Source organism: Solanum tuberosum, unplaced genomic scaffold, assembly GCF_000226075.1.
Source record: "Solanum tuberosum cultivar DM 1-3 516 R44 unplaced genomic scaffold, SolTub_3.0 scf00193, whole genome shotgun sequence".
NCBI classification, from domain to species: Eukaryota; Viridiplantae; Streptophyta; class Magnoliopsida; order Solanales; family Solanaceae; genus Solanum; species Solanum tuberosum.
This window is the reverse complement of record NW_006239118.1, coordinates 285668-357756: the sequence shown is the minus strand read 5'-3', so window position 1 is coordinate 357756 and position 72089 is coordinate 285668. Positions and strand designations below refer to the sequence as shown.

At 36.8% G+C, this 72089-nt stretch overlaps 1 protein-coding gene across 1 annotated transcript; it reads right to left on the bottom strand.

The window, feature by feature from the left end:
* Nucleotides 1–45087: 45087 nt before the first annotated feature.
* On the bottom strand, nt 45088–57425 carry LOC107062056 (probable inositol transporter 2). Its single transcript, XM_015312268.1, has 3 exons — nt 57183–57425; nt 46693–46840; nt 45088–45497 (listed from the first exon to the last, which is right to left on the bottom strand). The coding sequence occupies exons 1-3, from the start codon at nt 57423–57425 to the stop codon at nt 45088–45090; spliced, it is 801 nt and encodes a 266-aa protein (XP_015167754.1).
* Nucleotides 57426–72089: the final 14664 nt, after the last annotated feature.

The following is a 72089-nucleotide window of genomic DNA, read 5'->3' as shown; positions in this document are numbered from 1 at the left end:
AACTATATTACTTGCGCGACCGCGTACACTTGCATGTGCAATTGGGAGCAACAAATGTATTCTTATTAATTTCTTTTAAGCTCAAGGGATTCAACACTAATAACTACATCCCATGCAAATGTTGATAACGAAGGGCGAGTATGATGAATATGGTCCCTCAATTGTCCACAAGAGGTGTTTCTAAGCTTTTGTGAGAACTTAAAATCCTCTTTAATTAGTTTAGGGACCAACATCATAAAGATTGAGTAGTCTATTTTCGGTTTTCCTTTGTAAATTAGCTGGTATACAGGAAACTGATAATAATATAACTTAGATTCTTAAGAAACAATTACGAACTTGGTATTGGAGTTCAACCAGTTGAGAACTAGCTTGAGTAGGGTCTTGTAGAGGTAAGGTTTTCCGTCCTAAACAAGATAGAGGTCAATGTCGAAACCCCATCACCACAGAAGTGACCGCCTAAGTGAATGTGTTGTGAACAAGTTGACTCTGTAAGGGCTTGTGGGCTAAAAGTGGTGAATGAGACTGATTCAGTTCTAATTATTGGGCCGAGTAAAATATTAGAGAGTTTTGTTTGAGATCCAGACTCAATTACCATTTGTTAAAAAGGACTAGAAGTTAGAAAGAACGGTTATTCAAATTGTCATGGTGTATCTCTATTTCCTCATCCCTTTTCCTTGATCAGTTCTGCTTCTCATCCCTTTCTTCTATATTTGTTGTTCAATTTCCCTTTTAGTTCTTAAAACTCCATTGTAGTTCCAATTAATATTGCTATACTAATTGTATAACCTAGTTAGCTAGAATTAATACTCATCAAGAAGTATGTCGACATTTGGTGATGTTGGAGGAAACTACAACAGGTCAACGTAAAAGCTCCAGACTCCATCATCCTCGAGTGATCTTGTAGGCTTAATTGTCACATCTACAAGTGAAGGGAAATGAGCCAACAAAAGCTTCATGAAAACAAATTTAGCAAAGTTCCATGACTTTAGGGAATAAGCAAATAAATTCTAACAAGTTAAACCTTCTCCAAAATTCATAATTCTATATTGGTAGTGTCGCCCACAAAAATTCTCAACATTTTTAGCTTAGGATAGGTGATGAGTCTGATATTTGGACTCATTTAGGGCTTTGTTTATATAGATTTAGTGCCCTCAAATGCTTAATTTGTGCCAATAACTGATGTTAAATCCTTGATTTTCAGGAATATGGGTTGAGGAGCAAAGCAAGGAAACTAACATGCAAAAAGGAACAAAACAGGCTGAACAAATGAATATGAGCGAGCCTGAGGATCGCCAAGAGCACTCGGCATATCATTTGTGGCTCATTAGATCGCCTACAGTTCCAGTGTGCCAATTCCTGAAGAAAAGAACCAAGTTGGCGATGAAAAGGAGAAGTCAGCGGACCGCCGAGTGATTCCAAAAAGCCAAGATAGATAATCCAAAGTTACAGACCTTGAGGATGTTGAATGCCAAGGAAAAAGTACAATGGAAGAGACCAAACAGCGGCTCGCCGAGTGGTTCGGCGAGCTCGACTTGCCTTACCGATTGACTCTTCGCAACATATTTTTGGCGACTATAAATACGTTTTTGAACATTTAATTTAGATCAAAATATCTTTAGAAAAAATTATTATTAAGTTTTGAGCATCTGGAGACAGTTTTTCTCTAGTTTTTTTCCTTAGCTTTGAGAGATTGAAGAAATTCACTTTTGAGAAATTGGAAGTGGGTCTTTGAGGTTCATCAAATTGGAGCATTGTAAAGACCAAATCACTCTTACCCAGTTGATGGATAATCAATTTGGTAACAGTTTTTACCTTTTTATGATGTCTAGCTAAAACCCCAATTCCTGGGGTGTGATTATAGGTTGATTTAACTTATGGGTATTGCTAATTGTTAGTTTAAATACTATTTAACAATGAGTTCAATAATTAATTGTGGTTTAACTTAAGAATTGTAGTTGCAAATGTAGTTCTATGTTTGTGCTCTTGGCTTAATCGAGAGAGAGGTTTTAAAACTAAGGTTTTTGATTGATGGTTTGGGGGTATTGGGTTGATTTGGGTTTAGCTCTAGAGAATAAATCCTAAACCCAATCCCACACATTTAGCTCGAAAGAGTGAATGGATTAAGGTGTGGGTTGCTCTTAATTTGCATGTTTGTTGATGTTTGAGAGAAATCAGTAGATTTTGGGTAATTGTCTGAGAGAAAATTACCTCCCTTATAGTCCATCTTGCTCACTAATATCTACATATTCACTAATAGGTGCAATTACCCATATGTCTATATTAGTCTATAATCGATCACATCCCAAGAATCCATCTCATTATTGTTAACTCTTATTGTTTGTGATTGTTGTTTGTAGTGGATAATCAAAACCAAAACCCCCATTTGACATTCGTGTCACCCCTTGATTTGAATGATGTCTTTATTCGATAATTTTATTCCTATGACTGATTTGACCGCATTTATACTTCCCAATCGAATCTGAAACACGTACCTCTCCCTGTGGGATTCGACCCCAACTCATTTAGTTGGATTTTATACTGATTTATAATCGTTGACGCTTAGAATTGGATGAAGTGTCTTTGAAACGTAATTAATCAAAATGGCACCGCTGCCGAGGAGTGGTGTTGTTTGAAATTCTTTTGGTGAAGTTGAATTGTGTTCTTTTTAGTTATAGTTGAAACTACTTACTTTTAGTTTTGGTTTTGTGTTGCTTGTTAAAATAGAGGAAATGAGTGTAAACGGTAGCAATGGTAACCAAGTGGGCCACCAAGATGACATCGGGAATCTCAACGATGTCAATGAGCCCAATGACAATAACCCTAACCAAATGGGTAGGGTTGGTGCCATTTGTTTCCCTCCAGCTAAAATGAACATTGTGTTCCACATCATTACAAGCATAATGTTATAACTCCTGCAACTGAAAGGTTTGTTTGGTGGGCTGGCTCATGAGGATCCCCATGAGCACATCAGGAATTTTGTTGATGTTTGTGGACCGTTTTCCTTTAAGAACATATGTCAAGAATCGGTCCGGCTGAGGTTGTTCCCATTTTTGCCAATGGGAGAAGCATGTAAGTGGTTGACATAGTTGACAAGAGATTCTATCACTTCGTGGGAAGAGCTCATTACCGCATTCCAAGTGTGATTTTTCCCTCCTTCGAAGATGATGACTTTTCGGGTCAACATCCAAAGCTTCAAGCATTTGGAGGGTGAGCCAATCCATGATACTTGGCTAAGATTAAAAAGTTAGTGATATAATGCCCAACTCATGGATTGCCCGACAACATTCTGCTGCAATACTTTTACAGAAGCCTTGATTCGGTGAACAAGGGAGTGGTTGATCAACTTTCTCCGGGAGGTTTAATGCAACAGCCTTATGTGATAGCTGCCCAAATCCTTGATGCATGACCAAAATTAACCAGGCATGGTACACCCGTGAAGATCAGGTCTCTCCTCTTACTTACAAATTGACAAATGAACAGATTGGAAAAGATTAGAAGAGAGACCAAAACATGGCAAAGATGATGATCCAGCTGGACATCTTGGCCAAGAACGTCATGGGTGCTGGTACTAGAAGTGTTAATGATGTCGTGTTGGTGGTGTAAACCCCGAAGAGGCCAAATTTGAAGCGTTGTACAATGAGGAAGTGAACTTCCTAGCCAACCAAGGAGGAGGTTATCGTGCAAACTACCCAAGGCCAGGTGGTAACTAAGGTTGGAATAGAGATGAGGGCCGGAGAGACCATGATAGAGAGTGGTGTGATCGTAACACCACTTTCAAGGAAAAAGAAAGGGAGAAGGATATGTATGTTTCTCCCCACGAGAGTCAAAAGCCCAAAGATTCTGAGGGTGGCCGGACTAAGGATATTCTCTCACGTATTCTCAACAAGTTTGAAGGGTCAGATAAAGTGTTGAAGGATATGAAGGAAGACGTATTGACTCTTAACCAGACGGTGACATCTCATTCCGTCTCTATCAAGCAGTAGGAGACCCAAACGGGTCAAATTTCTTCATATTTAAACCCAAGACAACAAGGGAGGGGGGGGGGTGCCTAGTGATACTATGGAAAACCCTAAGAATGAAGTTTGAGTACGTACTTGCATTGTGCCACGATGTTAACTAAGGCGCTTCTTGGGAGGCAACCCAAGTTTTTAATGCTGTGTTTCGATTTTGAATAACGGGTGTTGATTGTACAGGCTGAAGTGTGGAATGTGTTTGAAATATGTAGATTGGCGAGAAAAAAGTCCAGTAGGCAACTCACAGAAGAGATCGGCAAGACCGACTTGGACCGCCATTGGACTCAGGAAAACATCAAGTTGGAGTCTGTAAAACTAGGCGGGCCTTTGGACAAATCGCTGACTCACCGAACACGTCGGCGAGCCCAATTTTGTTCGCCGTTTGGATCCCCAAATTGAATGGAGGTCCTGTAAAACTCGGTGAGGTAAGTTATCATTCAGCGAATCACCAAGTGATTCGGCGAGGACGAATAATATCGTCGAACGAGACATGAACTGAACGGTTTTTAAAGGCCAAAGTTTTAAAATTCCAAACTTTTTCATATTCCATCGTTTAGCCTCATACAATCATACCCGCATTCTAGATTTTCTTTATTTCTACCTTTTTATAGCTTTTTGCTCGTTGATCTCGTGCTCGGAGTTAGAATACATTGCCTCCTAGCTTTACAAACTCGTATTTCAGCTTAAAGGTTGGTTTTCCGAACCCCAAACTCTTGCATAGCGGTTGAACTCGAATACAATTGTTCAAATCTTATTGATATGTGATGGGCCTGAACTGAAATCATAATTGTGTGCTAGTTTGCCTATTTTAGTTTTGACATCATGCCTAAAATGCTTATATTGTTGATTTCCCGAATTTTGTGCTTTAAAATTGATCATAAATTTGTGGGTTGCGTTAAAAATTTGTTGGGTCTAGTAGGGAGAAATCTGAGTAACCTCCAATTGTGCTAAATGACGTATTTTGCCTGATGATGAAGCATTTGACGTCATTCTTAAGGGAAAAAGTCATCAAATGGACAATTTTGGCCAAACCAGGGGAAGTCTGAGTACCCCGGTGGCATGGGTCATATGGGTTTGGGCTTAATTGAATAAGTGTGTTGTTTTATTTTATTTTCGGGGGCTGCGGGCTTGATTTTGGGAATCGGGGTCGAAAATTGGCACGTTGGGCAGTTTGGCGAGCTTGGTCGAGCTCGCCGAACCACTCGGCGGTTCACCAAAATCCCCCTTGATAGCCTTTAATTTCGTGTTTTGGCTAGAATAGAGTCTGTAACTTTCGGGGGGAAGCCTGAGCTCGCCGAAAGTTCCCCTTGATCGCCCTTTCAACGCCCCTAACCCCTAAAACATACTGTAACATTCGGCAGGCTAGTCTGAGCTCACCAAGTGGTGTCGGCGATTCGCCAAAGGGCTCCGAACATCGCCGACCTGTCTTTTTATGGGAAATTTTAAGGCCAATCCTTTCGGCGAGCCCGATCTGGCTCGCCAAAGTTACTCGGCGACTCGCCTATCGGTTTAGCGAGTCTTTTTGCAACCTATTTTCTGCATTTTTCTTGAATTGTTTCTAACTCTTTTTGGTGTGTTTTGCAGATATGGCTAGGACCAACTTGGACGATAGTGGTATGCCACCCCACACACGAGCACGGGGCATAGTGATTAATGAGCGAGCAACTGCTCCTTCTAAAAAGAGGAAGCAAGCACCTCCAAAGAGAGGCAAGGGCAAATGAAAAGCGTCTGTAGTGGAGAGACTGGATCACAACTTCGGCAGTGATGGGGAATGTGCTCACTCTCAGGTCTCATTCTCATGCTTGAGGATGACCAGCCACTATAGACCAGACGGGCTGAGATCCGTTCCCGAGTTCGTCAGGATCCGTCTAGGATCCCAGAGCCTACCCCTCCTACTACTGATACAGTGCCAGCTCCGGCACAGACGGTGGTTCTAGCACCACCAGTTCAGAGTCCTCCTCCTCGGCTACTCAACATTCTAAAGGCCAAGGGATTAAGGGAAATTCTTGAGGAGGAGAAGTTGTCTACAGATGGAGTGGTGGACATGTACCTTTTGTTGTGGGACACATTCCGGTTCCACAGATTTGACACCTTTACCAAGCCCCGAGGCCCATATATCCCCACTTGGGTTCGTGAGTTCTACACTGCGTACGGTTACCTAGTACCCCAGGGGAAGAAGAAGGCCAGTGCCTTCAAATCGATGAAGTCCGTCATGGTCCGGGGGAAAGAGGTGGGGGCAGCAACGATCATATCAATGCTGCACTTGATATAGCTACTGGGTTTGAGCATGAGTAAAAGGGTTTAGCTACAACTCAGACCATGGATGACCTAAAGGGTTGGGTTATTCCCCTCATTTCGGACACCACCCCGAGGTGGATTGAGGCGGGAGCTCCCATCCAGAAGGACTTAAACATTGCCGCTCGGTATTGGTTCAAGTTCATCAGCAGTTCTATCATGCCTTCGCAAAATGAGTTCATCCTCCGCCACACAAAGGCTTCCTGTTTCGGATCGATCATCGCCAAGAAGCAGCTCAACTTGGGACTCATTATTGAGCAAGAGATGGCCATGAGGGCCAAACAGCACCAGACGTCCCTTCCCCTCCCAGTCCTGATTACATAACTATGTCGGGGTGCTGGAGTTCCTCGTGAAGAGAAGAGGGACATAAAGGTCACTCCCACATCTTCCACCGATATTCGATGCATAGAGGCTGAGTACACACGGGATGAGGTGGATAGGAGGAGAACGGCTCTGGTGAATGCATCCTCGAAAGTCGATGTTGAGTCTATACCTGCAGAGGCATATTTGCCTACTCCTGCCTCCGGGACTTCAAATACACCCGCTTCCACTTCTTCCAAAGATCCAGGTTCTTCTGTTGCTTCCCAGCCTACCAGGATCACTCAATCCATGATCCTCAAGATGGGGCACCTAGCCCATTTTGCCGATGTGCGGGCTACTAGGCTCAAGGATGAGGTGCCTTGGATGAATGAGCGAGCCATCTTAGCTGCATTGACACCCCTTCGGACATCGATTGATGATCTCACAACGAGAGTAGAGATTTGTGAGAGAGGACATAGTGTTACTTCAGAGGTGACGGCTTTGAAAGCTGAGGTTTCAGATTTGAGAAAGGATGTGGACTATCTGAAGTCCACAAACTTCACTTCTCTCTTTGAGTCAGTTGAGGATCAGGATGCCCCGGCCAGTTCTGAGATGCCTCCGGCCACCCCCGGAGATGTGCCTATGGATGATGTGGCAGCTGATGAGTCAGGGGCAGAGACGGATGAGCAGCAGCTTGATGCTCAGGAGGCGACCATCTATAGAGACCTGCCGGATTTAGAGGAGAAAATTGTACAGTCAGTCATTCAGACATCGCTGACAGAGACATCCATGGCAGGCACTAGTGGAGCTAGTGTTGCTATTACACCGGCACTGGTGCCCAAGATCAGAGTGTTGCACTGGGCATTGATCCCCCGATAGATGGAGCGACTGTGTAGACATGATTCTTCTTTACCTCCCTTTCTGTCGTTTTTATTGACTTTTGATTATTTTTGTTGCATTTGAGGACAACTCCTTTTTGTTTGTGGTGGGGTGAGGTATTTCCTTACCTACCTATTGGGTGTTTGTGTTTTAAATTGTGTGTTGATTTTATCTTGTGAATGTTTGAGCTTCTGGCTCTTTGTTATGAATGAAAATGTTTTTTTGACCCATTTGAAAATTTTGCCACCTCTTGTTGTGTTTGAATGTGGCTGGTTCTTGTGCAAATTTGAGTATACATTATGATCAATACCGATGACTTGAACAGTGCTCTTAATTGAACAAACATGAATGTGATTTTAAACGTTTCAAAGACACTTCATCCAATTTTAAGTGTCAACGATCGTTAGTTAGTAATATAACCCAACTAACTGAATTGGGGTCGAATCCCACAGGGAGTGGTACGTGTTTCAGATTCAATAGCAAAGTACGAATATGTTCAAGTCAATTAGAGGAATAGATATTTACGAATAAAATCATAATTCAAATTAAAGGGTGACACAAGTGTCAAATAACAAAGGGGTTTTAATTGTAATTATCAGATACAACAACAACAAATAACACGAATTAACAAGTAATGAGACGGGTTCTTGAGATGTGATTGGATTATAGGCTAAGGTAGACAAATGGGTAATTGCAATTGTTAGTAAATAGCTGTAAATCAGTGAATAAACTAGACTTTAGTGGGGATAAACTTTCTCTCGAAGAATTTACCCCAACTCAAGTTGGTTTCTCTCGAACACCAACAAGCAACAAATAAGAACAACCTACGCTTTAGTCCATTTACTCTCTCGAGCTAAATGTGTGTAAAAGGATTTAGGATTCACTCTCTCGAGCTAAACCCATGACAATCCAATACCCACATACGATCAATTCAGTAGTCTTGGTTTTAAAATCTCTCTCTTGAGCAAGCCAAAAACACGAAGGTAGAGTTGCATTTGCAACTACAACCCTTTAAATTAAACCACAATTACTGATTGAAATCACTTCTCAACCACATTTAAACTATTAATTAACAATACCAATGAGCTAAATCAACCCATAATCACACCCCAAGAATTGGGGTTTTAGCTAGACATCATAAAAAGATAGAAATCGTTACCAAATTGTGTTTCCATCTACTGGGTAAGATTAATTTCATTTTTACAAAGGTCCAAATTGAAGAATCTCAAAGAGCCACTTCCAATTTCTCAAAAATGGAAAACTTCAATTTTTCAAAGCTAAGGAAAAGTTTGTCAAACTAAAATTCTATATTATGAAAACTAATAAAATGATCACTGATATTAAACTAAATGTTCAAATATATATTTATAGTCGTCAAAAATATGTTGCGAAGAACCATTTGGTGAAGTAAGTCGGGATCGCCGATCAACTCGGTGATCCGCCCTTTGGTCAGTTCCATCGCCTTTTTGCTTTGGCCTTCAACATTCTCAAGTTCTGTAACTTTAGGCGATCCAACACTGCATCGCGGAACTGCTCGGCTACACACCGACTGCTCCTTTCTTTCGCCAACTTGATTTTCTCCTTCGGGGCTTGGCACACTGAAACTTTAGGCAAGGTACTAGCCACTCGGTGACTCGCCTAATGGATTAGGAGATCAACAGGCCTTCTTTTCTTTGTTCTTTCAACTTCCTTGCCTTTTTGCCCATTAGTGTCCATGCTTTGTTCCTCAATTCAAATACCTGGAAATCAAGGATTTTACATCAGTTATTGGCATAAATAAGCATTTGAGGAAACTAAATCTATCCAAATAAATCCCTAAAGGAATCCAAATCGTGGACTCACCAACACCCCCAACTTAAACTTTTGCTTGTAATCAAGTAAAACTCAAGTTCAGCAGTTCAAAAAGAATGTCTCAAGCAGTGCTACACAAGACTCAATCATGAATGCACACAAAAAGACTCAACTTTTTCATGCAAGGATCAATTGTGCACTCAAAGATTCAAGTTGTGACTTACCATTATCAAAGATTCTCAAGTTCAAAATACTTGCTTCAAATGCAAGTTCATGCTCAACAAAGGTACTGAAATGCCCTCAAACAAAGAATGATTACATATTCCCACACAATGTTTCAACAATTTATAGTTATGGAATCAAATACAACACTCACACTCACAAAGATGAACACATGCATGACTTCACCCATAGGTTTGCCCTTATTTTCCAATCAACACTTGTTTCAGCTCACTCAAGATCACAAAGGTCTTTCAAGGCTTGTAATGGGGCTGAGTACAAAGGTATGGTCATTTAGGCTCAATGGTTGTAATCCTCACGAAATGTGGTATGAACAATTCTTTCTTCCCTTTTCTTCTTCATTTTTCACTCATGCTCAAAAGTCACCCCATTATTCACTTTCGATGGACTGTTAAACACCCCATTTCTTTTTGCATTTTCACAACTTTATTCCACAACTTTTTTCATTCTTTTTCTTTTTCATTCTTTTCTTCTTTTTCTCTGTTTTTTTTGTATGGAAGGGTTCCATCTTTCTCAAAACCATGGGTCAAAGGGGACTTCTTTGTATTTCTTGATTTACCTTCTCTTTTCACCACACCCCCCAACTTTAGGATTTTGGCCTATGTTGGCTATTCAAACAAACCACAAATCATGAAGATTAAGGGTGAAGGGATAAAGAAAGGTCACAATTTGCATCAGGTTTCTTCCAAGAAAAAGGTAAGGCTCAAAGGGTGTTCAAGCAAGGATCGCACACTCACAAGGTTTTCCATAAAAGAGGTATAATGTCAAATTGTTTCACACTCTTTAAAGTTGCCTAAAATCATTTCAAGAGATTGCATCACTTAGTCAACTGGACAACTTGAGCAAATTCTAGGTGTCATCACACATGGTTCACAGTAAGCTCATCGCATAAGGCATTGGCACCAATATCAAACAAGAGATTCCACACTTTCGCTAGTGTGCAACTTTCTTCACAATAGACTCATTCGATAACCGGCTAGTCACAACGAGATGCAAATAGTTCACATATTGTCTATGCAATTTTATTTGGCCTCATCGTAGCCGCACATTCACTTTTTTTTTATTATGAGCACTATTCAAGTCATCGATATTGATCAAGACCGATACTCAAACTGCAAGAGAACAGCCACATTCAAAGACAAACAAGAGGTGGCACAATTTTTTTTGGAAGGGTCCAAAAATCATTTACAATTAAAGCAAAGAGCCTCAAGCTCAAACATCCACAAAACACAGTATCAAAACACAATTTATAGTTCAAAAACCTAATATATAAACAAAATGATAATGACACAAGGTGGGCCTGATGATTATCGTGACCAACAACACAAACCTACGGTACAAGTGTCTACGATCGTCGATAATATAGTAACCCAAACAAGGATTGGGGTCGTGTCCCAAGGGAGTGGATTTGAGAATTAATAGAAAAATAAAATTTAGTTCTAACTAGTCATAGCTAAAGATATTAACGATTAAAAACATTGTAAATTAAAGGGTGACACAAATTGATATAAATCGATGAGTACATGCTTTCGATAGGAAATTTGTAAGTTAATAGTGACTAGGCTAAGCTTTAGATGGAAATAAGTTTCCTCTCGGACAACTTACCCCGTTTCAAATGGGTTCCTCTCGGACACCCATTTGCCGCATGAAGGCCAACCTACCCCTTGCCCCACTCACTCTCTCGAACTGAGTGTTAGGATATGGGACTGGGGCTCACCCTCTCGGGCTGAACCTTATGTCGACTCACTCCTTAGGCCATCAGTCTAGCGGTCTTGGTTTCGCGACCTCTCTCTAGTAAGCCGAAAATACATAGGTGGTTTTCTATTTGCAACTACAAACTCATTAAATTAAACCACAACCACTAGGTGAAATCACCATTAAAATACATCTAACCTATCAGCAAACAAGACCCAATAATAATATCAACACATATTTGCTAATTCACACCCCAAGAATGGGGGTTTTTAGCCAAACGTCAAGAAATAAGCAATTACACCTAAAATGATGTTCACATCAAATGGGTAAAAGAAATTAAACCTTGATTTAAGCAAAGGAAGAAGAATAGAGAAGACCCACTTCCAACTTGGGGAAGATGAACTCCTTTCTTCAAGTCTCCCAAAAACTCTCTCCAAACTTGAGAGAAAATATGAACAAACTAATATTCTAAGTCTCAAAATTACAATAATGTTCGGACTCTCTCCCAAAATTAATAAAGAGTTTAGTATTTATAGACTTCAGAAAATAGTGTTGGCGGATTGCTCGGCGAGGTTAGTCGGAATCGTTGATTAACTCGACGATTCGCCCTTTGGTGTAGTTCGTCGTCGTCTTGCACCAACCTTCAGCACCGTTGAGCTTTGTGTCATTGGGCGACATAGTACTGCTTCGCGAAAATGCTCGGCGATGCGTTGACTGTTCCCTTTTCCTTTCATCGCCTTTTGATCCACTTTCTTCAGGGCTTCACATACTGGAACAAAGGGCGGAGTGCGTCCCTTCGGCGATTCGCCAAGTGTGATTGGCGAAGTTCAGACTTCAACTTTTATGCTCTTTTCAGTCCTTTTTGTTCCTTTTTGCGCCTAAGTGCCCATGCTTCCACTAAAACTTCAAATACTTGAAACTTAAGAGTTTTCATCAGATATTAAGATAAAATGAGCATTTGAGGACACTATTTCTATTAAAATAAAGCCCTAAATGAGTCCAATTTGCGGACTTATCAGGGCCTCACCCCCCACCCCCACAGAAAAAAGTTATCTGTCCTCAAATTCAAGTAATAAAATATCCAAAAGTCAGTAAAAATAAGACAGAGAGGGAGGTTAAAAGTGATCATGCCTAAACAGTCGCTCTGTCTGTCGAGGCATCAATGCCCGGTGCATCACTCTGAACTTGGGCATCAGTGCCCAGAGTCAACTCAGAAACAATACCAGCTTCACTAGGGTCAGCCAAGGGTGTATCTACCAAAGAAGCCTGCACAGCTACATCTAACATGGCCTCTTCAGTCTCCGTAAGGCCCTCATAAGAAGCCTCCTCAACAACCTCAAACATCTCCTCATCTGTCTCCGCCCCAGACTCGGGATCAGCTGTCTCTTCAACTCGAAAATCATCTCCAGTGGTAGTCGGAGGAATATCTAGTTCAACTGGCACATTTGGGATCTCCACCGTCCCAAAAAACATGGATATATCGGTGGACTTCAGCTGGTCCACATCTATCCTCAGTTCAGCAATAGCGGCCTTTAGAGCCGTCACCTCCTCGGTGGCCCCTTGGCCATGCTCACACATTGCTATCGTGGCAGCACGATGATCAGCAGAATGGGATAGCTGCCCATTCCAGAGTAATGAAGCTTGAGTGAGCGGGGGCCGGGAAACAACAGCAGCAGATCTGGGAGGCAATAGAGCAGCAAAGGAACTGGGAGTATCAAAAGGAACAACACTAGAAGTACTTGAAGGCCCAGGGGCCGGAGTAGGCAACGATGCCTCTGCGGGTAATGTGTTTGTGTCCATAACCGAGGAAGAGACCACCGGGGCTGCCTTCTTCTTCTCCGCCTTGATTGTTCTCATCTCTAGGAACCCGAGCTCGTCTGCACAGCTCGGTGATCAACATCGAAAAGGAGACGGAAGTATGGTGCTGCTTGGCCCTCATGACCATCTTTTGTGCCATAATCATCCCCATATTTATCCTTTTATCCTCAATGATGCAACCCAGACAGATTGTTTTGGTATGGCAGAGAATTGACTCGTTCTGGGATGGCAAAATGGTACTGTTGATGAAGCCAAACCAGAACCTTGCAGCTATGTTTAGATCCTTCTTCTCGATAGGTGCTCCAACCTCAAGCCATTTGGGTGTACCGTCTGATATGAGATGGGTCAACCACTTCTTCATATTTTCTAATGTGGTTTTCTGGATCTTGTGTTGGCAATCGCCATCAATATCATCAGGACATTCCAGGACAACAATAATAGCCTCACTATCACACTTAACCTTCTTTCCCCGGACAACTACATAGTCAACCGGCTTGAATGCAGCTGCCTGCTTCTTTCTCTCTGGTACCAAGGCTCCATAAGCAACGTAGAATTCCCGGACCCAAATAGGAATATAAGGGCCACGGGGATTGGTGAAGAGTTGGAAGTTGTGTGACTTTAGGCAACTCATTATCTCCAGATACCTATCAATAACTCCATCAGTGGAAAGATGCTTCTCATCGATAATTGTCCTCAGCCTCTCGGTCTTCAGTCTGTTCATAGACTTAGGAGGAGGGCCCTGTACTGGTGGTGCTGGGACCACAGCTTGTGCTGGAGCGGGAGGAGGAATAGTGGTGGCCTGAGGAGTCCTGATCCTAGACGGATCATTCATCTTTTTGGATCGCAACTCTGCCCTCCGTGCTGCTACCAGTTCATCATCCTCAGGCTCAGAAGTTGCAGCCTGATGCTCCTGGTTCTCACCCTCACACTCAGAAGTGGTGAGGTGAGCAGCGTAGATACTGTCACTGTCGGAGCTGGCCTCTGGTGATGCAGGTGTCTTCCCTTTTCCCTTTCCTTTCCCACCAGTTGTGGGAAGTTTGGTGGCCTTGGCCCTGGATGCAGCTGCATCCTCATTGATTTTTATCACTTTGTCCCTCTTGCAAGGCGGTATGTCCCTACCAGCAATGTTTGGTCTAGCCATGTCTGCAAAAACAACAAAAAGAGTTAGAAACAATTCAAGCAAAAGCACAGAAAAGTAGTTGCAGACAAACTCACCGAACAAGTCGGCGAGTCACCGAATCTCTTTGGTGAGCCAGATCATGCTCGTCGAAGGATTGGCTCAAAATTTTCTCAGACAAATAGCATGTCGGCGATGGGAAGGCCTTTTCGGTTGATCACCAAAAGTTACAGTGCATTTTAGGGATTAGGGGCACAAAAAAGGGAGATGAAGGAAGACCTTCGGCGAGTCACCGAGTGCACTCGGCGAACTCAGGCTTCTCGCCGAAATTTAAAGGACCTATCTCACAATTAAGCAAGAAATTAAAGGTGATCAGGGGAACTTCGGTGAACCGTCGAGTGATTCGGCGAGCTCGACCCAGCTCGCCAAATGACCCAACGTGCCTACTTTCAACCCCAACTTCCAAATTCAACCCCTCACCCCCCAAAAACAAAATCAAAACATGCACTCTTACAATTAAACTGAGACCCATTACACCCATGCCCCTGGGATACTCAGACTTTTCTCGGTTTGGTCAAATTTGGCCATTTGATGACTTTTTCCCTTAGAATGACGTCAACCGCTCCATCATTGGGTAAAATACGTCATTTGGCACAAATGAGGGTTACTTAGACTTCACCCGACTAGACCCAACAACATGCAAGCACAACCCCACAATTTTAATTAATTTTAAGACACAAAATACTCGGGAATTCAACAAGATAGTCATTACTGGCATGATATTCAAATTAAAACATGCACATATGTATACAATTATGATCAGAGAGGCCCAACACACATGACTAAGACAAAATCAATTGGAAATGAGTCAAAATCGCTAAATAATGATTCGGAGTCCGAAAAACCAACCTTAGAAGCCAAAGAGATACTTTGAATCGTTAGGCGGCAAAGAAATCCAACTCCGAACACAAATCTGACAACTAAAATGTGATAAAAATGCAAGAAATATGGGAAATATTGTGCGGGTTTGAGTTTGAGAAGTTCAAAAGTGAGGGAAAGTGAAAGAGTTTGAAAGTTTAAACCTTTGGCCTTTAAAAATCGTCCAGTTCGCGCCCATTCGGTGACATAAGTTTTGCTCACCGACCCACTCGATGACACGCCGAGTGGGCACTTACCTCGCTGAGTTTTACAAGGCCTCCAGTTAATTGGGGGTCCAAACGGCGGACAAAGTCATGATCGCCAACCCGGTCGGCGATTCGCCAATCAGCTCCTGGGGTCGCCGAGTTTTACAAACTCCAATTTAAAAATTTCTTGAGACCAATGGCGGTCCAAGTCGTTCTTGCCGACCTCATCGGCGAGTCGCCGACTGGACTTTTATCTAGCTAACCTGCACTTTTCAAACACCTTCCACACTTTGACCTGCACAATCAACACACCATTATTTCAAACTTAAAAAGAAAGCAAATAAAAACTTGGGTTGCCTCCCAAGCAGCGCCTTAGTTAACGTCGCGGCACGACGCAAGTCCACGCTCAAACCTCATTTTTGGGGTTGGCCATAGTATTACTAGGCAAACCCCATTGCTGTCTCGAGTTTAAATGAGATGAGATATGACCCATTTGGGTCTCCAACTATTTGATCGATACTGAATGGGAGGTAACCGTCTTGCTAAGGGTCGATACATCTTCTTTCATTTCTTTCAAAATCTTGTTCGACCCCTCAACTTTGTTAAGGATACGAGAAAGCATATCCTCCGACCTTACTCCCTCGAAATCCTTTGGCTTTTGGTGCTCATGAGGAGGAACATATATATCTTTCTCCCTGTCTCTCTCTTTCCAGGTGGGGTTACGGTCCTTCCACTGTTGATCACAATCCTTCCAACCTTCATCCCTGCTTCAACCTTGGTTACCACATTTCCTCGAGTAGTTTAAACGATTACCACCACCTTGGTTGGCTAGGAAATTCACCTCTTCGTTGTACAAAGCCTCAAACTTGGCCTTATCAGGATTAACACACCCGACACCCACGACATTGACACTTCGAGTACCAGCTCCCATGACATTTTTGGACAAAATGTCAAGTTGTGTCATGATCTTGGCCATGTTCTAGTCCCTCTCTTGGTCTCTCTCCATCTGCTCCTTGGTCAATTTAAACGTGAGATGGGAGACCTGATCTTCGCGGGTGTACTAAGTCTGATTGATTATGGTCATGCCATCCAAGAGCTGAGCTGCTATCACATAAGGTTGCTGCATCAAACCTCCAGGATAGAGTTGGTCAGCAACACCCTTGTTTACCAAATCAAGACTTCGGTAAAAATACTATAACAACACATTGTCAAGCAAGCCATGAGTTGGACATTGGAGCACCAACTTCTTGAATCGTAGCCAAGTTTCATGAATTGGCTCACCCTCCAGACGCTTGAAACTCTAAATGTTGTCCCGAAGAGCCATCATCTTCGAAGGAGGGAAAAATTGCACTTGAAATGCGGTGACCAGCTCCTCCCACGAAGTGATTGATTCACGTGGCAATTCAGCCAGCCACTTACATGTTTCTCCTATCAAAGAGAATGGAAACAACCTCAACCAAACCGACTCTTGGGATATGTTCTTGAAAGAGAACGGTTCGCAAACATCCACGAAGTTTCTAATATGCTCATGGGGATCCTCATGAGACAAACCACCGAACAACCCCTTCAATTGCAAGAGCTGCAACGTAGTACTTGTGAAATGGAACACCACGTTCCCTTCGGCCAGAGGCAAGTGAATGACACCAATTCCATCGATAAGATGGAGGTCATTAGCATTAGACTCGTTGACATCGTTGAGGTTTCTGATGTCATCTTGGCGGCCTACTTGGCTACCATTGCTTCCGTTCACACTCATACTTCCTGTTTCAAAACACAAACAAGCAAAACAAAAAAAAATTAAGTAAGTTCTACTATGACTAACCACAACAAAATTCAACTTAACTAAAGAATCTTAACCAACACTACTCCCGGACAGCGACGGCATTTTGATTTTAAACGTTTCAAAGACACTTCATCCAATTTTAAGGATCAACGATCGTCAGTTAGTAATATAACCCAACTAAATGAGTTGGGGTCGAATCCCACAGGGAATGGTACATGTTTAAGATTCAATAGCAAAGTACGAATATGTTCAAGTCAATCACAGGAATAGACATTTACGAATAAAAGCGTAATTAAAATTAAAGGATGACATAAGTGTCAAATAACAGGAGGGTTTTGATTGTAATTATCAGCTACAACAACAACAAATAACACAAATTAACAAGTAATGAGACAGGTTCTTGGGATGTGATTGGATTATAGGCTAAGGTAGACAAATGGGTAATTGCAATAGTTAGTAAATAGTTGTAAATCAGTGAATAAGCTAGACTTTAGTGGGGATAAACTTTCTCTATAACAATTTACCCCGAATCAAGTTGGTTTCTCTCGAACACCAACAAGTAGCAAATAAGAACAGTCTACGCTTTAGTCCATTCACTCTCTCGAGTTGAATGTGTGGAAAAGGATTTAGGACTCACTCTCTCGAGTTGAACCCATGACAACCCAATACCCACAGACCATCAATTCAGTAATCTTGGTTTTAAAACCTCTCTCTCGAGCAAGCCAAAAACACGAAGGTAGAGTTGCATTTGCAACTACAACCCTTTAAATTAAACCACAATTACTGATTGAAATCACTTCTAAACAGCATTTAAACTATCAATTAACAATACCCATAAGCTAAATCAACCCATAATCACACCCCAAGAATTGGGGTTTTAGCTAGATGTCATAAACAGATAGAAATCGTTACCAAATTATGTTTCCATCAACTGGGTAAGATTAATTTTGTCTTTACAAATGTCCAAATTGATGAATCTCAAAGACCCACCTCCAATTTCTCAAAAATGGAAAACTTTAATTCTTCAAAGCTGAGGAAAAGTTTGTCAAACTGAAATTCTATATTATGAAAACTGATAAAATGAACACTTATACTAAATTAAATGTTCAAAAATGTATTTATAGTCGTCAAAAATAGGTTGCGAAGGACCATTCGGCGAAGTAAGTCAGGATCACCGATCAACTCGACGATCCGCCCTTTGGTCAGTTTCATCACCTTTTTGCTTTGGCCTTTAGCATTCTCAAGTTCTGTAACTTAGGGCGATCCAACACTGCATCACGGAACAGTTTGGCGACACGCCAACTGCTCTTTTCTCTCACCGACTTGATTTTCTCCTTCAGGACTTGGCACACTGAAACTTTAGGCACGGTAATAGCCACTCCGCGACTCGCCTAATGGATTAGGCGATCAACAGGTTTTCTGTTCTTCGTTCTTTCAGCTGCCTTATTCTTTTTTTCCCATTAGTGTCCATGCTTTGTTCCTTAATTCAAATACCTGGAAATCAAGTATTTTACATCAGTTATTGGCATAAATAAGCATTTGAGGACACTAAATCTATCCAAATAAAGCCTAAATGAATCCAAATCGTGGACTCATCACAATGCGTGGCTACGATGAGGCCAAATGAAGTGGCATAGACAATATATGGACTTTTTGCATCTCATTGTGACTAGCCGATTCTCGAATGAGTCTCTTGTGATGAGCATTGCCCACTAGCGAAAGTGTGGAGTCTCATTTGATATTGGTGCCAATGCCTTGTGTTATGAGCTTACTTTGAACCGTGTGTGATGACACCTAGAATTTGCCCCATTGGTCCGATTGACTAAGTAATTCAAGCACTTGAAATGATCTTAGGCAACAATTTTGAAAAGTGAAACAATTTCATAATATACCTCTTTTGTGGCCTACCTTGTGAGATGTGTGAACCTTGCTTAAACCCCTTTGAGCCTTACCTTTTTCTTAGAAGAAACTTGATGAAATTGTGACCCATCTTTATCCATTCACCCATAATCCTCATGAAGTGTGGTTTGTTTGAATAGCCAACTTAGGCCAAAAACCTAAGTTGGAGGTGTGGTGAAAAGATAAGGTAAATCAAAAAGTGTGAAGAAGACCCTTTTGATCCATGGTTTTGAAAAAAATGGAACCCCTCCATATAAAAAACACAGAGAAAGAAAGCAAAAAAAAATGAAAAAGTTGTGAAATAAAGTTGTGAAAATTGCAAAAAGAAATAGGGGTATCCGATAATCTATGTGAAAGTGAATAATGGGGTGAATTTTGAGCATGATCAAAAGTGTTGAAGAAAAGGAAGAAAGTGATGTTCAGACCACATTTCATGAGGATAGCAGCCACTGAGCCTAAATGACCATACCTTTCCACTCAGCCCCGTTACAAGCCTTGAAAAGACCTTTTTGATCTTGAAAAGTTAGCGATGAAAAGGAGCAGTCGGCAGACCGTTGAGTGATTCCTGAAGCCAAGATAGATCATCCAAAGTTACAGACCTTGAGGATGCTGAATGCCAAGGCAAAAAGGCGATGAAAAAGACCAAAGGGCAGCTCGCCGAGTGGTTCGGCGAGCCCAACTTACTTCGCCGATTGAATCTTCACAACACATTTTGGCGACTATAAATACGTTTTTGAACATTTAGTTTAGTATCAAATAATCTTTAGAAAATAATATTATTAAGTTTTGAGCATCTAGTGACAGTTTTTCTCTAGTTTTTTCCTTAGCTTTGAGGGATTGAAGAAATTCACTTTTAAGAAATTAAAAGTGGGTCTTTAAGGTTCATCAAATTATAGCATTGTAAAGACGAAATCACTCTTACCTAGTTGATGGATAATCAATTTGATAATGGTTACCTTTTTATGATGTCTAGCTAAAACCCCAATTCTTGTGGTATGATTGTGTCATTATGGGCTGATTTAACTTATGGGTATTGCTAATTGTTAGTTTAAATTCTATTTAACAGTGAGTTCAATCATTAATTGAAGTTTAACTTAAGAATTGTAGTTGCAAATGCAGTTCTATGTTTGTGTTCTTGGCTTGCTCAAGAGAGAGGTTTTAGAACTAAGGTTTTTGATTGATGGTTTGTAGGTATTGGGTTGATTTGGGTTTAGCGAGAGAGAGTAAATCCTAAACCCAATCCCACACATTTAGCTCGGAAGAGTGAATAGATTAAGGAGTGCGATGCTCTTAATTTGCATGCTTGTTGGTGTTTAATAGAAATCACTTGATTCAGGGTAATTGTTCGAGAGAAAATTACCTCCCTTATCTAGCTATTGACTAATAGTTGCAATTACCCATATGTCTATATTAGTCTATAATCGATCACATCCCAAGAATCCATCTCATTATTGGTAACTCTTATTGTTTGTGACTACTGTTTTTAGTTGATAAACCAAACCAAAACTCCCATTTGACATTCGTGTCACCGCTTGATTTGAATGATGTCTTTATTCGATAATTTTTATTCCTATGACTGATTTGACCGCATTTATACTTCCCAATCGAATCTGAAACACGTACCGCTCCCTATGGGATTTGACCCTAACTCATTTAGTTGGGTTTTATACTGATTTACGATCATTGACACTTAGAATGTGATGAAGTGTCTTTGAAATGCTATTAATCAATAGCCTTTGAGGAACTTTAAATCCACGTAATGACTTTCAAGAATGAACAAGTAATTAAGCATAGGGGGCTGAAATATTGAGGAATTGGTTATCATTACAACTCGTAAGCTTCAAGGTAGAGAGAAATGGAGACATGAGGGCGTTATTCTCTAATATTTGATAAAAAATAATATGCCTTAGGTCAATGGTCACAAGATTCAAGGCAATTTGAAGGTACAATTTGTTAACTTAAAATATCTCAATTGTGATGATGAAGAGTCGAATAGGAAAGAAGACAAAGGTTTTGGATGGTGAGTTCCTAAACACCTCTGGTAAAGACAAGAAGCAACGAATGATCAATAACTGAATTATTCAAATAAACACTAAAAATATTGAGAACAAACTTGATAATAGGGACATTGTGTTGAAAGAGGAATTTGTAGACAATGTTAGGGACTGTGCAAATAATGTGGTGATGTACGTGTTCGAGTCGCTTTTAAATACATATATTAAATAATATTAGCGATTGATATTCATTGAGTGATATTTTGAAGTTTATTATGTACTTGGTTGTTGTGATTGTTCTGTAATCCCAAGACCATGAAATTCATAATCTTGAACTTGTTCTATTAAAGTGATGCCTTGAATTTAGAATGCTTGATGAAATATTGTTAAGTAAGTGGAAAGAAATGATAAAGAATGATAAATGAAATAACTATATGGTTGGATAGGGTGTCACGTACCGACACGATATTATTGGATCGGGTGTCACATTCTGACACGGTATTATTGGATCAGGTGTCACATTTCGACACGGTATTATTGGATCGGGTTTCACGTTCCGACACGGTATTATTGGATTGGTGTCACGTTCCGACATGATAACATTAAAGGAAAACATTTGGAATTAACTTAATGTACTCAATCTCAAAGAACTCATTTCCCAAATGAGCGTGTTGTGGAAGCATGAATCCTCATGTGTGTGTGCTTGATAGTGTGACTGATTACGTACTTGCTTCGGTGTTTTTGTCACTTGTTCATGTTGTTTGTTGCTTACCACCTGCTAAGTGCTATAGTTGATTTTATACTATTACTTATTGCATGTTAGATTCTATTTTGCGTTAGTCGATGATATCTACTCAGTACATGTTGCCCATACTGACCCCTACTTATGTTTTCTTCATTTTCATTTGTGGAGTGCAGCAAGTGCACCATTGACTTCGACTCGCCCTCAGCTCTAGCCAGTCTCCAGCACATCAGATTTCAGGGTGAGCTATTCCTTCTAACTCGTGCTAGATTCTCTCCGTCATGCCATGATGTCCTTATATTTAGGACATAGACTATCCAACTTATTTATTTTCGTGTCTTTAATACTCTTAGACTTGGTATTTTGATAATATATGTCCTTGATGTGATGACTTTTAGGTTTTGGAGATAATATGTAATAGACTCTAGAGGTTTATTTTATTGATTACTTTAATAAGTTTTGAGCTTCCGCATTATGGTTGTTTTCCATAAGTTGAACATTTAATATAAGTTGGGGTTGGATTTGTTGGTTCTCCCACCTAGGAGGTTAAGTGTGGGTTCCACTCATGACTCGTTTTGGGTCGTGACAAACTTGGTATCGGAGCTTTAGGTTCTGTGATGCTATTACTTTTCTTCGAGAGGCTATAGGACTTTAGGAAAATATCATTCCTACTTTCTTTTGTGCTACAACTTGAATCCAATTGGTATCTGAACTTCTTCACTCGATTTCACATATGGTTGGTACTAGAGTATTACAAGTTGAAACAACAACACCAGAAAGAAAAAATGTGTCCTTGGAAATAGGTATATTTTCTCGATTGACTATAGTGCCTGTAATGACTAGTGATCAACGTGATTTTTTATTAAGTTCATAAAGTTGAAACCCTCATTCTTCATGGGTACTGAATATGAAGATGATTATGCTTTCATTGTTGATTGTTTTGAGCTGCTTCATAAAATGAATATAGTGGAGAGGCTTAGTGTTGAGTTTGTGACATACTAGTTTAGGGGAGACGCAAAATATGGTGATAGTCTCATGTTGAGTGTCGATTAGTAAAGGCACTACCTATGACTTAGGCAGTATTTTCTAGCTTCTTCATCCAATTATATACCCCAAGCTTTGAACGATAGGAAGAGAGATGGTTTCCTAAATATAGAGAAACGGAAGATATGTGTTGCAGCCTATGAGGTCAAATTTTGTACTTTATCTAGATATGTGACTCAAATTTACTTCAGTCTTGAAGACCGGTTCAGTGCTTTGTAAAAGGATTAAGGTAAGAATTGCATATTCAAGGTTTATATGTGGTTGCTTTAGCAAAATCTTTTCAGGAAGTGGTTGATTTTGTGATGGAGGTAGAGGGGGTGAAGTCAGATGACTTTGCCAAGGTGATAATATTCCAGAAATTTCGTAAGGGACGACTAGATAATGAACACTGTTACTTTGGAAAATGCAGTTAGTAAAGTTTTCATAATATGTATGTGTTGTTTAGCGAATGATGAAATTAGGTTGCGCCAATTGAGGTTCGAATCTCTACTACTATTTCATGGATTGATTGTATATTAAAGAGGGTCATGATACGACTACTACAATAGTACCGATGCTTACTTAGTTAGATTTATGAAGTGTGTTACTTTTGTTATCGACCTGATTTAAGAAAGAATGCAAATTGCTTGGGCTAAAGACAGAACAGATTTGGTAATGTTTTGCAGCTATTCAATGGGTAGAAATGTGTGGGCTATTTGGGTACGATCTTATCGATAGGTATGATGTGTTCTAGTGAGGTATCTAACGGACTTTCATGGTGTGGTAGTACTAGTGTTATGTGGAAATGAATACATCGATTATCAAGTATGAATACAAACTACTTAAAAAGTTATCAGTTGTATGACATGTTCAAATAATGAGATTCGGTTTTGCATTCACATTTGAGAAACTAACTAGTTTGTTACTACGGACGCTTGGGGTAAGCATTATGTTTAAGGAAGATTTTAGTGGTGGATATTTGGTATGATATTAGTGCATTTTGGTTGTAAAGTGTATCTTGAGGATTCGAAATGAGGACTGATGATTTTTTATTAAGCTTCAGAGGAGTGGCTTGATACCGGAACGACAAGCTTATGGATAAAGAAATTCCCATTGAGTACTTGGGTGAATGTAATTGAATATTTTAGTAAGAAAGTGCGTATAAAATTGGGTTAGTCCCTTGAATTTGATTGGTATACCTATATTTGAGGTGTTATGTCGATGAAAAGGTTGACTTCGTGGTGATAGCAAGGTCTAACTGAGCATAATGGTAATAAGGGTTCATGATGGATTGTGATAGGATGCAACTATATAATAAAATTTTTGGTTAAGCAAATTTTGTATAGTAATTACGACTTGCGAGTTTCTAAGGTGGTGGTTTTCTAATATCTGGTGAGTAACGTGGTTGTATGGAAAGTTTGAAGAGATAGTGGGACACCACTCGAATAGAATTTAAAAGATCTAGAGTCATAATGAAGAAAAATAGTGGGATATAGTGGATCATTTAGAGAGAGGCGAGAGCAAGAAGATTTTATTTGATTGTGCAGGCTAAAGAGGTATATTCAGAGGGGTAGATAATTGGGTTCAGAGACGCGTGAATTCATTCGTTTTGTTGTGGCTATGGTATTAGTATCACAGGTTCATCAGATTGGTTAAAAACCATTGGAAAAGACTTGAGAAAGAAGTGTATAGACGTTCAACTCGAGTGTGATGATAAGTTCTTTTGTGGTTTTGAGTTTAGTAATGAGTAATATTGAATTTTTAGCGAATGATATGGTAAGATCTATGAAGAGGCGATCAATGATAAGCTAAGATACATGAATTCATAAAAATCTTCAAGGTATGAGCTAATGTTGATAGATAAGAGGATTGAGTTACACAGTTGGATTTACAATTCAATTTTTTTTTCATTGTACGTCTACATTTATGGCAATATGTTTTGCCATGATATCAATTTTTTAAGGTAAGAAATAATCGATTACATCAGTTATTGATCATTTTGAAGGACTTATGCATGGTTTGGGTCACAAAGTTTGTTACTTTTGATTGTTAAATGAACTAAGCAAGAATTTCACTTTAAAATGTTGGTTTAGAGTAAGGTAAATGACCGGAGTGGTTATGATGGTTGTTGGTATTGAGAGTGTGGGCTTCAGTGGAATTATGTGAAAAGTATGCAGAGTGTGATAAATAGAATATAAGTACAATCGTAATAGGGACCAGACCGTTGGATTACGGGTAGCTAAAAAAACAAAATAAATGGAGTCAACTGAATGGAAATATTTGATATGGGCTCTTTAGAGGAAGCATTTAGTGTTATTAAACCTTGGTCCCGTACATTCTTATGTGACCACCTATTTCGTTTTGGTAATGATTTGGGGTATGATTCACTAGTTATGCTCACACGTATTTTCACTTTTGTGGGTTGATCCCTAGTGTTGCATCGGGTGTACCGATCCTGCGATGTCTTATTGGTTGGGTAGGATGTTTGGGGCAGATGTGGTTATCTCAGGTAACATATGTGGTGTTGTCTTGAAGTTGTTGAAGTCTTCTAGTGGTTCTACAAGTACCTTTTTGAAAAGCGACACAGTCCGTTGCTTTTTGAAAAGCGTCGAGCCAAAATGCGGAGAACATGAATACGTCACTTTACCGTCGATTTTGATCAAAAAAGCGACGCAGTCCATCGTTTTTCGGCAGTTTTTTAGTAGTGAAGCTAGTTGCTGCAATGTTGTTTCTTCTCCGTATATATATATATAGTCCCACCATTTTTAAGGCATTTACAAGCCAATTTTTAGGAATTATGCGACTTTTTTTGTCACATGAGATGCACGTAAAATGCACGGGATGCACGTACAATGCACGGGATGCACGTACAATGCACGAGATGCACATGCTTCACTTATTATACCTATACTCTAAAGAGACTGGTTCTAACAGTGTGAGTTTCCAAATTCCTAAGACTCTACTCCGACACTACGTTCTAAATACTAAAGACCTAGTACTACGCTCCATTGACGCTATCTTCTTTTGGAAGTACTTTCTTCCCAAACCAATGTAGCTTCCAAATCTTTGCTTCTGACAGCTCACCTTCCTTCTTTACTAACTCTGGTAGGAACTTGTATATTATAAATCCTACACATGTAACCACAATAGAAAGGAAAACGAATACACATACATTCAAGGTACAAATGAGAGGTAATGTAGCTAAATTCGTGACTAATGCAATGAAGAATAGTATTGTTGTCTCGCAACATGCACCTAAAGCTTGAAGATCATCGAGATATGATGACTCTGTCCAATCTCGTGGGGTAGAAAGTAAAGAATAACATCTATGAGGAGGACTCTAATGGCAATGACAATGTAGTCTGACTATTGCTTTAGTGGACTAATGGACTTGCTCCATGGTATACAAAAACACAAGGAAATCTGCATATATTGGAAGAAATTAGAAAATTAGATATATTTGACAAATGAGATTACTCTGACAAGGAAAATAAATAAATACCTCAGATCAGACAAAAATCCCTGCATATGCAAAAAGTAGAGTTCTTCGTCACCCAAAGAATCTGTAACTCAAAACTGCAAGTCCAGACACTCCAGCTCGAATTGCACCACCGAGGAATGAAGCTAGAAATGTGGCATGGTACTTAAATGCTATGAACTATAAGAATAGAGGCCTGAAAAACATGATGGAATCTAAGCCTAAGAGCCGCTGGAAAAAATTTGTGTCGCTACACTAATCACCAAAACTGGTGAGTGTAGAATATTTTGCCACGAATCCCTGTCTTCATTTTCAATCAGGTAAGCTAACTGTTGAAGCTCTTCTTCTGCTCCATATTTTCATATCCTCTTCAGGACTGTTTTATTTTTAAAAAAATGGATTTTAAGAGTTGCCACTTAATTTTTAAAGAAAAATTAAGAAAACTACTTTTTCAAAAGATTAAAAATAGAAAATCTGATGAAAAATATTAAAGGGGGTTCGGGGTTCATATTAATGTTTTAGAAAGGGTTTAAAGGCAACCTAAAATATCCGCTAACTCGCAGTTATCCGGTAATTAAAATTTTTGGCTAATTATATAAAAATAGACATGCTTGATTAGTTTAGAAATAAACAAACTTAAGACTTGAAATTACTTTTTTTAGTGGAAAGGGCTGGGTATTACCTAAGTAAAATTTGCAAATATTCTTAAGAGGGTTAAGTTGAAAATAGATAATTTTATTTATTTTTAGAGAAATATAAGTTTTAACTTAAAATGGTTTCTTTGGGGAATCGAATTAGGAAAAAACCTCAAAATCAAATAAACAAATGAACAAGTATCGACAATCGAATAATAAGGAAGAGAAGGCTTGGGCCCAAGTCCAGTTTCTGTCTGCCTGGGCCGGTACTTGGACCTAAATTCAACTTTGGGACCTTGACCCATTTTGTACTTGTCCTAAAACTAAACATAAAACAATTGACTTTCTCTTTGGGCCTTAGGCCCAATTTTCACCTGTCCTAAACAACCAAATAATAATCAAAATAAATGGGCCTTTGGCCCAATAATTACAAAAAGACAAAACTGACATTTTTGGGGCTCCTTTAGCCCATCTTTGATGTAATACAACGTATACGGCTGATGTATATCGATATATCACATTGTATATCAGTGTGTTTTTGGCTTCCAGGATCTGTATTTTCAATTTTGTAGCCTTGCACATTTATTCCCTTTGCTGGCTGACTCGAAAAGAGAGGATTTGGGCCTTTATGGCCCTCTCGAAATGCAAAGGGAGGAAAGGCGGAGTCCAAGATGAACTCAAGGCTAATTTCACATGCAACAAAAAGGAAATAAGGATTAGCATACAAAACAGATGATGAGTCAATAAACAATAAAACTTCAATCTTCTTAATCCAATGCAAAATTTATCTTCATACTGAAGCATAGGCAACAAATAACTCTAATGAACCCCAAACATAGGTAACCCACCCAATCCGCCCAAAATTTTCAGGGTTGGACTCAAGATAATTTGAATTGGGTTCAATCTCAATCCATTCAAGCCTAACCCAATTTAAGAGAATCCTCAATTAAGCCCAATTCAATCTCCAATTTCAACCCGTTTTAAAACTCTTTATTAAGACATGTTCATATATTGAAGGTATGAATTATTATCTATTTAATATATTTTAGGATTTATCTATCCATTCGTTACTTTTTAAAAAAAAAATCTTGAGTTGAAATTCAAATTGTGATTATAAAAGTTAAATATCACTACGTTAAAATTATTGAGATTAAGCGGGAAAAATTGGACGGGGTCAAGACCCAACCGTTTTTAGCCCATTTGAGCCCAAAGTAAACTGGGTGGGTCAAGACCCAACCCAATTTCTATTTCAACTCATTTTAATATTTCCAATTTCAACCCAACCCGCCCATTTGACACCCCTAGTCTAACTCAATAGAACTCATGCTCCACAAAATTTCCAAGATCCAACTTCTTATGACATTTGAGATATTTTTACAGAATGATCAGAATACTAAATCCTTGAAGCCTACTATCAACTAGTCACTTACTCCATGCACATATAAGAAACTTTTGGAATAAAAAAAAGGCAGCCAACAGAAGAGAACTTAAAACAACAACCAACTCTATCTTTTAGGATCTCGACAAGCAACCAAGAAAGATTTAGATAGTAGTATTATGATTACAAAGCCAACAAATAGCCATCAGACAATAAACTAAGTGAATCATATTATTGCCTAAATAAACACTTGACTCTGCCATGCGTTTACAACGACTCTAAACAACCAGGTCATGCCTTATGTAACTCAACACAAAGACAAACACAACTACAACTAAGCCAAAAAGAGGACAGGCACAGTAATTAAGAGTTGAAATGAGCATAAATTTGAAGAAAACTTGACCCCAATTTATTAGTCCCGAGTCCTTAAAACAGAAAACAAATATTCAAAGAGAGAAAATCAGCATGATTCAACTATAAATTTGCAGATTTAAGCTAACATTAAAGAAAGTCTGCAGCAAGCAACCTAACTAATTCGAATAAGACAATCAGACATGCACAACTATGAGACAAAATCACACAGATATGAAGCAATTTCAGAGACCAAACATAAAACAATTATCTCCCAATAACTAAGAGGCTCAAGCTTGCTTCAGTAAACATATTTGAGGAGAAAAGGGAAACACAAAAATAAGCTTAAACAACTATATATTCTGATTCGCACATTTAACGGAGGATGGTAAGAACACACAAGAAATAAAAACTCGAACCGCTACATGTCCAGATTCCATACTTAATCAAAACGAAGTAACAAACAACAAGATAGCCAGCAAAACAAACTCGAACAATGAAGGAAATAACCTGAAAAACACATTCAATCTAAAGAAACTCTCAACAAAAAGCACTGAAAATAGAAAAAATGAAACAGAAACGAGGCTAAAGCAAACTCAACTGAAACAGACTCATCATATAGCATTTAGAATCTAAAAATAGAGTGTGAATGAGGGAGGAGGTATTACGTTCATGTAAGATTAAATACTTTAATACATAATATCAAAATCTTGAACAAGATAATCTTACATAGAGATCGTTAGGGGTACATACCTGATGCGGAAGACATCATCACAGAGAGAAGCGGAAGCGTTAGTCGTAAATTGGTTTCTACCTCCTTGCCCTAAATTTACGTTACCACAGTCGTCAGTGATGGAATTATTGTAAAGAATATGTGATAACCCTAATAGGTGGAGGGAGGACCAATTTATAGAGGTTAAGACTTAATCTGGTACGTCCATCAAATAATTAATGTACGGACGAGATTTATTATTCGTTAAATATTATATATGGTATTACTCGGGCTACAAGTAAACTTGAGCCATAAGTAAGAAATAATTAATAATTCTTACATTCTCCCACTTGGCCCAATGACCATATAACATTAATATTTAATAAACATTAGTTGTGCATAAAATAAATCTCTTCTATAATGTCCATCATACATACCATAATATAACAAAATACTAATGCGAGTTATGGCGGTTGTACATAAATTTTAAGCTACATACTTCCTTCCATATACTACTACATTAGCAACTGATCATACTAGGTTCATAAGCTATAAAACATTACGGTCCACAATAATGTCTCATAGAGACTTATCTTGTAATATCTCAAAACAATAATGTATACAACATTATGAGCAACAAGAAATTCATTAATGTTTATCAGAAACACATAATTGAGCTCACAGTGTAAAAGCATCACAAATGTATCAATCATAAGTACAACCAAGACCCATTCTGTGAACATGTTCTTTAAATGTCTTTGGTTGTAAACCTTTTGTTAACGGATCTGCAATCATGAGATCAGTTCTAATATTCTCAAGTAACACTCTTTGTTTCTGAACTTCTTCCTTAACAGTAAAGTACTATAATTCCATATGTTTGGCACATTTGGAGTACTTATCATTCTTGGAAAAGAATACTGTTGCAGTATTATCACAATAAATTTTCAGCGGCTTGGTAATTGTGTCGACAACCCCAAGTCCTGAAATAAAGTTCTGCAGCCATAATGCATGAATTGTGGCTTCATAACATGCCACAAACATTATTTGCATCTTTCAAGTGATCAATTCCAGGGTTACTTTCATATCTTCCTAGCATTTTGACTGCAAAACTAATATCCGGTCTTGTGCAAGTTTGAACATACATCAAACTTCCAAAAATAGAAGATAAGGAATTGTTTCCATTTCTTTTCGTTCTACATCATTCTTTGGACATTGCATGAGATTAAATCTCTGTAGAACTCTTTTGATATAGCCTTTTTGAGACAGTTCCAATAATCCTTGTGATCTATCACGTAATATTTCTATCCATATCACATATGATACCTCACCATATCTTTCATTTCAAAGTTCATAGAGCAAAAGTCTTTCGTCTCACGCAATATGCCTAAATCATTAGCAGCAAGTAAAATGTCATCAACATACAGCACTAAAAATATAAACTTACTCCCACTTATCTTTTGGTATATACACCGATCAACGGTAATCTTCTTAAATCCCAAAGATGTTATGGTATCATTAAACTTTGTATACCATTATCGTGAGGCTTATTTGAACCCATATATTGACTTCTTTAGTTTACACACTATTTGATCTTTTCCTTTAATTTCGAAACCCTCTGGTTGGTCCATATAAACATCCTCCTCGAGGTCTCCATTAAGAAAGACATTTTTCACATCCGTTTGATGTAACTCTAAATCATAATAAGCTACCAAAGCCAAAACAATTCTTAATGATTCTTTCTTTGAGACCGATGAAAAGATCTCTTTATAATCAATGCCTCCTTTTTTAGTGTATCCCTTAAAAACAAGTCTGGCTTTATATCGTTCAATATTACCAATTGAATCACGTTTGGTCTTGAAGACCCATCTACACCTGACTCTTTTAGAACTTTCGGGTAATTGAACGAGATCCCAGACTTTGTTGTATTCCATGGATTTTAACTCTTCATTCATGGCATCAATCCATTTATCAGACTTAGTGCTTTCTATCGACTGTGAAAATAAACCGGGTCTTTATTAATTCCAATGTCAAAATCTGTCTCTTGCAAATAAATCACATAATCATCTGAAATGGCCGATTTTCTTTCTCTTTGAGATTTTATTGATGGCACTGTTTGTGGTTCATTTGCATCAGATACTTGTGAGTTAGTTCCTTCTTGAAGTGTTTCACTCAAATGTTGTTCAACATTGTTAAATTGTTCTTCAACAAGAGGAACAACATTTGTTTTTGGTGCGGAAGTAAGTACATTCATTGGCAATGAAATATTTACCCTTACCTCATTAATTTCCACACTTTGTTGTTCAACACTCCCACTAACTTCACCATTCTCAATAAATTTTGCATTACCGGTTTCAACAATTCTCAAACTATGATTTGGACAGTAAAACCTATACCCTTTAGATTTCTCTGGATAACCAATAAAGTAACAACTTACAGGTCGAGAATCTAATTTCTTTACATGTGGATTATAAACTCTAGCTTCCGCTTGACAACCCCAAACATACAGGTGTCTTAAACTAGGCCTCCTTCCACTCCAGAGTTCAAAAGGGATCTTTGGAACTGCTTTACTAGGAAACTTGTTTAATAAATATACAGTGGTTTAAAGAGCATACATCCATAATGATTTGGGTAATGAGGAATTACTGATCATACTCATAACCATATCCATAAGTGTTCGATTACGCCTTTCTGCAACACCATTTTGTTGAGGTATTCCTAGCATAGTATATTGTGCACATATGCCATGTTCTTCAAGGAATTTTGCAAATGGACCTGGACATTATCCTGATTCATTATACTTTCCATAATATTCACCACCTCTATCTGACCTAATAATTTTCACTTTCCTATCTAATTGTCTTTTCAACCTCATTAACGTACACTTTGAGAGCGTCCGCTACTTGAGATTTTTATTTCAACAAATAGATAAATTCATAACGTGAAAAATCATCGATAAAGGTGATAAAATATTTTTCTCGATCTAAAGATGGAACTTCAAAGGGTCCGCAAATATCATTGTGTATAATTTCAAGAAGTTGAGTGCTCCTTGTGGCACCTTTCTTGGTATGTTTGGTTTGCTTTCCTTTAATGCATTCCAAACATATATCAAGATCAACAGAATTCAAATTCGGAAGAATTTCATTCTTTACTAATCTTTTTAATCGTTCTTTGGATACATGACCCAAACGTTTATGCCACAAATAAGCAGAACTTTCATTTAGTGAACTACATTTAATTCTCAACTTTTTGATGAATAATAAGAAGGGATTCAGAAAAATTATTTTTAAGTTTCAATCTATTAAACCATCAATAAAAACACCAGAACCATAAAAAATAGTATTCTTATATAAATTAAAACATCCACGTCCAAACTTAAAATCAAATCCAGAAACATCTAGTCTTGAAAGAGAAATCAAATTCTTAGAAACTGAAGGAACATAGAGAGTCTGTAATAGATCAAGGTGATGTCCAGTCTCCAAGATCAATCGATAAGTCCCTATGCCTTCAATTTGAGACTTCATGTGATTTCCGATGAACAAGAAATCCTTATTTGGATTTGTAGTTTGGATCGTAGTGAATCCCTGCAATATAGTGGATACATGAGTAATTGCACCAGAATCAACCCACCAAGTATTATTAGGAACTTCTACTAAATTTGATTCGAAACATACCAAAGACTAAATGTACCTTTCTTTTCAAACCAAGATTTACGTTTAAGGCAATCTTTCTGATAGTGTCCTTCCTTTTTACAGAAACGACACACATCAGCCTTGAGTTCCTTATTAGCATCTAGTGAAACTTCAGCAAGTGCTTTCTTTTTCTTAAACTTGTTGGCCTCCACTTTAAGTTTACCAGCTCCTTGACCCATAAGGTTAATGGAATGACCTCCTTGTTTCTTAAGTCTTGAAACCTCTTGAGTAAGCATACTGGATAATTCACTAACATCCCACATATCCTTAATAGTGTTATAGTTAATTTGGAATGGTCCATACTCAAGAGGCAATGAGTTCAGAATAAACTGAACCAAGAAGGTGTCATCCACTTTCATCCCCAAGGTCAAAAGTCTTGTTGCAATGTTAGTCATCTCGATGAAATGATTTTGCATACTGCGTGACCCATCAAACTTCATGGTCGTGAGTTCAGCCATTAGTGTACCAGCGAGAGACTTATCAGCAGAACAAAAACGTTCTTCCACAAACTTCAGGAATTCCTTGGCACTTTCTATTTGTGGAATAGTACTCTTAATGTTGTTAGCAACAGTCATTCGCATAAACATAAGGCTTAATCTGGTAGAGCGCTCCCATGATTTATGAAAAGACTTCTCATCCTCACTGCTCTTATGAGTAATGGCAGTAGGTTTGTCATTCAGCAGAGCCAAGTCAAGATCCATCACATCTAAGTGGAACTGGACTTGTTCATGCCATTTAGAGAAGTTCAATCCATTGAACACAGTAACAGATGAAGCATGCGAATGAAGAGGAATAACTGCAAAATAGATATACATGCTCACAAATAAGAAAATAATGTGAATTCAGTAAAGCGATGAAAATATATCGTAATTCTCCTTTGGGTAGATACTACAACACATTATCATAATTTAAATGTCATTTTTATCTTTAATAGGTAATTGAATATTTTAAATTAAACATATACGACATCTTTTGATATACAATATATGTATGACTAAAAAATATTAATTTACCTCATAATTTTCACTATTCGTAGAATGATAGTTTCACCTTTGGGTAAATTCTTAAGTTCTAGCAATAGTGAAAGTCAATTTATCAATTTATTTTTCAATATAGGCATTTAATTAATTTTCATAGATAAATGACAATTTTATGAATGCATATTTTGCTTAACCATACTAGTTTGGCCACTTTGGTGACTAACAAACTATATGAATACAAAACATACATAATATCATAAAATTTTGTGCATGTGAATAATTTAATACATTTTAGTTTGGCCACTAACAAACTATAGAAACATAATACATACATAATATCATAAAATTTTGTGCATGTGAATAATTTAATATAACAAACTATATAAATACAAATGCACACATAATATCATAAAATTTTGTGCATGTGAATAATTTTATACATTTTAGTTTGGCCACTTTGGTGACTAACAAACTATATAAATACAAATGCATACATAATATCATAAAATTTTTGTGCATGCAAATAATTTTATACATTTTAGTTGACCACTTTGGTGACTAACAAACTATAGAAACATAATTCATTCATCAGGTTGAACAAACAAACTCAGTCTCTCTTGGAATACTGAATATGCAAATAAATAATGAATTGTACTAATCCACATATGTCAAGTGATCATAAATATTATATGTGTAGACATTAATTTCTCTAGTTTTGCCACTTTGGTGACTAACAAACTATGTTGCACTAACTATACACATATTATTTATTGCTTAGTATAACGACCACTTTAATTTATTGCACAATCTAAAACAAAACATAATTATTACATTATGGGAAGATTAAAAAATTTCAGAATTTGTGCAATCTAAAACAAAGCATAATTATTTATTTATTTAGGGGTGGTGGGCGGTGATTACTCAGCTTTATTACCCTACCAAGGCTGATACGGTTATATAATTTATGAAGATTATCGGTTCAAACAATCCAGGCTCGGATGCCACACATAAGATTAAATACTTTAAAATATAATATCAGCATCTTGAACACGATAATCTTACATAGAGATCATTAGGGGTACATACCTGATGCGGAAGACATCATCACAGAGAGAAGCGGAAGCGTTAGTCGTAAATTGGTTTCTACCCCCTTGCCCTAACTTTACGTTACCACAGCCGTCAGTGATGGAATTATTGTAAATAATATGTAGTAACCCTAATAGGTGGAGGGAGGACTAATTTATAGAGGTTAAGACTTAATCTGGTACGTCCATCAAATAGCCAATGTACGGACGGGATTTATTATTCATTAAATCTTATTTATGGTATTACTTGGGCTACAAGTAAACTTGAGCCATAAGTAAGAAATAATTAATAATTCTTACAGTATTACCTTCTTCAAAATAGTAGAACTGAGCCGACGTGTTGAAAAGCTTTCCACCACCACGTGAAAGGAACCCCAATGGAAAGCCTCCGACGGAAAGAACAAAAGGCTTAAGACGAGACCTCAAGGATCGAAACTCTTGAATTATAACTATAGAAATTGGAATTCTTCTTATGACTCTGTACCAATACAGCGTTCTTTTTGCCTCCTGTTTTTCCAATCCTCCAGCACTGAAGGAAGAAAGGGTTATATATAGAGGAGGAACATGGATGATTATTAGGGGGAAATTGGTAGAGATTTGGATGGAATTTTTGAATTTGAAATTCGAATTTTTCCTTGAAGATAAGATTTAAAGTTGGAATTAGTACGAATTGTACAATTCTTCAACAGAAAAATGATCTGGGCGCTTTATTCTGAGCGAAGGATGCTGAGGCACGCAAGATTGCAACACCTGGCTGATTCGAGGACATTGCTCGTACGAGAGGATAAGGGGAAAGGGATGGGGGTGACGTGACGCGCAAAATGAGAGTGGACTCGGGTCGCTGGATTCGCTAATTTCATAGCGTTTCTGGGTTTCGATTTCTTGTTGGGCTCTTTTGTGAGGAAGAAGACACGGTGGTGTCCGGTATTTGGTATTGTACGCGTACTGTCATTGTAAGTTGTACGTTGTGTCTGTTTGGATAGTTGTATATTATTTGGTGGACTGGGTTTTGTTGTAATGTTGTAATTGGGTTGGGAATTATGGAATTTAGGTGTTGGATTTGGTTTTGCTGGAATAAAGTGGGTTGCTGATAAGAGTGAAGGATGGCCCAAGTTTGGTCTCAAGGATAAGGTAAAAAAAAGTGGTTAATATTGCAATAAAAGGGTTAGGCAAATGAATTAACAATCTAGCCAAATAGAATTTAACTGGTTAATTTGGCCAAAATCCAAATGAGAAGAATTAATATAATTAATTAACGAGCTTCTTAATCCTAATGAAATAAAATAATAAACTTAATTGTAAACTAATTATTCGAAATTATAATCATAATTTAAACTAAACTAATTTAATAAAATACTTACTAAAATTAAAATCTTTTTGAGATGATTCTCGAATGTTCATAAAATATACTAATTATATAAAAAAATTATACAAAACATATTTATTATTTAATATATTTTAAAAAAGATTAAAATTACTTGTAAACCTTAAAATATTTTGAGTTTTTATAAAACTAATTATTTCAAATCGTTCGAACTTGAAGAAGCTCGATGATTAATATATATAGCGGAGGTCCAAAATTAAGTGTCAACAAGAACTACTTTCGCCTCCTCCACTCAGCCTTGCTTAGTGAGAAATTGTGGTGTCTCATTAAAAAGAATCGATAGTAGAAATACTGGAAAGGAGAAAATGTCATATGCAAAAAGACTCCACTACCATCCATCTATGTAATTGCGGGATGCAACTAGATTCATTCCTTTCGCCACAGTGTTTCCACATATGAGCATGTAGAAGAAATCGAAAGACACACAATCTTGGGATTGTCCTATACTGGTTTCATGGCATATGATAGATATTACCTACACCAATATTAATTGAGTTAGTAAATTGGATAAACGTACTTATAGTACGAGTAAATGAATGTATACATAGAAACTCCAACCTGATATAGGAACCTCACGCCACATCCAGTAACAGCTAACCTGATGAATTCGAAGATAATACTAGGAAACCATGTTGTCAGTAGGCTTCCCAAAACTACAAGTGCCAATCCACAAATAAGGATCGGCTTGCGGCCCCAGGAATGGGCCAATCTATTTGAAGGCCATAAATATATAAGGGTAGAGAGAGGGACTACATTCGCCAAAAGGAGTAGTAGGAAACTAGTAAAAGCACAAAAAATGTCAATGATAGTCCCACAATTTTTAAGGCATTTATGAGTCAATTTTTAGGAATTATGCGACTTTCTTTGTCACACGAGATGCAAGTACAACACACGAGATGCACGTACAACGTACGAGATGCAAAGAGACTGATTCTAACAGTGTGAGTTTCCAAATTCCTAACAGTATACTCTAACACTACGTTCTAAATACGAAATACCTAGTACTGCGCTCCATTGTCGCTATCTTCTTTTGGAAGTACATTCTTCCAAAACCAATGTCGTTTCCAGATCTTTGCTTCTGATAGCTTACCTTCCTTCTTTCCTATCTCTAGAAGGATCTTGTATATTATGAATCCTACACAGATAACCAGAATAGCAAAGAAAATGAATACCCACACATTCAAGGAAAAAATGAGAGGCAATGTAGCTAAATTCATGACTAATGTCATGAAGAAAAATATTGTTGCCTCGCAAAATGAACCAAAAGCTCGAAGATCATTGGGGTATGATGTCTCTATCCAGTCCCGTGGGGTAGAAAGTAAAGAATAACATCATATGAAGAGGATGCTAGAGGCAATGACAATGTAGTTTGACTGTTGCTTTAGATGCACTAATGGATTTTCTCCATGGTATACAAAAAAAAGGAAATCTTCATATATTGGAAGAAATTGGACAGTTAGATATATTTGAAAAATGAGACTACTTTGACAAGGAAAATAAATAAGTAAACACCTCAGAGACAAAACTCTCTGCACATGCAAAAAGTAGAGTTCTTCGTCGCCCGAAGAATCTCTAACTCAAAACTGCAAGTCCAACCACTCTAGCTCTAATTGCACCACCAAGGAACGGAGCTAGAACTTTGGTATGGTACTTAAATGCTATGAACTATAATAATAGAGACCCAAAAAACATGATGGAGTCTAAGCCTAAGAGCCGCTGGATTGTGTTGCTACATTAATCTCCAAAACTAGTGAGTGTAGCAGCTTCTGCCAGGGCTCCCTGTCTTCATATTCAATGAGGTAAGCTAATTTTTGAAGCGCTTCTTCTCCTCCATATTTATGTATCCTCTTCAGGACTAATTTCGCCTCCTCCACTCGGCCTTTCTTAATGAGAAATTGTTGTGTCTTATTAAGCAAAACCGATAGTAGAAATACTGGAAAGGAGAAAAATCCATATACAAAAAGACTCCAATGTCATCCATCTTTGTAAATGCAGGATGCATCTTGATTTATTCCTTTCGCCATAGTTTTTCTACATATGAGTATTAGGATAGATCGAAAGATGCACAATCTTAGGCATGTCCTATACTAGTTTCATGGCATATGATAGGAATTACCTACACCAATATTAATTGAGTTGGTGAATTGAATAACCAAACTTATAGTACGTGTAAATGAATGTATATGTAGGAACACCAACCTGATATAGGAACCCCACGCCACATCCAGTAATTGCTAACCCGATGAATTCGAAGATAATATTGGGAAACCAAGCCGTCAGTAGACTTCTCAAAACTACAAATGTCGATCCACAAATAAGGACCGACTTGCGGGCCCAAGAATGGACCAATCTATATGAAATCCATAAATATAGAAGAGCAGTGAGAGGGACTACATTCGCAAAGAGGATGAGGAGGAAACTAGTAAAAGTACAAAAAATGACAATGGTAGTCCCACCATTTTAAGGCATTTACGAGCCAATTTTTAGGAATTATGCGACTTTCTTGGTCACATGAGATGCAAGTACAACACACGAGATGCACGTACAACGCACGAGATTCATGTTCTGGACTTATTCTACCTATACTCCAAAGAGACTAATTCTAATAGTGTAAGTGTCCAAATTCCTAATTGTCTACTCCGGCACTACGTTCTAAATACGAAAGACCTAGTACTATGCTCCATTGTCGCTATCTTCCTTTGGAAGTACTTTCTTCCAAAACCAATGCAACTTCCAAATATTTGCTTCTGACATCTCGCATTCCTTCCTTCCTATCTCTGGTAGGAAATTGTATATTATGAATCCTACACAGATAACCTCAATAGCAAGGAAGACGAAAAACCACACATTCAAGGCAAAAATGAGAGGCAATGTAGATAAATTCATGACTAATGTAATGAACAAAAATATTGTTGCCTCGCAACATACACCTCAAGCTCAAAGATCATCGGGGTATGATGCCTCTGTCCAATCCCATCGAGTAGAACGTAAAGAATAATATCATATGAGAAGGATGCTAGAGGCAATGGCAATGTAGTATGTCTGATGCTTTAGATGGACTAATGGATTTACTCCATGGTATTCAACAAAGTAAGGAAATCTGCATATATTAGAAGAAATTGGACAATCAGATATATTTGACAAACGAGATTACTCTAACAAGGAAAATAAATAAATACCTCAGAGTCAAAAATCCCTGCACATGCAAAAAGTAGAGTTCTTCGTCACCCAAAGAATCTGTAACTCAAAACTGCAAGTCCATCCACTCAAGCTCGAATTGCACCACCAAGGAACGGAGCTTGAAATATGGCATGGTACTTAAATGCTATGAAATGTAAGAACAGAGGCCAGAAAAACATGATGGAGTCTAAGCCTAAGAGTCGCTGGAAAAATTTTGTCGCTACATTAATCACCAAAACTGGTGAGTGTAGCAGCTTCTACCAGGGCTCTGTGTCTTCATTTTCAATCTGGTAAGCTAACTATTGAAGCTCTTCTTCTGCTCCAGATATATGTATCCTTTTGAGGACTACTTTTGCCTACTCCTTAATGAGAAATTGTGGTGTCTCATTAAGCGGAACCGATGGTAGAAATATTGAATAGGAGAAAATGCCATATGCAAAAAAACTCCATCGCCATCGATCTATGTAATTGCAGGATGGATCTAGAATTATTCCTTTCATCATAGTGATTCCACATATGAGCATGTTGAAGAAATTGAAGGACGCACAATCTTGGACATGTCCTATGCTAGTTTTATGGCTTATGATGGGAATTACCCGCAACAATATTAATTGAGTTGGTAAATTGAATAAACAGACATATAGTACGTGTAAATTAGTGTATACATAGAAATACCAACCTGATATAGGAACCCCACGCCACATCCAGTAACAGCTAACCTGATGAATTCAAAGATAATATTGGGAAACCAAGCCGTCAATAGGCTTACTAAAACTAGAAATGTCGATCCATAACTAAGGATCACCTTGCAGACCCTAGAATGGGCCAATATATATGAAGGCCATACATATAGAAGGGTAGAGAGAGGCACTACATTCGCAAAGAGTAGTAGGAAACTAGTAAAAGCAAAGAAAATGTCAGTGGTAGTCCCACAATTTTTTAAGGCATTTACGAGCCAATTTTTAGAATTATGCGACGTTCTTGGTCACACGAGATGCACGTACAACTAAGGCTGGCAAATGGATAGGGTTTTGGTCAGTCCGGTCTGGTTCCCGTACCGGTAAGTTCGGTACCGGTTGAACCGGTAAGGAACCGATCTTATAGGGTACCGGAATCGTTACCGGAAAGGAACCCGGTTTTTTATCCGGTTGATCCGGTTCGGTAAGAACCGGTTCCTGTCCGATTGATCCGGTTCAACGGTCACTTCCATTTTATTTTTTTTTATTTTTTTAAGTTGAACGTTAATTTATAGCTGTTGGGCCCTTTTAGCCGTTGGGCTGAGGGGAAAAATGGCTCAAAACATCCCCCCACCCCTCTCTAACCCCTTAACACTATAAATATACCCATATTCTTTTATTTAAATCACAAATTCACAAATTATTTCATTAACATCTTACAAAATCTCACAATTTTCAATCTCTCATAAATTCATAATTATTATTTTGTGATATTGACTTGGAGTTCGGATTTTGGAGATTTATTTGAAGTAAATCGGAAGCTTCAATTGGCATCTCTCAATTCCGGCTTTGGTTATACGTCTACTTTTACGTAGACGTTCGGTACATTTGTTCCAACTTTAATTTTTTATTTGTTTATTAATTAAGTTATTTTATTTTTTTTGTTTATATTATCTTGCTTGTTTTTCATAATATTTAATTATTTTAAACTTGAACATGAATTTGGAAAGAAATAGTGGTAGAAGACCAATGTCGGAAAGAAAAAATAATAGGGGAGGAGGAAGTAGTTCTAATTCTAAAAATTTGCCACCTAGATTTAGATTTAATAATAATGATTATACTCATGCTGATGAAACTTCTTTTACACGAGACTCACGACCTATTGAATTTAATTCCAAAAATGAAGTAGATCATGAGACTTTAAATAGATGTTTTACTAATTTTGAGGAAGAATTAGATGAGGAAGTAGAAATAAATGAGGAAGATGATGAGACCCCTACCCCTACTAATCCAGCTACCGAATTACCGGAACAAGATGAAGTCCCCTCTTTACCTACTTTTTCAAAGACCGTTGTACGTGTTAAAAGATCTTTAGTATGGAAATTTTTGGTACAAAATGAGGAAAAAACTACTGTTACTTGCACGAAATGTAAATTGACCATGAAACATGTAACTACGGGTACACAAAGGGGAATATGTAAATTGATCATGAAACATGTAACTACGGGTACACAAGGGGGAACGGGACGACTAAGAACACATTTGAGAAAGTGTAATAAAGAATTTGCTCGCCTAGATGATATAGAAAGGGCTAATAGAAATGGAATACCTCAACCTGAAAATTCTATGGGAGCTGGAGGTTCTAATATGGTTCAAAGTGTATTAAATATGACTAACCCGGCTAGCCGAAGCACACACCGCACATATAGTAAAGAAAAAAATCGTAGAGAATTATTTAAAATGGTTGCTGTTTGTGGTTTGCCTTTTTCATTTCCTTCACATCCTGGTTTTATTCAGTATATTCGGGAATTGTATAACCCAGATTATGAAGGTATTCCAAGAAGTACAATTAAAAGTGATCTTTATAAATATCAAAAAGAATATTGTCATTTTCTTCGTTGTTTATTTGTTTATTATGATGGTAGATTATCTATTACTTCTGATATGGGACATAGTCCTAATGGTAATGATTATTTTAGAATTACTGTCTATTGGATTGACCATGAATGGAACATGCAAAAACGAATATTAGGGTATAAATATGTTGAAGAAACTAAAACCGGTTCTTATATAGCAACAAAAAATAAGCTCTATTTTACAATTTTATGGAATATGTGATAAAAATAATGAGTGTCACTTTAGATAATGCTTCTAATAATTTAAAAGCAATTGATTTATTTAAAAATGTAGACTTTGTCCAATTGATAAATGATTCTTTTCTATATTAAGTGTGCCGCACATGTGTATAATTTGATAGTAAAAGATGGTATTTCTCAATTTTGGAATTTCTTGTGAAAAAATTAGACTTGCTTGTAATTGGATTTTTAAAGCTAAATAAAAGCTAGAATTACAGAATTTAAAAATCGTTGTAAAGAATGTGGACTTGCATATAAGAAAAGTTCCAAAAGAAGTATGCACTAGATGGAATTCTTTATTTGAAATGCTTGAAGTTGCTTATATTTATCAAGAGCCAGTACAATTAGTTTTTAATGCTCATAATGCAGACCCGAATTTAAGAATTGGCTATGAAGATTGGGAAATTACAAAAGAGCTTGTTGAATTTTTAAGTGTTTTTTATAAAGCAACAAATGTTGCTTCTGGTCAATATTATCCAACTATTTCTTCTGTTTTAGTAAATATTTGTGCTATTTCATCTGAATTTGCAAAATATAGAGGAAAAGATTGATTTAACGATTCACTTGATTTTCTGATTGAAAAATTCAAAAAATATTTTTTCCCTATTCCTCAAATCTATTTGACTGCTACTACTTTCAACACAAATTACAATTAAAAAATGTTGAAAGAATGGTTGAAAAGATTTATGCAAATTTAGAAATTAAAGATGATGAAACTCCTAGTGTTGAAGATTGTAAAAGTAGCATATATACAAAAGCTAGAGAGTTATATAATACATATAAAGCTATGGAAAAAAAAATTCCACTAGTTGAACCTCCATCTTGTAGGCCTAGAAGTGATGATACGGATGATTGGATGGATGATTATCTTGAGCTTGAATCATCTACTAATAATGATTTTGATTTATATTTCAATCAGGCACGGGAAAAGATTAGGCATGAAGAAGGACAACTTCAAGCTCAAATATTAGTATGGTGGAAGAATCGTGAAAATCAATTTCCGACCCTTGCTAGGGTTGTTCGAGATGTGCTAGCGATTCAAGCATCATCAGCCGCTTTGGAGCAAGACTTTAGTGCGGCGAGATTTACGATTGGAGATCATCGATATACATTAGCAAATGATAGCTTGGAAATATCGGTGTTGTTTTGAGATTGGGTCAATGCCGAAAGAAGAAATTCCGGACTACCACAAATAAATAGCCAAATAGAAGACGAAATAGATGAAATATTTGGTGATAATAGTGATGATGGCATGGAAGCAATGGAAGAAGAATGACAAATACAAGTTCCAAAAAATGTTTCTTTTGAAATGATACAAAAGTTACGAAAAGCTTTTAAAAAAAGTTTCAATTGTTCGTACAATAATTAATATTCAATACCTAGATTATGTACTCTTTGTCTCTTTTCTAATAATTGTATTGTACAATTTATTTATTTGAATAAATATACAGCTATTCACCTTGATTTTCTTTTAAAATAGTCTCTTTATATTTTAATCCAAGTCATTTTAGAAATTTAATTTTCAACTATTTTAATATTAGTTTAAAAATTTAAACTTTAATATAAAATTGAATTTTAAGGTTTAAAGTTTAAATTCAATATAAACTTTAAACTTTAAATTCAATATAAACTTTAAAAAATTTAAACTTTAAAGTTTAAAGTTTAAACTTAAATTCAATTGAAACTTTAAAGTTTAAAGTTTTAAATTGAAGTTTTTTAATAATATAATATTATTAATTAATAATATAATATTATATAATGATTAAAGTTAATAAAAAAATAAAAATAAATTACCGGTACACAATGATCCGGTAAGAACCGGTTCCGGTCCGGCCAAACCGGTTCCTATCCGGTAACTAAGGGACCAGGCCTTTGGGAATTTTTGGTAAAACCGGTTCCGGTAAGACCCGGTTCCAGTAAATAAATCCGATAACGAGGACCGGTTCCGGTACCCGTTCCAGTAAAATCGGTCATGTTGATCCAGTCATGTCCAATTGCCAGCCTTACGTACAACACACGAGATGTACGTACAGTGCACAAGATGCACATACAACACACGAGATACATGTACAACGCACAAGATGTATGTGTTGCACTTATTCTACCAATACCCCCAAGAGACTGATACTAACAGTGTGAGTTTCAAAATTCCTACGACACTACGTTCTTAATACAAAAACCTAGTACTACGCTCCATTTTCGCTATCTTCTTTTGGAATTACTTTCTTCCAAAACCAACGTAGCTTCCAGATCTTTTCTTTTGACATCTCACCTTTTTCTTTCCTATCTCGGGTAGGAACTTGTATAATATGAATTCTACACAGATAACCACAATAGCAAGGAAAATGAATACCCACGCATTCAAGGCATAAATGAGAGGCAATGTCATGAAGAAAAATAGAGTTGCCTCGCAACATGCACCTAAATCTCGAAGATCATCGGGGTATGATGCCTCTGTCCAATTTCGTGGGGTAGAAAGTAAAGAATAACATCATATGAGGAGGATGCTAGAGGAAATTACAATGTAGTCTGACTGTTGCTTTAGATGAACTAATGGATTTTTTCCATGGTATACAAAAAAAAACAAGGAAATCTTCATATATTGGAAGAAATTGGACAATTAGATATATTTGACAAATGAGATTACTCTGCAAAGGAAAATAATAAATAAATATCTCAGAGACAAAAATTCATGCACATGCTAAAAGTAGAGTTCTTCGTCGCCCAAAGAATCTATAACTAAAAACTGCAAGTCCAGGAACTCCAACTCGAATTGCACCACCAAGGAACGAAGCTAGAAATGAGGTATGGTACTTAAATGCTATGAAATGTAAGAATAGAGGGCCCAAAAACATGTTGGAGTATAAGGCTAAGAGTCGCTGGAAAATTTGTGTCGCTACATTAATCACCAAAACTGGTGAGTGTAGCAGCTTCTGCCAAGGCTCCCTGTCTTCATTTTCAATTAGGTAAGCTAATTGTTGAAGCTCTTCTTCAGCTCCAAATTTTTGTATCCTCTTCAGGACTACTTTCGCCTCCTCCACTCGGCCTTGCTTAATGAGAAATTGTGGTGTCTCATTAAGCAAAACTAATAGTAGAAATACTGGAAAGGGGAAAATGTCATAGACAAAAAGACTCCACTGCCATCCATCTATGTAATTACGGGATACAACTAGGCTTATTTATTTCGCCATAGTGTTTCTACATATGAGCATGTAGAAGAACTAGAAGGACACACAATCTTGGGCATGTCCTATACTAATTTCATGGCATATGATGGGAATTACCCGCACTAATATTAATTTAGTTGGTAAATTGAATAAACATACTTATAGTACCCGTAAATGAATGTATACCTAGGAACACCAACCTTATATAGGAACTCCATGCCACATCCAGTAAAAGCGAACCCGATGAATTTGAAGATAATATTGGGAAATCAAGTCGTCAGTATGCTTCCCGAATCTACAAGTGTCGATCCACAAATAAGGATCGGCTTGCAGCTCCAAGAATGGGAACAAGGAGTAATAACGACATCACCCAAAAACATAAAGGGACATGATTGTGAATGAGCAATGTTCGAACTGTTTCAATTAGATGTTTGTTCTGTTACTCATCAAATCCATTTTGTTGAGGAGTATGTGCACAATAAGACAAGTGCCATATGCTCTGGGATAACATAAAAGAAGAGAAAGAAGTATTTTTAGGTATTATCATTGATTAACTTTTTAATGGAAATACCAAATTATTGCGGATTTCTGCATCAAATTATTTTTAGAGATAGCATGTGCACTGAGAATAGTCATCAATAAATGTAACAAAATAATGAAAGCCTAAGGAAGAATTGACACGACTTGGACCCCATATATCCGAATGAATGATTTCAAATATAGATGTGGCCCTATTATTGACGTGTTTTGGGAAAAAGAGGCATGAGTGTAATTACCAAGCTGACACAACTCAAATTCTAACAAATATAAACTAGATAAGTGGGAACCATTTTTTGAAATTTCAAGAGACTTGGATGACCCAATTAACTATGGAGCAATTCAGAAGAAATAATGGAAGTGAAAGAAACATGCGGTGTTAGGATAGAGAGCAGGTACAGTCCATGTGACTCATGTCCTTTTTCAATCACCTGTCATGTACTCTGTACTGCTGAAGAACAAAATCATCAGAGAAGGTTACAATGCATTTCAGGTTTTTTGTTAATTTGCTAATGGAAATAAGATTATATGGACATTCAGGTGCAAAAAGGATTGATTTTAATGGTATGGAAGGTAGAGGATGAGTTATACCTATAGCTTTAACAATCTTCTTTAATCCATTCGCCAAAGTAATAGTAGAGAGGGTAGAAGGGAAAGTAAGAATATAGAAAGTGTTTTTGTTTCCAGAAATATGGTCAGAAGCACCCGAATCAAGAAACCATTGTTCCTGAGACGCAGACTGTGCGACATAAGCAAAGTTACCATATTGTATTGTGCAAGAAATGGTTGATTGTTGCCTTGATGTTTGGTATTGAAGGTAGTCATTTTAGTATGCTCTATTTAATGTGATAGATTGAGATGATCCATCCATTATGATTCTCTTTTTGTCACAAAAAGAAGTTCTGGAGAAAGATATGAGACTCGACAATTTTCTGATATGGTTGATTGATCCCTCCATCATTTTAAGTTTCTATTATTGAAATAAAATAACATTCAGAAAGAGGGTTGAAAAACAAGTGGCTCTGATACTATGAGAAACTAGCAGAAGAAGAAGAAGAAAAGATATTGACAATTGAATTGATTGATCATTTCCGCAAGTTGATGGGATTAAATAGTTGTTACAAATAGTGTAAATAAGGAAAGAAGATGATAAAATATTACACAATCTCCTAACTGCCTAATTAAAGGAATTAGGGAATATTATCATAGCTAGACTATTTAATCATATTTAAATATTTTCATATCTTCACTATCCAATTTTACCATAATTAATCGATGGAATCACATAATTAAACTATCCAAGAAGAAGAAAGGAAAATATAGTGAAAATCATGCTTTCATAAGAACCCTAACTTTTATAGAAATCATTATCTGAAAAACTAGGTTTTTCGTGGAACTCTATGGGTGAAAGGATGCTCATTGGTGAAATTCCACATACGTGGAATGGAAACCCTAGCTTGATTCTTTGAATTGAAGATTAAAGATGAAAAACCCTAGTTCTTGCTTGAGAGGAGTTAAGACCTACTGATTCTAATCTTTGGGTGTTGGGCGTGAATGGGGAGGTTTAGGTCGATTAAGTTTTACTTAATCCCTCTTAGAATAGGCTAAAACGACATAGTATGATAACTAAAGAGTAGGAAAATATCAAACCAACCTTGAAGGAAAACTGTTGGCATCTTCTGCGAGGGCTATCTACAGTCTGTGGATTAGACTACGGGATGTAGATTCCTCTCATAGAAATTAGGCCTAAATACTAGGTTTTTGAAGTTTGATCTATGAGACCCATTTACGATTCGTAATTCCATTTACGATTCGTAATTCCATTTACGATCTGTAAATGTGGTTTGTAAAAGTCAGACAAAAATTGAGCTTAGGGACTTTGATCCACGAGCCCATCTACGACCCATAAAAACATCTATAGCATGTGGTCCTTGCTCATGAAACTCGGGCTCAATTCCCAATCTCTGAAATTGATCTACTTATCACATCTACAATTTGTGGTTCCATTTACTATCGTAGATGGCGTCTATAAATGCCAAAATTTGTGCAGTCCTAAATTTCTAGACTTTCAATATTTGATTTGAACTTTAGAACTGCTAGTGTTAAAATAATTTCCTCTTTGGGAACATTTGTCCTTGAATGGAGTCATAATAAGTTGAAAAGAGTAGGGAAAGATCAACAAACCCGGAACTTAAAGCTAAACACTAAAACTGATGGAGTGACTGACTCCGAACTAAAACATCAAAGGTGGACTGATTTCATGAGCACTCATGCATACTTATACATGGGATTTAATTGAAAGACATGAATTTGAATAGAGTACTATAGAGGAACTATTACCTCACGCTGGAACTAAACTAGAAGAAAAGACGTGGAGGTACTTGGCCATCATATCTTCTTTTGCTTACCAAGTCGCTCCTTCAACCAATTGATTCCTCCATAAATGTTTTTACTGAAGTGACTTCCTTATTTCTAAACTTATGAACCTGCCAGTCAAGGATCTCGACTCTGACCTCTTTGTAAGAGAGACTATCCTTCACACCAACACTCTCTAAAGGCACAACTCAAGTGGGATCACCAATGCATTTCTTCAACAAGGACATATGGAACATTGGATGCACTAATGCTAACTTTGCAGGTAAATCCAGGTCTTATGCCACATTACCAAAATGCCTCAGAATCCTATAAGGACCAATATAATAGACACTCAGCTTTCCATTCTTACCATACCTCATCACCCCTTTCATGAGTTAAAATTTTCAGATATACTCGATCACCAATAGAAAATTTAAGCTCTCTTCTCCTCACATCTACATATGATTTCTATCTACTCTGAGTCATTACCAACCTATCTCTAAAAAGCTAAACGTTCTCCATAGCCTCATGAATTGATTTAGTCCCTATCAAAGCCACTTCACCAACCTCGAATCACCTTATACGAGATCTATACCACCTACCATAAAGCACCTTAAATGGAGCCATCTGAATACTGGTAGCAAACTCAATAAGAGGCAAGTGACCATTCCAATTACCCTTGAAGTCTAGCACGCAAGCTCTCAACATATCCTCTAAAGTCTGAATAGTTTGTTCTGCTTGACCATTTGTCTACTGATGAAAAGTTGTACCAAGCTTAACCTGAGTACCAAGACCTTCCTGAAATGACTTCAAAAATTGAAAGGTGAGTACCCCTATCTGAGATACTGGATAATGGAGCCCCATGCAATTTCACTAACTCTCGGATGTAAAGTCTAGCATAAACCTTAGCTGAATAAGAAGTCTTAACTGATAGGAAATGTTTTGACTTAGTCATCTGGTCTACTACCACCCAGATAGAATCATGTTGTCGACCTGTGTGAGGCAAACCTGTGATAAAATTCATATTCAAATACTCCCACTTCCAAGTAGGAAAGCTCATATCGTGAGTCATTCCTCCTATTTTTTTTATATTCAATGTTAACTTGTTGGAAATTTGGACACTTAGCTACAAATTTTGCAATATTTTTCTTCATATCATTCCACCAATAGACTTCCAATAGGTCATGATACATCTTAGTGGCCCTTGGGTGAGCACAATATCGAGAATAGTGAGCTTCTCTTAAAATTTGTTGCCTCAATCCATCAACATTTGGAACACACAAATGATCCTGGTAACGAAGCACACCATCTCCAAAGCCTCCATAATCTTTTTAAGGACTAGTTCCTTCCATTCAATTAAGATTGGATCATCATCCTTTTTTGATGTAATACGGAGTACAAGATAGAGAAATTCAAGGGATAATTAAGAACTTAAGGGGATATAGAAGAGAAAGAAAGAACAATCCCAGAATTGAAGTAACTTAGAGACCAATAAATATAGATTTATAATTCCCTAATTTTGACAAACAAATACAAGATTAAATTCAAGGAAGAAGAGAATTGAACTCATACATAAATAATCATACCAAAAGACATTAGGTCCAATGTGGAGACAAAAGGGATACAACTCACCAATAGTATTCACCTAAAAATATCCCCTCAATAATATTCATTCTATTCTATTTATACCACTAGGGTTAACTAAAATAAGAAAAGACATAAATGCCCTTAATTACATGTACAATCATGTAGTGACCAAAAAGACCATAAAACATAATGTGAATCTTTTCTTGTACTGATTCTTGCTTCCCACACTCACTTGAAACACTCTAAGCTCTTGATGTAAAGTGAAAATCCTTCAATGCAGTGAGCACTTCCTGGACTTGCATTATTCTCCCCTTCTTGAAAAGAATTGGACCTCGAATTCGAACCTTGCAAATTATAGAAGGTCATTAGTTCCCAAGCCAAAAAATAATCTTCCAAACATGTTACGAACTGATTAACGTATCAGGACACTTCATCCAATACTAAGTGTCAACGATCATTATGTAGTAATATAACCCAACTAAGTGAGTTGGGGTCGAGTCCCAAGGGAGTGGTTTGTAATTGAGAATTAATAAGCAAGTAAAAATATGCTCAAGTCAATCATAGCTAAAAACATTTACGAATAAAAACGTGGTTCAAGTTAGGGGTGACACAAGTTAGGGGTGACACAAGTGTCAAATATCAGGGGGGGGTTTGTTTTCAATTATCAACTAAAACAACAAATAATACAAAAAAAACAATTATGGAGATGGTATTCTTGGGATGTGATTGGATTATGGGCTAAGATAGACAACCGGGTAATTGCAATTAATAGTATACAGCTATAAATCAGTGATTAATCTAGACTTTAGTGGGGATAAACTTTCTCTCAAACAATTTAACCTGAATCAAATTGGTTTCTCTCGAACACCAATAAGCACCAATTAAGCACAACCTTCGCTTTATTCCATTCACTATCTCGACCTGAATGTGTGGAAAAAGGTTTAGGGTTCACTCTCTCGAGTTGAACCTATAACAACCCAATACCCACAGACCATTGATTCAGTAATTTTGGTTTTAAAACCTCTCTCTCGAGCAAGCCAAAAACACAAAGTTAAGATTATATTTGCAACTACAACCTATTAAATTCAACCACAATTACTGAACGAAAACACCTTTAAAAAGCAACTAAACAATCAATTAACAATACCCAGCAGTTATATCAACCCATAATCACATAATCACACCCCAATAATTAGGGTTTTAGCTAGACATCATAAAAAGGTAAAAATCGTTACCAAGTTGTGTTTCCATCAACTGGGTAGGATTTATATAGTTTTTACAAAGGTCTAAGATGAAGAATCTTAAACAACCACTTCCAATTTCTTAGAAATGGAAACCTTCAAATCTTCAAAGCTAAGGAAAAATGTCTCCAAAAACTCAGTTCTCAGCTCTCAAACTTGAAAACTGAATAATAACACTAATATAAACTAAACTGCCTCTTAAACTTAGAATTTTAAAACGTATTTATAGTCGCCCAAAAATGTGCTGCGAAGGACCATTCGGCGCAATAAGTCGAGATCGCCGATCTATTCGGCGTTCCGCCCTTTGGTCAATTTCATCGCCTTTTTGCTTTGGCCTTCAGCATCTTCAAGTTTTGTACTTTGGGCGATATGGCACTGCATCGCAGAACCGTTCGGTGATTCGCCGACTACTCATTTCTATCGCCGACTTGATTTTCTCCTTCAGGGCTCGGCACACTGAAACATTAGGTGAGATAATGGTCATTCGGCGACTCGCCCAATGGATTAGGTGATCCTCAGTCTTTCTTTTCTTTGTTCTTTAGCTGCTTTGTTCCTTTTTGCTCAATAGTGTCCATGCTTTGTTCCTCAATCCAAATACCTGAAATTCAAGGATTTACATCAGTTATTGGGACAAAATATGCATTTGAGGACACTAAATCTATTAAAATAAAGGCCCTAAATGAGTCCAAATCGTGAACTCATCAACACCCTCAACTTAAACTTTGCATGTCCTCAAGTAAAACTCAAGTTCAGCAGTTCAAAAAGGATGTCTCGAACACCAATAAGTAGCAATTAAGCACAGCCTTCGCTTTATTCCATTCACTCTCTCGAGATGAATGTGTGTAAAAAGGTATAAGGTTCACTCTCTCGAGCTGAACCCATAACAACCTAATACCCACAGACCATCGATTCAGTAATTTTGGTTTTAAAACCTCTCTCTCGAGCAAGCCAAAAACACGAAGTTAAGAATATATTTTCAACTAAAACCCATTAAATTCAACCATAATTACTTAACGAAAACACCTTTAAACAGTAATTAAACTATCAATTAACAACACCCAGCAGTTATATCAACCCATATTCACATAATCACACCCCAAGAATTGGGGTTTTAGCTAGACATCATAAAAAGGTAAAAATTTATACCAAGTTGTGTTTCCATCATTTTGGTAGGATTTATATGGTCTTTACAAAGGTCTAAGATGAACAATCTTCAACACCCACTTCAAATTTCTTAGAAATGGAAATCTTCAAATCTTCAAAACTAAGGAAAAATGTCTCCAAAAACTCAGTTCTCAGCTCTCAAACTTGAAAAATGAATAATATCACTGATAAAAACTAAACTACCTCCTAAACTAAGAATTTAAAAATGTATTTATAGTCGCCCAAAAATGTGTTGCGAAGGACCATTCGGCACAGTAAGCCGGGATCGCCGATCCATTCGGCGATCCACCCTTTGGTCAATTTCATCGCCTTTTTGCTTTGGTCTTCAGCATCATCAAGTTTTGTACTTTGGGCGATATGGCACTCCATCGCGGAACCGTTCGGTGACTCGCCGACTACTCATTTCTATCGTCGACTTGATTTTCTCCTTCAGGGCTCGGCACACTGAAACATTAGGCAAGACAATGGCTATTTGGCGACTCGCCCAATGGATTAGGCGATCCTCAGGTTTTCTTTTCTTCGTTTTTTCAGCTGCCTTGTTCCTTTTTGCTTAATAGTGTCCATGCTTTGTTCCCCAATCCAAATACCTGAAATTCAAGGATTTACAACCGTTATTGGCACAAAATATGCATTTGAGGACACTAAATCTATTAAAATAAAGCCCTAAATGAGTCCAAATCGTGAACTCATCACAAACCAATCCCCAAAATGCACACTTTTATGATAGAGCCAAGAATCATGAAGTCTTATAAAAATTAACTTTTTAAGCATAGTACCATGGACTTTACTCAAAAGTATACCACAATCATAAAATAGGTGAAATAAATCAATAATTCTAAATATTAGAACTTTCAAGTCAAAACTAGTTTCTTCAACAATTTGGACTAAATAGTTCCTCAATACACAATTTGATTGTTCTCCTATAACCACAAGATTAAGAGAACTAACAATATCATTCACAACCCTTAAACACAAGTATGCATTTTCTGGAGCAAACACAAATATCAATCCCAAGACTTTCATGAGTTTCTCATTTAGTAACTCACAACATGAAACAAATGACAGCATTAAATAATTTTCACTAATCACAACAACATTGTTACTATAAAGGTCAAAAGTATAGATATTACCTCCATGACTTTAGAAAGCCCAAAAATAAGTACTTGCCATTCAAACAAATCATTCTTTACTTTAGAAGACAAAGATACCTCAAACCTTTTTGTAATCCAAGAAGATGCTCTCAAGTATCTTACTTCTTTGTTGATCCTCTTTTGACATTGTTTCACAAATAAATCAAGAAGGTTAGTAAACTCATCAAAAGAAGAATTATCACATTTACACCTATAGATATTTGAAAATGCTTCAAATGGATGTCATCATACTCCTCATGATCCATTGCAAGAGTACTACCACAAAGCATATCCATGTCTTTAAAAGATAAACAATTGTTACAATCAAATTCACTTGCCAAGAGACATTCATCATCAATCACATTTTTAGTGTTTCTAGTAGCTTAAGAGGAAATAATTAATTTCATCTTTATCACAATAATTCAATTAAAGACCATGTTTTCCCATATTTAACATATTACTAGCTTCAAACCTTTTAAGCTCACAATCAAGAACAATTTTATCTACATAATCATATTCAACAAGTGTATGACGATCATCCATTCGCATACAAACATAAAGTAAAAAATCATCAACCTCACCAAAAGATGGACTAATATTCACACTCAAGTCACTATCAAGCTCATTTGAAGTAACAAGAAATTTATGATTAGTCATTTTACCTTGATGAGTACTTAGAGAACCTTCCTTACCTTGATTTCTTGAAATTATTCTCACTTGCTCACTTGAAAAAGTATCCCCAAATTTACTTGCTTCATTCAATTCTTGAATTTCTTTCCATGTTAAGTCGTCCCTTATTTGCTCTTCTTCAAGAATGCCTACAGAAGAAGTAAAAACACTAGAAGAACAAGAATTCAAAAGGTTAGAGCTAGAATAAGAAAATATCTCACTCACAGTCTCTTGTTTTTCTCTTACCTCATCTTCTTTTCTCTCACTTTTCTTCATTTCTTCTAGTGACACCCTACTCTCTTTTCTTTTGTGCTTGTAGCCACTCCCTTACTTCATTCAAAATATCCTCTCTTTTTTTATCTTTTCAATTGTCACTATCCACTTTCTTACTCCTCTCTTTATTTTCTCTGTTATTCATTTCATTAGGAGTGGAATAGGCTCCAAGGGATCCCCTTCGAGTCATTGGTATGAATCTTCACTTCAATCTTCAACTTGGCATCACTAGAAGCTTCAAAGACTCTACATGAATTGTTGGATCGACTTTGAACATCAAATTTCAAGTTAGTAGTCTCCTCTTTCACTTTCTTGACTTCCTTATTTGTTGTTAAGGATCTTGTAATAGCCATAGGAGTTAAGACATGCTTTCGTTCCATCCAATCTACAACAACAAATTTTCTAAAATTCCTATCAAACCAAAATTTATTATGTTTGAACCAAGGATTTCCTAAACACTCCAAACAAGTAGACAAAGGATAAACATCACACCAAATTCCCTCTTGATATCTCTTGTGGTAAACAACGAACTTAACCTTTTAGTCTACCTACCTTCAACCAAAATTATATGGTGAACTTTTTGTATGACAACGTATCTCCAACCACTCAATCAAAGATGGATCAATAAAGATGGTATAACACAATTTATCTACTTCTAAGGTGCAATCAAAAGTGCAACAATTTCATATCCTTCGACAATGACTTCAAATTTAGTAAAACTTCCATTAGGCTCATGCTCTTTTTTTCTAGTAGAACCACTACTATAATTATCATAGAATGCTTCACAATAACTTCTACAAAAAGTAAAATTATGAGATAAAATGCCCCTTTCTTCGTATTCATTCAAACCTCCATAGTAACTTCTTGAACTATATAAGACATAATTGAGATAAGAAAAGTGGTTAGTGAAAAATAATGGACCTCACAAGTCACTCCCTCATGTGTATCACTCAAATGATTGCACCCAATTTTCTTTCCACTGGTGTATACACTTAAAGATTGTAGGTTTGAGGACCACACTCAAATGATTTCACCACTCAATGATATCCCTTAGCCTCTTCACGATTTTATAATCTTAAATTAGCTCAAAGTAAGCTTTCAAGTATTGGTTCATAATGGAGTTTATGTCACCAACAAACAAGGACAAAATACACTAAAGGACTAGGAATGAAATAAACAGAAAAAAGAAAGAAAGAAAAAATTTGACACGAACAACTAGTGTAGCATTAAGTATGAACCAATCTCTTTTGATACTCAATCAAATGAACTCAAAATTGAGATACTACTTGTCCACAACTATATCAACTATTTTTGCCTCAAATTTCTTCAAACAAACACCAAATCAATAAAACCCATTTTCAAGTTTCTTCTTCTAAGCTTCAAATCCTAACAATGACTTCTTAATTTTTTTTAAGCCATGTATTCTTTGATTCAGCTAGAAACAACAATATGTAGCTCAAAGAAGTCAAGCAACTCTCAAATTTCATCAACTAAATCCAAACCTCTTTTTTTGCGGATTCTTTTTCATATTTGAAAAAATAAATAATTCAAGGAGGTATTGTTCTGATACCAATTGATGTAATGCGGAGTACAAGATAGAGAGATTCAAGGGATTATTAAGAAATTGAGGGGAAGTAGAAGAGAAAGAAAGAACAATCCCACAATTGAAGTAAATTAGAGATCAATAAATATAGATTTGTAATTCCCTAATTTTAACAAGCAACTACAAGATTAAATTCAAGGAAGAAGAGAATTGAACTCATACATGAATAATCTTACCAAAAGACATTCAAGAGAGATCCAATGTAGAGACAAAGGGATATAACTCACCAAGAGTATTCACCTAAAAATCTCTCCCCCCCCCCCCAAATAATCTTCATTCTATTCTATTTATACCACGAGTGTTAACTAAAATAAAAAATGACATAAATGCCCTTAATTACATGTACAATCATGTTATGACCATAAAGACCCTAAAACATAATGTTGATCTTTTCTTGTATTGATTCTTGCTTTCCACGCTCTCTTGAAACACTCTAAGCTCTTGATGTCAAGTGAAAATCCTTCCATGCAATGAGCACTTCCCAGACTTGCATCATCTTTTGACTTAACATTTATCACAAGAGACGATTCTGACCCATTCTGAATAATAACTCCACCGTTAGCTGAATCCACAAGGTAAATTCCCAAACGAGCAATGACACTATTCATAGACAACTAGATGAGAGAATCTCCACTACATTGGCTTTACCCGGATGGTATAAAACCCTTATGCAATAGTCTTTCAACAACTCAAGCCATCTCCTTTGGCGAAGATTAAAGTCCTTCTAATTAAACACGTATTAAAGACTTTTATGGTCGGTAAACACAGCCATGTGAAAACCATAAAGATAGTGCCTCTAAATCTTCAAAGCAAACACGCCGTTGTTAACCCAAGATCACGAGTCGGGTAATTCTTATCATGGACTTTAAATTTCCTAGAAGTGTAAGCTATGACCTTACCATGTTATATCAACACACAACCCTAACCAATCTTGGAAGCATCACAATACACCACAAACCCATCTAAACCTTCCGGTAAAGTCAAAACTAGGGCTGAAGTAAGTTGAGTCTTCAACTCATGAAAAATCTTCTCACAAACTTTGGACCATTGAAATTTTACCTTCTTCTGAGTTAGTCTAGACAAAAGAGAAGCAATAGAGGAAAATCCACCAATGAACCATGTGTAGTAACCAGCTATGAGATTTGCATTAACTAGTGCTTCTGCCAAATCACTTATTTGTTTCAAATCAGAAAATATAGGATCACCACAACGCATGTGTATTATGAAAGTATCAAGTTGGTGCCTTATATCTTGAAGCTTTGGTTCACCAAACTCATCTTGATGATGTTTCGGCAATGTCATTTTCTTTTTCTTATCAAAATTAGAAGAAAAAAACATTAATCATATTCAATCTTGTCGTACCAAGAAGGAAGTTACCACTCACAACATCAAAACGATTATGATGGTATTGTAGTTGCAAGTCAATAATAGCTTAAAAGAGCTCAACATGTAAGTGATGTGAATTAGTAACACTACAAGACCTACGCTTTGACTTTCTAGGAATAGAAAACTCATCCATCTTAAGTACCAAAATTTCATGTTTATTACAAAATAAAGAAACTTCATTCATCAAAGATTCCCATCCATCATCTCTCAAAAATTGCAATTTTTTTAGTAATGTCTAGAAATACCATGGAATTAACAATATCTGTCTCTTTTCCCTACAATGTTGCAGTTAACTCATTTGCCGTCATCGATATTTTCAACATCAAGTGAAGCAAGAAAACAAATTCAAATTCGTTGATCATACTTTAGAAAGCTCATGTTTGCAATCTATCATTGGGGTTGGAACTTCCACATTTAATTGCATCAAGCACATGGAATATAGATGAAAATAAAACAACAAAGTTATTCAATGTTCTAAAATGAGATCCCTCAATGAGAGTCACCTGACCATTGAAGCCCCCATTCTTGATTCAAGTCCTTTTCACTTTGAACCTCACCGCATCCTAGTAGTTCTTCCAACATTTTTCCTTGATGGTTTTGAAGTTGATATCTATGATTTTATGATGCTTCAACCACATTCAACACGTTAGCAATGATACCAAAGAAGTTGTCCACAAGAAAATATTTGTTGGCAACAACTACGGGTGTCAATTGTAATTGGTAAGCAAAATAGTTAATGTATATGCCAATGGAGTTTTCTTCAAAATCAAAGGTTTAAGGCCACTCATCTCTCCATGCATGTTACTAGCCCCATCATATCCTTGTCCACATATTTTTATATGTACTCAAAGAGCATCTCAAAAGCAAAGAGCATATTGCTTCCTTCAATGATTGTGCAGATGTATCACAAACACGAATAATAGCAATAATTCGCTCATTCACTTTTCCTTTTTTGTTAACATACCGCAAAGGAAGGGCTATTTGTTCATGGTGTGATATGTCTTTGGATTCATCAACTAATATTCCAAAAAAAATCTCCATCTAAGTCATCAATTGTAGCTTTCACAATTTCTTGTGCACAAGCACTCACAATATCCTTTTGAATTTTTGGAGAAGCATTTCTTGGAGCATATTCTAAAATAAAACTATTCACATTCAGAAGCATTTTTTCAAGCCATTCCACAAGACCTAAAAAAGGCCTTTATTTTTTTGAAGATTCACTTTCATCATGACCCCGAAAAGACAATCCGAATTCCAAGAGGAACCTTGCCACATTAGTAGAAGATTTTAAACATATTTGATGCTCACCTTTTGTTTTCTCAGGTTGCTTGTTAAAAGCAACTTGAATGGATTGAGATTGATCCTCAAAATCCAGCATCTTGTTGAAACACCTATTGTGGACGTTATTTACTTCAAAAATATGTAAATCAAAACGTTCCAAACTATGATTCGAAGTCTTAAAACCGGTTTTCGTGAAAAAATGACCTGCATTTCCCTTAACATAGCCATTTTTAATAAGTAGCGACATAAGAAAAATACAACATCTTTCTTCATACTATACTTTATCCACCTAGAATATAAACCCTTAAACCATGTAAAACAAAATCAAATCATTTTTGTTCCTAATCTAGTTTGAGGATATTTAGAAATAATTATTTGACAAGGCCCTTGTTGAATATAGTGTCTTCTCACTTTATCTCGTATTCTAGTGCTATATTTATGAATGGATATTCTTTCTCCACGATCCAATTTAAGTGACTGCAAATCAAACTCATCTATGATACACGGATAATTGTCTCTAACACTAGAACTTGGTTGAGAAGAACTATGTTTTTTCAACAATCTATCCATTTCAAATCACAAGAATCAACAAAAAAATCCTACAAAACAAAGATTCAATCAAGAATATAAGTAAATATTACATTGTTTATACGGGAATGAAAACCCTCCATCCCTCCTTTCGCAACACAACTAAAGTAAAATATAATATAGAAATCACACCACTAACAAAATAAATAAACATGATTATTTCAACAGGATATTGAAAACTCACACCCTGATTTTATAGAACAACAAAAATAATATATAATGGAGGAAGCACACTCCTTTCATAACATGATAAAAATATAAACTTACAAATAAATATGACATTTTTACTAGGTCAATCACACCCCTTTCTTTCATCACACAAAAAAAATACGCTTAAAAAGAACTTACCAATTTATATAGTGACAATATGAGTAGGACTTCAATTATGTAGATTGCAGTGAAGAATACTTATAAGTTGTAAGTTCGTAGGTTTTCTAGCAGTCTTATGTTTTACTTAGAATTGTGTTAGGGCTTTTTTTGTTTTTAACTTCAATGAAGAAAGGGGTGGGGCCAAATGAGATAGAAAAATACGGTTGGGTCCTCCTCCTTTTTGAATTATAAAATTCGGGAGGATTCATCCTAGAAAAATCTTGGACCCTAGTTGTTGTCGTATTCCCAATAGAATTAGCCTATGCAATGGTCTACTAATTGACTTGAGTGTTCATGGCCTGAGCTACCACTTGGAAAGCAGCCTTGAACTCAACATGAGAGACTTGCTTATTCAAAGGTTCTGGAACTATTGGTGCTTGTTGACCTGCATTCTTGTTACTTCTGACGTACACGTAGAGCACGAATTAGAACAAAAGGAGGTTAAATAGAGTTAAACACCGCACGACTGAGAGCATGAAAGATGTTAAGTATTTCATAAAAACGTTTCATATCTTCTCATTCATAAGTGTGGTGCGCTTCACACCCATGAATAAAACTCTACTAACGCGACTTTTAGATACTCTACGACACTTGAACCTAAGGCTTTGATACCAATTTTGTCATTATCAGAGACTATCCCCTAGTCATATCACAATGCTTAAAGCCACAAGTGAGTCCAAACTAACTCATGGCCTGTCATGACACTATGATTTATGTAAACAATAACTGAATGCTAAAGCTAAATAGGAATAACTAAGTAGTCTTGTAACAACCCAGAAAATTTTTGAACTAAGACTCGAACCATCCTTCATTGTGAGTAGGATTTTACCGAGGAATTTAAAATTTCTTGAGTGTTAAGGTCACTAGATGTAGAACCTTGAGTTCCAAGAAGAATTAAAGAGAGTTCATTCAAATCATTCCTAAGTTCCATTAAGTTTTGGCTCAACTTCAAACGACCATAACCTTCAGTAGAGGATGAGTTAGGTGGGCTATAATATATAAAATTAAAGGTGTTTGAATTATCTTTCCAACACCACCGAGTTTTCTAAATTTTGAGCTAAGATGAGTGAGCTTTGCCCTTTTGAAGTAAGGCTATCGAATAAAGGAAAGTTACCCAAAAATTGTGAGGGGTATTTTGGTCATTTCCTTACCCAATCAGATTTAATTCATTTTAAGTAAGGTTAAGGGGTATAATATGATTGGGTTCAGTTTTATAATCCTAATATACGCCTAGGGTTTTAGTTGAGAGTTCAAGAAGAGAAAAGAAGAGAAAAGAGGAGAAAAAATGAAAGGATCAAAGCGTTCGTCGAAGTTCTTGAGTTTTGTTGTGGATTTTCGCCTTGGGTTTAATCCCTGAGAGGTATTTCAGTTTCCATAGTGTTGGGTTAATTCACCCACACGCCAATCATGTTATTTTCAGTGTAATTCTGTTCTCAAAAGTTGAAGGAATTGAGTTCTTGATAGGTTTTCTTGAAGTTCATTCTAAATCTTGTTTTGATGATTTCTTGAGATAAAAGTAAGTGTTTTGAGTGTTGTTATGAGTAGATTAGGGTGTACTTAGGTTGAGTAATTGAATTTAAGGAAAACTTGAGAAAATAAATCGATTAAAAGTGATTTAGGATCAGAAAACGAGAGAAAAAATTCATCTGAATTGTTTGGGGAAATGGTGGCGTGACGCGCCACGGATACGCCAGTAGGGCTGGTGTAGCGCGCCAACAGTGTACTAGATCTTTCTCTCTGAAGTTAAGGGGTTGGACCCCCGCGCCCGGAATGCGCCAGGGTCGTCTGCCCGCACTCTTTTTCCGTCGGTTGTCCCATTTGAGTCCCTTTTAAGTGTACATTCGCTCCCTTTGATTCTAACTACTCTAAACTACTTCTAAACACATAGAAATCATTCATAACATGAATCATAACCTTGAATTCATAATTCAACTTCAAGGTAGAGTTAACAGTTAAGTTTTGAGAATTCTTTCGAACATTCTAAGAAAGTCCCTTTGAGTCTTTTTGAGGAGTCTTCTAGAATTTCTAATAACTTGTTTCAAGACTCGAGCAAGTGAGTATGAGGATGAGGAGAATATATTCATGAATCTACTTTATCATCACAAGATCATTCATATCATGAACCATAACTCTTCAATTCATAATTCACATTCAAGAGAGAGTTAAGAGTAGAGTTCAAGAAAGTAAGTATGAGAATGGGAAGAGTTGTATACATGAGTTCCATGTTTTTATGTAGACCCTCGATTCGAGTCTTTCATGCCCATAAATTCCGCATGAACTCCATAAAATGAGTACCTTTGAGAGTAGTAGTACCTTCAAGTTCTAAGTCTTCAGTATTGAGTTCCTAACCTATTTGAGAATATATTCCTAATCATGGGAATATTACATGTTGCCCGTGAAGTCCTTGAGTTGAGTTGTTTGTGCCCATAATACTGCATGAACCCGATGAGTCGAGTAGTCTTGAGATGAGAAGTATCTTTGAGTCCTTGAGTTGAGTAGTCCATGCCCATAATTCCACATGAACCCTCTGAGTCGAGCATCCTCGAAGCGGGAATTATTATTGAAGTTCCTGAGTTCTCAGTTGTTGAGTATCGAGTATTGAGTTCTAGTTACGGTTATTGAAAACCTTGAATTGAGTCATTCACGTCCATAATTCAGCATGAACTTTATTTCGAGAAGTCTTTTACAATATTTTTAAACTTGTTTTTAAAGACTTGAGCATTGAGTTGAGAAAGAGTAAGTGAAGTTCATTTTCTTCTAAAGATTTTATGGGAACTAAGTATTCCCAAAGATTAAATGTTTTCACATTTAAACAAGGGAGGAAACAACCAATTTCCAAGAGAGCCTTTGAGCTAGTTTGAGTAATTAGCTCAATCCATAGAAAGAGTTTTAGTTTTTAAACATATGAGCTGAGTATATTTTGGGAGTATTATTGAGCACCGATATAGAGATGAGTTTATAATAACTCAAGTCTCCATAAACCATGTAGCCAACGTGGGTAGAAAGGGTCATACTTTTTAGATGATTCCTTAATGCTTTTTAGCATAGACTAGTGGATCCACTTAGTTGAGAAGTTTTATATACTGGCAAAGTATAGGACAGTTCTGGAAGCATGGGCAAGACACTGTATCATCACATAGCTCATAGTGATGGTGCAAAGTATAGGACAGTTCTGGCAGCGTGGGCAAGACACTCTATCATCACATAGCTCATATTGATAGTTGTCGGTTAGAAAAACTCCCATAGAGTTATATTATATTTTATTACATACAAATTGAATTGTTATTGCGTTCTTCAATACATTGAGTTGTTATCTACTGTTTTAAAAAGTTTTCCATATATTACATCTTTTATTGTTGCTTTGTTCTTGAGTATCTTGAGTTGAACTGTGTTTCATTGAGTCGAGTACCTTATTGTTGAGTTGAGCCCTATTTCACTGAGTTGAGAACCTTATTTCTGAGTTGAGTATATTACCCTAGAGTACTTCTGAGTTGAGTAAGTTTGAGTATCCTTGAGTATTCCTTGAGTTGAGTTAAACTATGTTTCTTTGAGTTGAGTTGAGTTTAGTTAAGTTGAGTGAGTTGAGAAGAGGTAAGTATGTTTCCTTTTTATCAAGTTCAAGCTTATGTTATGCTTTAGAATTCCCCTTCCATGCTCGTACATTCTATGTACTGAGCCATTTGGCCTACATGGTTTATGATGCAGATACAGGTATTCGGGATCATCAACAGGAGCTTCGTTAATACCACATGGAGTTCGAGTTAGCTATGGTGAGACTCCTTGCTTTCGGAGGATTTCAGTTACTTTTCAGTTTTGTCAGGATGTCGTGGGTTTTGTCCCGACTTCCATCTTTGTCATTTAGAGGCTTCATAGATAGACAGTAGAGTTTAAGAAGTCTGTTTCATTTATCTTATTAAATGTATTAAAGACTTGAGTTGCCTATTGTTGGCTAGTTGAATATTATATTTATATTCATAGTAAATTAGTTGAGTTAAAGCTTTGTATTTGAGTTTCATGAATTTTATTCAGTTTTTAAGCTTTGTATGCTTGAGTTAGTCTTCTGCTTGTAGTCAGCCAGGATGAGGATTCGCTTGGGGACCAAAACTGGTTCTTGAGTGCCACATCCAGGGTGTAGGCTCAGGTCGTGACAAGCTTGGTATCAAAGCACAGAGTTCAAGTTTCTTAGGGTGTATACGAAGTCGTGTCAACTAGAATCTTATTTATGGTTGTGAGGCCCCCACTTCTATAAATAAGTGACTACAGATATTTAGAAAAAGTTTCCCTTCTTTCATACTCTTAATCGTGCAATAGAGCTATGTCATAGAGATTTATTCATACTCGTGCGTTTCTCATATTCATTCGACTACCCATCATACTAGAGGTGTTGAAAAGAAAAGTCAGTCCTTTATTGATGAGTTGTTCTTAGCGAGAGTATTGAGGAAGTCACGAGGCTCCATAGAGGCTTGAGAGAAGCCCATGAGTGAGTTAAGTGTTGAGTTTTAGAGGAATGCACTCATGTTCATGTGAATTGTGCATTTGAGCTAAAATCGAGTTGTACTCTTTTTCTCTAAGCCTTGTTTTAGCTGAGATCCTTATGGGGAAGTATGTTTAGAGTTTGGATAGTATTTTCATCCCAAAATGGTGGTATGAGTTATGAGATTATAAGCAGTACTAGTAAGAGTGCCCAAAGTTAGAGGAAAGTATGCAGAGGTTTAGTGATCTAAGAAAAGGGAGATGGTGTTTTGACGAGCTATGTTACTATAGTTATGCACCTAGTAAGTTACTAATGAAGATTTTTCCCTTATGAGTAGACTAAGAAGTGATGAGTTGTGAACATTCCATCATATGAGGTAGAGTGTGTTGTAGCTAGAAAAGAGTGTGTGATGAAGTGTCATTGTGTAGGTAATGACCAAGTGTAAGTGTTGAATAGAAGAGACGGAGTATTCATGAAGTGATAGATCTAAGCTAGGCTTATGAATTTTGAAAGGAGAACCATATGGTATTCAGAGGGTTATAGAACTATTTGAGAGATAATGCGCAGTAAGTGAGAAAGTAGTACTTAAGTAGTGAGGTGGAATGTGATTGTAATTTATCATTATGGAGACTGAGAGGTAAGGATTGACTACTTGTCATAAGGTCTGAGTGGATAAATGTGTCTAAATTTGTGCATAGTAGTGGTGAGTTAGTGTAGTAGGCGATAAATCATGTTGATATTCGGGTTTAGTAATAAACATTAAGCTTGAATTTGAGATGAGTGTTGATCTTAGGCGTATTTATGCGCCTAATAACTAATTTATCCCATATATCTAGCTAAGTTTCAGAGGAACTTCCTAATCGGTAGTGCAATTTTAGAGTCCATTGATTGTGTTTCCTCTAACCAATATGATTAGATGTTGCAGGGTGCAAAACAAGGAAAATGAGAAAAAAAGGACACTATGCATGAGGTCGGAGAATAGAAGTAGAAGTTGTTAAGGAAAAATGGCCAAGAAGCTGGAAAAATACATTGTGAGGGAGCACTTCCGTGTCGCGGAGCTAAAGCCAGCATGTGGAAAATGAATTTTACAAAATAGAAGAATGCGCGATGGAAGCGCGTCACGGAGTTCGCTCAAGCTATCTGAAACGTGCAGCAAGGGAATATGTCTGCGTCGCGAACCTGGACTCCAGATTTGCATCACGTGTTTTATTTCGGACTATAAATAGTCCATCTGTATTATTTTATCATTATTCAATTTTTGAAAAATGGGAGAACGCGCAATTTGGGCGATTTTGCTGACTATCTCTTGGGCTTTTCTTCTACTCTTTCATTTTGGTAAACACTTTTATGATCCTTGCACATTATTTGATGATGATTCATACTATGAGTAGCTAAATTCCCTTATTCTAGGGTTGTAGCTACGATTAATGGAATAATAGTATTTATTGCTAGCATGAGATGGGTTTTCTTATGATTTATGCTTACATTCTTATTTATCTATTTTGATGATTGATCAACATTAAAATAAACTCATTGTCCACTCTTTAACTCGAAAGACGAATAGAGGGATAGACCAAGGAATGTGAGAAACGTGTTCATTCTAGGGTAAAACTAAGAGTGTTTCGTATATAGGAAAGGATTATACCTATATGCCTCGTTTGGTTAATGTACAAGATGATAGCTTAATGCTCCGCTATTGGTTCATGCCTATCCCCGCTCAACGATGTAGTTAGGCTGTCAATGGTGGTAGGCGATTAGAGGTCGGGAGACCATGGTCATAAATTCAACCTTGTGAATCAATAATGAGGTTAACTTGTCGAATGCTGGGATAAGTTATTGTTATGTTTGAAATCGGTGCATACAACAACCCTGGAATATTTCCCAAATTGTGAAATCCCCTTTTGTAACTGGTTTAATTGTTAGTGATTGATATTTGCAACTGTTTAACTTAGTTGATACAAACAAACTCCTGAAATTTTCTGTCGCATAAGTAAATTTATTTTAGTTACAGCAAAGTTAGTAAATGTTGATTTGAAGTCCTTAGGGTTCGATAATCCGGCTCGAAAGATTTGCTTTACTACTTGAGTAGCCACGTACACTTGCGTGTGCTTCTAGACGCAACAAATGACGAACAAAAGAATGGCAACATGAGGGTGATGATGTTAGTCTTGATATTTGATCTAGTAGACTTTACATAGAGTAGGTGAGGAATTGAGATGTTTGTTGCAATGAATGTGAGTAGTACAAGTGAGAGACCCTAACCTTTAGATAAGGACAGTGAAGTGTGGCTAAGTCAGAAGAGTAACAAGAGCATTAAGAGGTGTACCGAGAGGGTACGTAATCAGAAGAGGTTAAGAGAAACACCTTAGAAAGAGGTATTAGTACCTGCTTATGGAGAGTTTGATAGTCATGAGATAAACTTCTCCCGAGTGTTATAGTAAAAGAGGATGTAGACCAGTTGAGAGATGATAGGATAGGTCCATAGCTTTCAAGTGTCAGCTTTAGACCTAAGGGGGAGATGACAAGATGAGAAATCCAGTCAAGTGTTTGAGAATAAGACACTAATGAGTTCCAAAGAGTTTGGGAGATATTTTTTCAGACGTTCTTTTTGTAATTGAGTGATGTTAGAAAGAGAAGGTTAATGATCCTATCGTGATAAAGATGGTGTGTTTATTCCATCTAAAATTATAAATGTGAAGGAAAAGGAGGTTGAGGTTTTACTATGAGAAATAGTTAAATGATAACCGTTAGTTGGTTCCGAAGGAATTGGTTAGTAGGAGTCCATGGAGTTGTTAGAGTACCAAGCTTGAATGTGGTGTTGTTAAACATTAGGTGGTTCTTGATATGAGCCCAATGTGGTGGTAAATAGTAATAATCTTGGGATGTGATTCCCTATAGAGAGGTATAGAACCCGAACTTAAGGATTTGGAAGCTTGAATATAGTAAGAGCATACCATTATACTCATACCTTAGTAAGAGTAACCCCATTCCATACCCAGTCCAGTCGTCATTCGAGGACGAATGATCCCAAGGGGAAGATACTGTAATACCCCAGAAAATTTTTGAACTGAGACTTGAACCATCCTTCGTTGTGAGTAGGATTTTATCGAGGAATTTAAAATTTCTTGAGTGTTAAGGTCACTAGATGTAGCTCCTTGAGTTCCAAGAAGAATTAAAGAGAGTTCATTCAAATCATTCCTAAGTTCCTTTAAGTTTTAGGTCAACTTCAAACGATCATAACCTTTAGTACAGTATGATTTAGGTTGGCTATAATATATCAAATGAAAAGACTTTGAATTATCTTTCCAACGCCACTGAGTTTGCTAAATTTTGTACTCGGATGAGTGAGATATGCCCTTTTGAAGTCAGGTTATCCAATTAAGGAAAGTTACCCGAAAATAGTGAGGGGTATTTTGGTCTTTTCCTTACCCAATCAGATTTAATTCATTTTTAGTAAGGTTTTAGGGGTGTAATCTGATTAGGTTCAGTTTTATAATCCTAATATACGCCTAAGTTGAGAGTTCAAAAAAAGAAAGAAGAGAAAATAGGAGAAAAGAGAAAAGGATCAAAGCGTTCGTCGAAGTTCTTGAGTTCTGTTGCGGATTTTTGCCATGGGTTTAATCCTTAAGAGGTATGTAAGTTTTCATAGTGTTGGGTTCATTCACCCACACGCCAACATGTTATTTTCAGAGTGATTTCTCTCTCAAAAGTTCAAGGAATTGAGTTATTGATAGGTGTTCTTGAAGTTCATTCTACATCTTGTTTTGTTGAGGTTTTGATGATTTCTTGAGATGAAAGTGAGTGTTTTGAGTGTTGTTTTTAGTAGATTAGTGTGTACATAGGTTGGGTAATTGAATCTAAGGAAAACTTAAGAAAAGAAACCGATTAAAAGTGATTTAGGATTAGAAAACGAGAGAAAATATTTGTCGGAATTGTCTGGGGAAATGGTGGCGCGACGCGCCACGGATACGCCAACAGGGCTGGCGTGGCTCGCCAGCAGTGCGCCAGATCTTTCTCTCTTAAGTTTAGGGGATTGCGCCCCACGCCTGGAACGCTCCAGGGTAATCTGCCCCCACTCTTTTTCCGTCGGTTGTCCCATTTGAGTCCCTTTTAAGTGTACCTTCACTCCCTTTGATTCTAACTACCCTAAACTACTTCTAAACACCTAGAAATCATTCATAACATGAATCATAACCTTGAATTCATAATTCAACTTCAAGGTAGATTTAAGAGTTATGTTTTGAGAATTCTTTCGAACATTCTAAGAAAGTCCCTTTTGAGTCTTTTTGAGGAGTCTTCTACAATTTCTAATAACTTGTTTCAAGACTCGAGCAACTGAGTATGAGGATGAGGAGAATGTATCCATGAGTCTACTCTATCATCACTAGATCCTTCATATCATGAACCATAACTCTTGAATTCATAATTCACATTCAAGAGAGAGTTACGAGTAGAGTTCAAGAAAGCTTTTGAGTTCAATTGTGAATCCTTTGAGATCAACTATCGATTTGAACTAAGTTTTGAGAAAGTAAGTATGAGAATAGGAAGATTTGTATACATGAGTTCCATGTTTTTATGTAGACCCTCAATTCGAGTCTTTCATGCCCATAAATTCCGCATGAACTCCATATGTTGAGTATCTTTGAGAGGAGTAGTACCTTCAAGTTCTAAGTCTTGATTATTCAGTTCCTAACTTATTTGAGAATATATGCCTAATCATGGGATTGTTACATGTTACCCGTAAAGTCCATGAGTTGAGTTGTTTGTGTCCATAATTCCACATGAACTCTATGAGTCGAGTAGTCTTGAGATGAGAAGTATCTTTGAGTCCTTGAGTTGAGTAGTTCATGCCCATAATTCCGCATGAACCCTCTGAGTCGAGCATCCTCGAAGAGATTATTATTATTGAAGTTCCTAAGTTTTGATTTGTTGAGCCTCGAGTATTGAGTTCTAGTTACGGTTATTGAAAACCTTGAATTGATTCATTCGCGTCCATAATTCGGCATGAACTTTATTTCGAGAAGTCTTTTACAATATTTTTAAACTTGTTTTAAGACTTGAGCATTGAGTTGAGTAAGAATAAGAGTGAAGTTCATTTTCTTCAAATGATGATATGGGAAATAAGTATACCCAAAGAGTAAATGTTTTCACATTTAAACAAGAAAGGAAACACCGATTTCCAAGAGAGCCTTTGAGCTAGTTTTGAGTAATTATCTCAAACCACATAAAGAGTTTTGTTTTAAGCATATGAACTGAGTATATTTTGGGAGTAGTATTGAGCACCGATATGGAGACGAGTTCATAATAATTCAAGTCTTCATAAACCATGTAGCCAACGTGGGTAGAAAGGGTCATACTTTTTTAGATGATTCCTTAATGATTTTTAGCATAGACTAGTGGATCCACTTAGCTAAGAGGTCTTATATCCTGGCAAAGTATAGGATAGTTCTGGCAGCGTGGGCAAGACGTTGTGTCATCACATAGCTCATAGTTATGGTTGTCGGTTAGAGAAACTCCCACAGAGTTATATTATATTTTATTATATACAAATTGAGTTGTTATTGTGTTCTTCAATACATTGAGTTGTTATCTATTGTTTTAAAAAGCTTTCCATATATTGCATCTTTTATTGTTGCTTTGTTCTTGAGTATCTTGAGTTAAATTGTGTTTCATTGAGTCGGGTACCTTATTGTTAAGTTGAGCCTCATTTCGCTGAGTTGAGAACCTTATTTCTGAGTTGAGTATCTTACCCTTTAGTACTTCTGAATTGAGTAAGTTTGAGTATACTTGAGTATTCCTTGAGTTTAGTTGATCTATGTTTCTTTGAGTTGAGTTGAGTTGAGTGAGTTAAGAAGAGGTAAGTATGTTTCCTTTTTATCAAGTTCAAGCTTATTTTATGCTTTAGAATTTCCCTTACAGGCTCGTACATTCCATGTACTGATCCAATTGGTCTGCATCATTTCATGAAGCAGATACATGTATTCGAGATCATCAACTTGAGCTTCGTTGATATCACATGGAGTTCGAGTTAGCTATGGTGAACCTCCTTACTTCTAGAGGATTTCATTTACTTTTCATTTTTGTCACGATGTCTTGGGTCTTGTACCGGCTTCCATCTTTGTCATTTAGAGGTTTCATAGATAGATAGTAGAGTTTGAGAAGTCTGTTTCATTTATCTTATAAATGTATTAAAGACTTGAGTTGTCTATTGTTGGCTAGTTGAATATTCTATTTATATTCATAGTAAATTAGTTGAGTTAAAGATTTGTATTTGAGTTTCATGAATTTTGTTCAGTTTTTAAGTTTGTATGCTTGAGTTAGTCTTTCTCTTGTAGTCCGCCAGGATGAGGGTTCGCTTGGGGAACAGAAATGATTCTCGAGTGATGGCCACGTCCAGGGTGTAGGCTCGGGTCATGACAAGTCTGAAATATAAAATTTAAATACTCAAAAGCGAGTTCAACTAAACAACACAAAGCTGACATGTTTATCACAAAGCCCTGTACTAAGGTGAGTTACTAGGACAAACCCAAAACTAACTCTAACTATCTCAAAACTAAGAGATTTTATAATTGTAAGAAATATGAAGATTGTTCTTGAAAGATGAGGACTCAACTAACGTGATGTTGAGCTGATAGAAAGTCCTGCTAACACCGGGTTGAATGCTTAACGTCCAAATCTATATTATAGAGCAATATAGCACGGAGACTATGTGGTCAATACTTTGAATGTACTTAGTATGTGAAATATTCACGATAAGACTACTAAACTGAACATGATAAGTCTGAAGTGCTGAGCTGAATAACATGGACTAATACAATGACTGGGTAGTAAAACATGTAATTGATAAATGCTGAAAAATTAAGATAACTAACTACAACGTCATGCAATATCTGCGATTAGACTATGGGAGATACTAGTAACCTATATATAACCATGTGAGCTAAACATGGAGTTTGATGTATCATCCCCATCGAAGAGGGCCCAATACACCTTGTCAGGGTGTAGAGGTTGGTTTGAGGTAATGTGGTACCACTAAGCTACTGTTCATAAATGACTAAGGAGTCAGTCCTGGTCTAGTAGTGACCCTCATAATCCTATGGTAGCATGTAGTTTAGGGACTTAGGGATTGCTATTAAAGGTTTCAATAATAACTAATGGGTGAACCTTCATCCCTAAATTCGCTCGGTGCTAAGTAACACTCCCAACTAAATTTAGACTGATAATACTATAATGCAAATAAGCTAATAATAAATACTGAAAGTAGTGTTCAAGAAAGAGAGCGCTTCGTCACTTTAAGAGGTGAAGCGAAGTGAGGGTTCAGCGCTTTAGCCATCTAAAGCAAGGCACGTGGAAAGAAGTGTTCGCTTTTTGGGCTTGAATCACGATGCAACTAGAAGCGGCAAAGCGAGAAAAGTAACACTTTTATTTTTTAATTAATTAGTTATTGATTTTAAAGAATAAAATGAGGAGCGACTTCCCTGGTCCTTAAGAAATCAAGATAGTAAGGTTTCAATGTACTCTTTTCTTTCTTCTTCTTTCTGGTGCAGTGGCACTGCTTGTGTAGGGTTTTTTTCTTGTTTTTTTTTTCTATGTTCGTTACTCTATTTTCCTTTGCCCTGTTTAGCTTTGATCATTTAAATTATATGTTGCTGAATTTTTTTTCTTCACAGTAATTAAAATATAAATTGCTAAAATGTTTTGTTTCTTAACATTGTCTAAAATGTTGTTGAATTTTTTCTTAACAGTGATAACAATATAATGTTGATTATTTTCCTTTAATATTATTTGAATTAAAAATGGCTGACCCGGCATGAAAATATGGGGGAAAAAGTTAGTGTGACCAATAGGACAACAATTGTATGTTTGTT

Bases quoted from the DNA above. Each gene is read 5' to 3' on its own strand.
- LOC107062056 (XM_015312268.1), bottom strand. From the start codon at position 57,425: ATGACATTGCCGAAACATCATCAAGATGAGTTTGGTGAACCAAAGCTT. The intron at 46,841-57,182 runs GTAAAATTTCAA...TATGTCGCACAG, and splicing joins CTAGACTAACTCAGAAGAAG to TCTGCGTCTCAGGAACAATG. The intron at 45,498-46,692 runs GTATAACTCATC...TCCCCTTTCCAG, and splicing joins GAAGATTGTTAAAGCTATAG to TATTTCTACTATTAGTTTTG.